This window comes from Lichenostomus cassidix, chromosome Z (assembly GCF_008360975.1).
Source record: "Lichenostomus cassidix isolate B80296 chromosome Z, HeHo_3.0, whole genome shotgun sequence".
Taxonomy (NCBI): Eukaryota; Metazoa; Chordata; class Aves; order Passeriformes; family Meliphagidae; genus Lichenostomus; species Lichenostomus cassidix.
The window spans coordinates 21,897,659-21,969,747 of record NC_139511.1 but is presented as its reverse complement, the minus strand read 5'-3'; the positions used below and the strand labels follow the sequence as shown (position 1 = coordinate 21,969,747).

General features: G+C 39.0%; 2 protein-coding genes across 4 annotated transcripts in view; one reads left to right on the top strand and one right to left on the bottom strand.

Moving 5' to 3' along the window:
* ALDH7A1 (aldehyde dehydrogenase 7 family member A1) overlaps positions 1 to 12,503 on the top strand; it is a 16,106-nt gene extending 3,603 nt beyond the window's left edge. Inside the window, exons 5-18 of the mRNA XM_085041903.1 lie at positions 1,859 to 1,982; positions 2,592 to 2,724; positions 3,264 to 3,308; positions 3,619 to 3,696; positions 4,560 to 4,657; positions 5,863 to 5,904; positions 7,508 to 7,602; positions 8,455 to 8,539; positions 8,830 to 8,936; positions 9,694 to 9,810; positions 10,227 to 10,324; positions 10,490 to 10,563; positions 11,322 to 11,397; positions 12,001 to 12,503. Of these exons, the coding sequence (XP_084898029.1) occupies positions 1,859 to 1,982; positions 2,592 to 2,724; positions 3,264 to 3,308; positions 3,619 to 3,696; positions 4,560 to 4,657; positions 5,863 to 5,904; positions 7,508 to 7,602; positions 8,455 to 8,539; positions 8,830 to 8,936; positions 9,694 to 9,810; positions 10,227 to 10,324; positions 10,490 to 10,563; positions 11,322 to 11,397; positions 12,001 to 12,055 (1,227 nt within the window). The 3' untranslated portion in view covers positions 12,056 to 12,503. The remainder of the gene's footprint in view (positions 1 to 1,858; positions 1,983 to 2,591; positions 2,725 to 3,263; positions 3,309 to 3,618; positions 3,697 to 4,559; positions 4,658 to 5,862; positions 5,905 to 7,507; positions 7,603 to 8,454; positions 8,540 to 8,829; positions 8,937 to 9,693; positions 9,811 to 10,226; positions 10,325 to 10,489; positions 10,564 to 11,321; positions 11,398 to 12,000) is intronic.
* Positions 12,504 to 25,467: 12,964 nt separating this feature from the next.
* Positions 25,468 to 66,142, bottom strand: GRAMD2B (GRAM domain containing 2B). 3 transcript variants are annotated; one of them, XM_085043687.1, is made up of 14 exons: positions 65,924 to 66,142; positions 42,865 to 42,987; positions 40,752 to 40,833; positions 40,369 to 40,435; positions 39,334 to 39,437; positions 35,862 to 35,957; positions 35,089 to 35,160; positions 34,886 to 34,966; positions 34,119 to 34,230; positions 32,293 to 32,415; positions 32,012 to 32,099; positions 31,395 to 31,496; positions 29,753 to 29,846; positions 25,468 to 26,742 (listed from the first exon to the last, which is right to left on the bottom strand). In XM_085043687.1, exons 1-14 carry the CDS (start codon positions 66,046 to 66,048, stop codon positions 26,701 to 26,703), a joined length of 1,311 nt encoding a protein of 436 aa, XP_084899813.1. In that variant the 5' UTR covers positions 66,049 to 66,142; the 3' UTR covers positions 25,468 to 26,700. The 3 variants fall into 3 exon arrangements, with proteins under 3 accessions (XP_084899813.1, XP_084899814.1, XP_084899815.1); XM_085043688.1 differs by having other exon boundaries at positions 25,468 to 26,736; XM_085043689.1 differs by lacking the exon at positions 65,924 to 66,142 and adding an exon at positions 55,200 to 55,368.
* Between the last annotated feature and the right edge of the window lie 5,947 nt (positions 66,143 to 72,089).

The window sequence follows — 72,089 nt, the reverse complement described above, 5'->3', positions numbered from 1 at the left end:
ATGGACCTGTCTGGTAGGAGTGGTACAGCTGTTGCCCTGCTATTTTCCCTCTTAACTGTCAGATAGGGCACTGTCTAATACTAAAAGTATCTTGAAAAAGACCTTCCTCTAATACAGAGCTTTTAACCTTGAGCTCTTTCTGGTGATCTGCAGGATTTTGCCAAGTGACATGTGGAACTATGAGGCTTCAGATGTTGAGTTGGTCTTAATGAGATGATCTTGCAGTGCTGTGTAGGACATAAAGGCTGAAGGACCTCTCCTTTAAAACTCTTACTAGTTGCTGGGGAAGAAAAAGAGATAAGTGGGGAACTTGCTGCTTTCTTTTTACAGGGCTTCCCTGTCTGTGCTGCTGTTCAGAAACAGCTGCCAGTGAATAACTCCATGTGTAGTCAAGCCCATATTGTTAACCTTCAAAACTTTGTTCTGCTGTTTCCCTTGATGTTGTCTCCTCAGCACAGTTTCTGTGGTGGAATTAGAGTGCTAACATACTCTTATATTCAAAAACAGTACAGCTTCCCTGATGAGTGTGGACAGACATAAGTTTGTTCTATATTCCTTGACCAAAACTTAGAGCTTCTTGCCACATTTTCTTAGTTTTCCCAAACGGATAATATGTCTGCGAGGATTGTGGATGAGTTTCATGGTGAAAAAAGTGCAGTAGGTATTTAGGTTTTAGGAGTTTGCCTGGCCTTAGTATATATAAAAAGAAACCATATAGAAGCTAATCTTTCTCGTATGCTGGTGGAAATTTCCAGCCTTGCCCTGCCGTATCCTGGTGAAGTATCCAGGTATTTCTACTGCACTTACAGACCCACTGCTGTGTTTGTTAGTAACTATGTCTGATGCCACTCCATTTTTGATCACAGGCAGGGGCTGTTCCTTCTGTCTTGTGATGACCACAGGTATCATAGAAATACAGTTAGTCATTATTATGTTAACCTTCACATAGAAAAATTCTGTGGAAATCCTTTGAACCTGATTGCTTGTATAACAGCCTTTTTAAAGTGCAGATATCAGTGTAAAGTGGTACATGATGTCTGCATGAAGGTCACACCTAGATATCAGAGCATGACTATAAAATTGCATGGAGATAAATAGGTGATTTCTGAGTTCCTAAAATTTCAAATTTTCTCACTTTTGGATGAAGATGTCTTCAAATACCAGCTTATTCTCACTGATTTATTTCAGCTGAGTAAATCTAATATGTTTTTAACAGAAGGAAATGGTTTGACTTCAGCCAAAAAGAAAAAAATTGATCCTAAACATCCCAGGTTACTAAAATACTAAACATATATACACATTTTCAGCAGTGTCTGCAAATGAAATCTCTCAAATTCACTTTGAGGTGTTGTAAAATGAGTAGTTTGCTTATGAAAAATGTAAGTGGCTGATCTCTTTTGCTGGAGCAGAGTAATCCCTCATTTCCAACTTGTTCCTTGCCTGGCCCACAATGTAGGCACATTACAATTAATTCAGTTAGTACAATTAGTACAATTACAATTAGTACATCAGCAAGCCTGCTCATGAAAATCCAAGGTTTTGTTGATCTACACATGTGAACCTCATTAGTGTTGGACACTCTTTTCAGTAGTTTTGTTTTAATCTTTTTCTATTCATTAATTTCCTTTTCTAATTTCTTCCTGTGGTACTAAGATGTGACTCTTGTCCAGTTGTCTATTGTGTTGTTTCTTTAAGTTGGGAATAACTGAGAAAGAGGTGAATCTCTTCTAATGAAAAAATGTGTGTTAATATTTGACTTGGTGAGTAGATACACTTTACCAAGTGTATTAGTGGGAGACAAAATGTATTTGGGATCCAAGGGAATTTTTTTTTAATTGTCCTACCTTAATTTTTTCAGGTCTCTTTGGAAATGGGAAAGATTTTTGTTGAGGGTGTTGGGGAAGTGCAGGAGTATGTTGATGTCTGTGACTACGCTGTTGGTTTGTCCCGGATGATTGGTGGACCTATTTTGCCTTCAGAAAGTAAGTGTGTGTGTCATTTTTTTGGTTTTCTTTGTGTTTTTTTTTTGTTTGTTTGTTTGTTTGTTTGTTTGTTTCAAGAAATGGAGATATGGCGGTGTAGTGTAAATATATGGTCTTGTGCAGCAAGGTCTCTGTTCTGTATGTTATGTAGGGAGATTTAGGAATTTAGGAATAGATGTGATGGACAGTAGTGCCAGTGAAGTATCTAATGAAGTGAGAGATAAGCAGGTCAGTCCATCCATTTTCTCTGTTCTTTGAAGCATTAGGTTCTGTTTGATCTATTTATTGATGAAAGGTAGTAGAGGAAAGTATGTAAAAAGTTCAGAAGTTAGAAAGAGACTGACAGATACTGATTAGCACACAGGCATCATTATGTTAACTGAATAGATAAACTAATAAAACTTTATTTTGTCAGGTCAATAGCTTTTTGCACAATGTAGCTAACCTTGATCCAGGTAAACTGCAGAGAACATATAACACAGCTCTTTACAAGCTAATGCTGTGGTGGACTTAAGAGTGATGCTGGGCTTCTTGCTTAGATGTTTTCCCTTTTTTAAAGAACCCCAAACATCAAATGGCTGAAAATGATTATGCTGTGGTTGCTTTCAGGACCTGGCCATGCCCTTATAGAGCAGTGGAATCCTGTTGGGTTAGTAGGAATCATCACAGCCTTCAACTTCCCCGTGGCGGTTTATGGGTGGAACAGTGCAATTGCAATGATCTGTGGAAATGCTTGCCTATGGTAAGATCTAGCTCTCCAACCTGCCAACAGTATTTTTAAAGTAGAGAGCTATTATATCAGGCATGAAATTGCTAGTGAGTGTCAGGTGTTTCTGGATATTTGATTCTATCTAATGTAGGCTTAAATTCTCTTTATTTTTAGGTCTGTTTGTATTCAGAGCGTTTTATTTTGTGGTAACTTCTTTTTTGAGGTACTAAGGTACAGATGCATCCAGGACTTAGCCAAATGGCCTGTGAATAAAGAACCGAGGTTGAATGCTTGCAGCAGTGGTAGTTAATATATTCAGAGTTGATACAGCTAAGATTAAAAATCTAAGTAAGTAGCTTTACTTCCTCTGCCAGCTCCTGCTTTGCTTTCATCTACCTGCTTCACTCTAATGTCTGGCCTAGCCCTTGTTCATGTGGATTTCAGTAAAAGTTGTCAATGCTCAGCTGCAGAAGGCAATACTTGAGTTCATGTCTTAATATGTAGCTGGAAACCAGCCTAACCAAAGTGTAAGGAAAGAATAAGAAAATGTAATTCCTTTTTTTTCTTCTTAGGAAGGGTGCTCCTACAACATCCCTTGTTAGTGTTGCTGTTACAAAGTGAGTTCTGGTTTCTTTGATCTTTGTCTCAATAAAAAGGAAAACTTACCCGAAGATTAAATGTCATAGTGATACTTTGTTTCTTTTTACTTTATATTACTTATTTGCATTACCAATAACATTTATTTCAATGCTAAATAAAAGTAGGCCCCTTAAAATAGGTAATTACTAAGTCCTGTAGATCTAATTTTAACTCCTGAGAACAATTGCCCAAACCACTACAACCCCGAAACCCCCAGACATTTCTAATGGCTCATTCCGTATTTGCACCTGTTAGAAATCTCTAACATTTTTACATCTTTGATTCCAGGATAATTGCCAAAGTCTTGGAGGATAACAAGTTGCCTGGAGCAATCTGTTCTCTGGTTTGTGGTGGAGCAGACATTGGGTAGGTAATACTTCCTGTGTTTTGTGAACCTTTGTAGAAGGTAAAGAGTATTCTTAGAGGTGTTTCTCATAAAGTTGTTCTGTTCCCTAGGAGTTCCTAATACATGCATGTTGCCATGTTTTTTGTCATCTGGTCCTAAACTCTGGCCCTGCACTAAATATGATATGTATGTCTAATTGCTGTTATGAGATCAGCTGCTAACAACTTACCAGATATTTAATGCAGAGACATGACTAAGTTTATATTCTACTTCTGCATAGACTTACACCCAAAGAACACAGCTAATATTAAATTCCCCTTACCACGTTCGTAACAGTTTTCAATGTATAGTGCATTAACCTTTTAGATTAGTTGTGAGGGAGAATGATTCCCCTTTTCCATGCTCATACAGGACTCTGCACTTGCTTATAGATCTATACATGTGCTAGGAAGCTGTAGAAGCCAAATAATTTTGTTTGATTTTTACAATATGGAAATTCTCAGTACAAATGTATATTCAAATATATCTTTTGAGGATTTTAAGGGAAGGCAAAACATATGGCAGGCCTTAAGAAAAGTGGTTGATGTGCGTATTTTCTTGTGGATCGTAACAATTGGAGCTAATATCACAACATACTTTAGACTGAATTTCAGTATTACTACAGAAGATGCTTTTTAGGCCTGAAAAGATGGAGGGAAACAGCTTTGTTCCTCTTTTTTGGCTAAGAAGAAGCTTTCCTGCCTTTAGCTCAGTCACCTGATGTTTCAAAGAGTGACTCTGGCTTTTAAGATCTCCCAGGCTGAAGTTGGTGTGTGTGGAAGGTGCAAGCTGCTTTTCTATCTGCATGTCTGTTGAGCACAGTGCTCTGTGTCCCGTTGTGCAGGACAGCAATGGCGAAAGATGAGAGGATGGACCTCTTGTCCTTCACTGGCAGCACGAAAGTGGGCAAGCAAGTAGCACTTATGGTTCAGGAGAGATTTGGTGAGTGTGCGGCTTCTTCTCTGTTTCTTCCCGTGTTTGGTGAAGGCAGTGGTGCCCCATAGGATTTTAAAATAACGGTTTGTTTCAGCAGTGTTACCTGTTTTTGTTTTTTTTCTTTTTTGTTTGTTTGTTTTTTCCTTTTTGGCTTGGGCAAATGGAAGTTTGAAACTGCTTGTAGATAGATACAGCATTTTTTAGTTAGTTCTGTTACAAATCAGCTATTTTTTCTAGCTTATTCACAAATCCATAGTCCTGCAATTAATCTGGGGAAATATGTGGTGGTGTCCATGAATGTTTAATTGTATGGAGATTGTCAGAGTGAACAAACAGGGTAATGTGGGTAGAATACATGAATTCATTCCCCCTCACCTTTTACTCCTTATAAATATAGCAGAAAAGTGATGATTTTTGAGGTGCTGCGTTTGTTGCAAATATTTAAAAGTGTACAGGCAAGAGTCCATCTCAGCTGCTGTGTTCTGACTTCTTAAAAAGAATGCCTTGTGGACACGGTTTTTTTTATTATATATTTGAAGTTCATGTATATATAAAATATATGTTTTATTATAAAATATATAATATAAATATATTATATATATAAAATATATATAATAAAATATATAATATAGATTATATATTATATATATAAAATATATAATATATAATATATAATATAAAATATATATAAAATATATATTATATATTTTTATTATATATTTGAAGTTCATACAAGTGCAAGCCACCCCCCAAAATCAGAACACATAGCAAATATTCACTCACATGTAGGTTGGGATTCTTTCTTTCGGATTTTAGATAAACAGTTGCCAGAGAAAGAAATGAACTAGTTAAATTTTGTATGCATTTTTATTTTTGCAGGACCTTATTCTTTATCTATGTAATACTATCTATTTATGCAACTTTTTCCTGTTATCATCTTTTTCTTTCCAGTGCTATTTTTTGCCTATATTTTTAAGCTTCTTTGTGCCATAACGGCTGTGCAGGTATCTTCACAACATGTGATAGATGTAGCATTCGGTGTAATTTTCTGCTTTGGCTAGAGTGATTAGTTGATTGTGATGTCTAAAACCTTTTGTTTATCCAGTAGAATATGTTTAATGAAGCTTAGCTCTAGTTAGAGGTGACCTCACTGACTGAGGTGCAGTGAATACATGTGTGTATGGCATAACTTATTTTGTGTTTTTTATTAGGTCGAAGCCTGCTGGAATTGGGAGGAAACAATGCCATTATTGGTAATATACACTGTAGAAATTTAATCCTGTAGATGATATTTGGAAGTTAGTATGCAAATTTTTATAGCAAATTGTCCCTTTTTTCTGTATCTTTTGTTTGTTTGTTTTTTCCTTCCACACTGTACATATAGTACATGTAGAATAATAGAATGTTGGGGGGGGGGGTTTCTGTCTTTGGTATTGTGGAGGGGCTATTATTTTAAGATAAAAAGTGAGAGCTATTGTTGTAAGATAAAAAGTCTTCAATCAGTATTGAAGAGTAGAACAGAATAAGAGAAGCAGTATACTTCAATAATGGGTTGTGGACAGTCAGTTTGATAAATGAGTTGATGAGTTAAGTAAGTTTGATTTTAGGAGAGTTCTAGTTGTGGAATCATTAGGGTTGGAAAAGACCTCTAAGATTGACTCCAGCTCTTAACCCAGCCACCATCATATTCACCACTAAACTATGTCCCCAAGTGCCACATCTGCATTTGTTCTGTACATTTCCAGGGATGGTGACTCCACCATTTCCCTGGGCAGCCTGTTCCAATGCCTTTCTGCACTTTTGTATGCATGAACACTACACTTTCAGCATTTTAGAGTATAAGTACATATGCAAAAAGTCTAAGATACTTACGATACTGAAAAGAAAAGCATGCAGGTATTTATTTCAGTAGTTTTTCAGGTTTAAGTAGCTTAGGGTATGATTGAGTTCCTAGATAAACAACATAAATACTATAAAGCTGAGCAACATGGCAGAAAGAATGTATAAGCTCAATAGATACCTAAATTGATGTCCTGTTGTGCTGTTGCTTTTTGTTTCAGCTTTCTCATATTCTGGACAAATGTGCTTATTTACATGAATCTCGTCTACTCTTTTGAAAATCACAATTGAATAGGTCTTTCTTTTTCCCTGTGCTGCTTTGTAGCCAGTGGCATAAACTTGTTTTATACTTTGAAAATTGTTTCTTTTTTTCATGTCAAAAGTCCCACTCTTTCTGGAATTGACTTTGAATGATCACATGATAATTGTTTATTTGGACTTTGTCCCAAACTTAAGGATAGTTTTGGATGCTTGAGAGACTTTTGTGGGACTAGTTAAGCTGAGTGGTATTTTGGGGATCCTTTGAACTTTTTAAAACAGCTCAATGCCTTCTAGCCAGATGAATTTGTTCAGCTGATTGTGTATTTTATATTACTGTATACCTGTGTGTTTTAGCTATGCTTTTTGGAAGGCCACCTGGATACACTTTATGATTGCTACTTCATACTGATAGATTTCTCAGGGAGAGATGGACAAGGTGGAGAAATAGCAAGAAATTGCTTGTCATTTCTTGAATTAAAGGGAAGCTGAAATTCTTTGCAAACTTTATTGCAAGAGGCTCTCTTCAGTAGTTCAGACCTACATTTGTGTCCAATTCCATGCTTCTAATTAGAACTTCAAGGAATTAATAGGAGTTTCAAAGTGTTTCTTTGTATCTTACTGTGCTGTGCTAGTGCAACTGTTCCTAATGGTTCTTGACCAGCCTGTCAGTTTGGCAGGTTGAGTATTGTTTTAGCATCTTAATTGTGAGCTGCCTGTTTACTTCAGTAACATGCTCATGTTTTAATTTTTTTAAAGTGTTTGAAGATGCAGATCTGAACCTAGTCATCCCATCTGCTCTGTTTGCTGCTGTGGGAACAGCAGGTCAGAGGTGCACAACTGCTAGAAGGCTGGTGAGTAAATGTATGTTGTCTGGTTTGGGTAGCTCTGAATTTTGACTTACTTCCACATTAGCTCCAAAAATGCCTAACAACTTCTAATATTGTGAAGAGCAACAAATAATATTTGAAACACATTTTAATTTTGTCAAAAATAAGTATGGTGGGAAAATAAGAAAACAGTTTAATTCCACTGTAATTCTAGCTCTGAACAGTTTCTTTGTATGTGTTTCTAAATGTGCTAAAAGCCAGGAAAATAATATTTGGCATACTTCGGTATTTCTCTCTGTTTTCATTGCCAGAGCTTTACTTATGACCGCTACAAATTTTGGTGCAGTGTTTATATTTCAGCAAAGCAATGGCGTGTGTGTTGCTTACTTTGTTATTAATTCTTATCCAATCATCTTCAAGAAGTTTAAAGGTGTATTAATGTCAGCCAATGTCTGTATAGTCTTTTTAGAGTTGGGTTGATTGGGTACGTTAGCCATGTTAATTGATTTGAGTGTATTGGAAGGGCAATGATTCCTCAAATTGCAGCAATAAAATTACTTGAGTGTTTATTCTAGAATGCTAAACTGAAATGTTTACAGAACACATCAATAACACTGATCTGAGATGGGGTAAAATTAAAACAGATTTTTTTTTTCTTGGCTTGTTTTAAATCTTCATGGTAAAGATTTTACATGTTCATTTTCTGGTGTTGCTGCTGTTTGGAGGGCTTGGCCTCTGTTTTTAACTTTGGGATTTGCTAAATATAAGCTACACTATTTCCATTCCTCATTCAGTCCCATTCATAGTGCAGTAGTACATCAGGGATAGTTACATAGGCTTACACAGCTGTCTTACAGCTTTCTTATCTCATTTTAGTTTCTCCATGAAAGCATCCATGATGAGGTGGTGGCAAAGCTTGCCAAGGCCTATGCCCAGGTCCGCATTGGTGACCCATGGGATTGTAAGTAGCTATTTCCTACTCATGGGTTTAGGAGACAAGTTGCTGTTGGTTTCTTTCTGCTTAAATTCTGAAGGGATTATAGATCCAAACTATCTAATTTTAGCGATTTACCATGGAATGGAAATAGCTTGTTTCATTTAGAGTACAAACTCTGAAAGGAAGATGAAGAATCTGCCTAATACTGCTCATCCTGGATAGATTAAACAGTTAGTTCCATGATGTAGTGGTAAGAATATTTGCTAACATATACAGTTTTACTGAAAGTATTCCTCTGAATCTTTTGGTTTTAGCTGACACTCTGTATGGGCCTCTTCATACCAAAGAAGCAGTGAAAATGTTCCTTGATGCTGTAGAACAAGCAAAACAACAGGGTGGCTCCGTGGTCTGTGGTGGAAAGGTGACTTAACTTTTATTTTCCCTGCTACATTTTGTGCTCTAGAAAAAAAATACAGTAACATGTTGGCTTAGGCCAAGATTGTACCTCAGTTTGTCCTGTCAACCACTACAGGATGTTAGTTTAATCATGTGGACAATGTTTGAATTAGAATCCTGTCTTCAGGGTAGAGGCAATTCTGCTTGGAAGCTACTTTCTCCTCCAAGGAATGATTAAGAGCTTTTGGCTCTTTCTTACACCACCCTCCAGTTACAGGTGATGGTGGAAATAAAAACAGCAGTGTTTTTATTTGGTGGTGAATGTCAAACATATAACAAAGGAAGATTACAGTTGTATCCCTCACAATATCAAACTTGAGGAAATACTGGTGTTTCAAGACAACCACTTGTATGTCCTCATCATACAGGATGTTTAGTTCTCACTGACCTATTGTTCTGGAACTTCTTTCATTGGCAACTTCTTTTTTCTTTGTTTTAAAAGAATAAAATAAGACATTTAAAATTCTAATCAGCTTACAAGTAGGAGAAGGGAAGTTTCAGCTGCTATACTTTAAAATTTGATTATATCTTTAGTGGACATAAATTATGCTGCTATATTTTAAATCCTTAAATAAGTAAAATTTTAAGTTACTCAGATTACCTGGCCTTCTGTTTCTGATTGCTGGGCACAACTGTCAGACCATGAAGGATTCCTCTCCTACACCAGTACTAAACTGGATGCTGACTGGAACTTATTAATTTATTTTTTATGTATTTTGAAGGTTATAAATCGCCCTGGAAACTATGTTGAACCAACCATTGTGACTGGCCTTCCCCATAATGCGCCCATTGTCCACACTGAGACGTTTGCCCCCATATTGTATGTGCTGAAATTTAAGGTAAAATAACTGGGGAATTAGTCAGGTGTCAAGAATGGTAACAGCAGAGTCACGAAAGAGATCTCAGATGTATGTCATATCCAAGCAGCTGTCCCAGCACTTCAAGAAGTGGTAGCTCTTATTCTGCACTGCTTACCTCACTGCATAGCTGCATTTATGTGAAGAGCAATGGAGTTAAGATGAGAATCTGTGCAGGAAGAGATTTCTATTGTTAGAGTTCATTCTTGATATGTGTTCAAAAGCAGTGCATTTTGTGCAGTGGGGAGGTTTTGCTGACATGGTATGTGTGTGTTTGCCCAGTGCCATTCTGTACATTTGCATTACAGCTGTGGTATGTTAGGTTTTTTCTCACAGTGCTTTGTAACTGCTTTGCTTTGGATAGTCATGGCTTAACCATTGACACATGCTCCTTCTAGGAGGAAGAAGAGGTTTTTGCCTGGAATAATGAAGTAAAACAAGGTCTTTCCAGCAGTATCTTTACCAAGGATTTGGGAAGGATTTTCCGCTGGCTTGGGTATGATTTAAATTACTTTTGTACTTTCCTGAGGCATAAGGTCACAGTGTTTCATGTCTTTTGTAAACGTATGCATTATGTTAGTTGAGCATTTTATAGTCCTCCTTTTAGGGAGGGAGCCTTTCCTGATCCTAAGGAGGAGTTGTGTCTCATCTTTGTTTGTAGGCCAAAGGGATCTGACTGTGGCATTGTGAACGTTAACATCCCAACCAGCGGAGCTGAGATTGGAGGTGCTTTCGGTATGGTACTTGTGCTTTTTTTAGGTCTCCTTCATCAAGGTTTTAATCAGTCCATTTAAATGACTAAATGGGAAAAAATCAATGAAGTCAACTTTGAATCATACTGCTTTAACAGAAAACAGATATTGACTCGAGGTAGTTAGATTTAAACCTTTAAAAATGCCTGTATTTGGTTTTTAAAATTGTCATGTGTTATTTCCTTCTCCCCTCCATCAAAGGAATATAACTCAGAGATATATGTTTAAAGATATGGCCGGGTGGAAAACAGTTTAAAACAGTTTTAATTAAAACAATCTTGAGCAATTTTGTGTATGTTTGCAGGTTTAGGTAATATATATGGCCTGTAGTATTTTTGTGAGAAAGTCTTTAAATAAACATTTTTGCCTTTATTTCTCTATTTTGTATATACTTGATGCAGTGAAGGGGTGGAAGAAGGAATACTCACCTTACCATTTAAACAATATGAGAAACAGCACATTCTTGTAGTCTTGTCTCATGTTAAGACAAAATGTTTTCAAAACAAGGTCCTCTAGTGCCAGCATGATGAGACTTCACATTCCAGGCAGATGTATTATGCATCAAGCATGGGGAGAGAGAGCTAGCTCTGTGTGTTGTGTGGGGTGGTAGTTTAGTTCAGATAGGACAAGGGCAAAGGAATAGGTTTTCCCACATATTTTTATAAAATGTCTTACTTCCTGGAATTATTCCAGATTTCCATGTCCAAAAATAGGTTTTAATTTATAACATTTTTGCTACAGGTGGTGAAAAGCACACTGGTGGGGGAAGAGAATCTGGAAGTGATTCATGGAAACTTTATATGAGACGGTCTACTTGGTAAGACAGACCAAATAAATGTAAATTATGGATGAACTTCCAAAAGTCCAAAATACAGAAATCCTTAACTACAAGGCCACTATCTTTACTGAATGTGAGATAGTAATCTGTAAGTGTAATTGCCTTTTCTTCACGTTCAGAGTAGAAGATGATTTGAAGGGTTTTATAAAGACATATTTTTAACTTTCCAAAGGAAAAAAATAGGGTGGTTTTGGTTTCCTCACCCCGCCTTGCTTCATTTTATACTCAACTGAAAATTTACTGAAACTTGTAATAAGGAAATAAGCTAAATTGCAACCACAGTGAGGGGATCATGAGGGCACCACTATAGCCACTGGATGTTCTCCTAGTAAGAGATTAAATAGATAAAGAGTAATAAGATTCTCCATAAAGCAAGAGATAATGGAAAATGTGGTCTTTCCCTGTACATGGTTACTGTATTGAAAACTGGAGTAATGTTAGTTCATAAGTTTAAAAAGGCAAACTGCTTAATGAAATCTTTTGTTTAGATGTGACAGGAGTCAGAAGCTTTGTACATAGGAAGTGGACTGCATAATCTGTCTCAGTGATTAAGTCTGTTCACTATTCTTGTTTCTCTTTCAGTACAATCAACTACAGCAAAGATTTGCCTTTGGCTCAAGGAATCAAGTTTCAGTAACAACCTTAGGAATGGCTGTGCTATGAACCGTCCTAGCATTTCAGAATCAAGCAGCTCCTAAGCATCATGGGGATAATAATTAATTATCTGAACCAATTCTGTCAGAAAATCAGCTATTCTTAAATTGCTTCACTTTCTGTGTATGAATTTACTAATGTAGTCTTCAAATGAGAAGTATGTGGTCTTTGGGAAGAAGGGAGGGTGACTAAAACTAACAATCTTGGATTCAGGTAGCCTGGATAACCTATATTTGTTGCCTTAACACTATATTTCAGTACCAGCACTGCCTCTACCCCCTCCCCACCTTTTGCTGATATTTCCAGCTATGAGGTCTGTCTTTCAAACTGTGTGCCAAGTTTCCTGCAGGTAACTGCTGCTGTGGGGGATATTTGGTCTGCAGTACAGGCCTATTTTTCAATACATAAATAAAGTTACATTTTGTGAGATACCTTGGGCTTCTCATTTGTTTTATTCACTGTTTTTGAGCAAGAGCATTCAGCTGACTGTCCATTTTCACACACTGAGCTGCTAGTCTGGAGAAGAATCTTTGGGCTAAAAAGACTGCTGTAGTTTTTCTGCTTCTCACGCATGTTGGGAGATACAGGTCCACTGTAGTCTCCTGGAATCTCTTTTCAACACTTGCAGGGGTTACAGCCAATTCAGGTAGTCACAGCTCTTGTGACACCCTACAACCAAACTGGCTGAAAAACTGGAGATGCACTCAGAGGAAATATTTTTCCAGAGAAAATTTGCCAGGGAAAGGCATATTGTTTACTTGCATTTCACCTCAGTGGGAGTTTCTTGTGGCAGTTTCTGGAGACTGCAGGCAACAACAGCTCATTTAGGAGCCTTTCTCAGGACTTGGGATGAGAAAAGACACAGTGCTACTAGACTGATTCTAGCTTTCCACAGAGAAACTTCTGAGGTTCTTAATGTATTGGTTTTGGGGGTTTCTTTTCCTCTCAATATCACGTATCAAATTTCCACAATCTTGGAACATGGCAGAACTGTTCATATGGGCTCAGATTCTAGGAGTTTGTTTTGGCTATTGATTTATTTTAATGATGTTTTGATAGCAATGCCATGCAAACTGGGTTGCAAGTCCACCATATCACAATGCTAATTGTTTCTAATTTTAAAATGCATAGTGTTTAGAATTTTACCTCTGTATTGTAGAAGGTATTTTGGGTGTCACATTCTGTAGATCAAACATTAGGCAACCAAAGCCTTTTTCCTACTGAATCTCTTACTGCCAGGTGTGTTCTCTCCTCTAGTTCTTTGTGTTTGGCCATTTCATTGAAGAATGTTGTGTGTTAGAGCACAGAGGAACTGACATACCCTAAGCAGACAGATAATAACTAGCATATTGGGCAAAGAAACAGTTCAATTCCCAATTTTGATAGTTCAGTAAATAGTGCAAGTTTATAGAAATTTTGCTCTTTAATGCTGTTCTGTGGCAATGAAAATTACTATGAAACGCTCAGCAATGAAAAACAAGTTCAAGAATTCTTTTTTCTTGCTGCTTGTTATAGTTTCTGGGTAGCTTCATTTCGCATCTGTTTTTCTTGAGAATATAAGCTCTTTTCAAGGTAAAATACTCTTTTAGGGTAAAATGATTTCACAAGTCCAGTTGTTTAATTTACTAGAATAAAGTTGATTCTGCCATTTGGCTTTAGACATGGGAACTTAGCTCGTGAATGGAACAAAACTGGTATGGTGAGTCTGATGTTTGGTCTTCAAATCATTATCTGAAAACTAATATGAATGGAAAAAAATGCACAAATCTGATCAAGAGGTGACTGTGTGGCGTACACGCTGAACTTTTGAAGGTAAACTTGACATCTTGATACATAATTCCTTCTTCAGTACAAACTTTTGGGTAGCCTTACAGAGGACTCAGCTTGAAGAACTTGTATAACTGCCTCTGTGTGTTATGAGTAAGTGAGTTAGCTCTGTGTTATGTAGGCAGGGAGTAGGCTCTCTCTGTAAGCAGGTTGCAAATTGAGCCCCATTTTTGCTGAGTATGGGAATTACTATTCCAAGGATCTGTTATCTGCATTGTCACTGGACAATGCTAGTATGGCATTGGAGCAGGTAGTCATAATGCTGCTTCTCTTTCTGGAAAGCTTTGAATTCCTTACATGTGGTGCTGAACAATCCTACCAGAACTGGCTGGCTGAATGATTTCCAGTGAAGTGGCTCTGGGAACAGTGTTTTTTAAAGGCTGCTGCAGATTGTAATATGTTTTGACAAGGATTTAAATGCCTGTAAGCAGTTATGATTATGATGAAGTATTAAATTAAGGAGGCTTAAAGATACTATAAGCCCCCAGTTTCTCAATTTCTGCTTTAATTTGGAAAGTCCACTCAGGAGATTGTAAACTGCATTACCTGTCAGTGGGTTATCTCACCCGAGGAAAGCAATTTTGAGAATTCATAAAATGTGTCTTCGAGCTACTGATATGTGCAACATAATGGAACTTGCAGTTTTAATACAAATTCTATCAGCGTCTTCCACTGTTGCATAAACTTAATTACCACTGAGTGTGTAACACCAGTGAATAACAAGTGTTAAATGACACGTGATCAATAATTCATTTGTTAGCACAGTATTGCTTACTGTGAAGTGACCTTGATGGGAACAGTCTTGCAAGTAACTTCCTTTCTTTTTGTCATAGTATTACCTGAAAAAAAATGAAAATCCTACTAATATTTTTGCTGATAAACAGAGAAATTGCTTTTTTAATGAATTGTGAGATTGGGAGCTGCAGGCTGCTTCTCTTCTATACTGTTGTGTTCTATCACAGTTTCTTCCTGTGGAGTTGATGATTTTCAGGAACCAGGAATACTACTTGCAAGTTAGGTCTCAGATGGGGATTTTGCAAAAAGTGGTCCTGCAATGTTGAATTTGAAACACCTGGGAAAGTGTTCAACATTTTCTTTCACACGCCAGCCCATTCATTTTATATCATGTTCTTTTTATGTGTTGTTTCTGGATGAGTTCAAAACCACATGACTGCCAGAACTCCAGATTTGTGGCAGCTATGTTTCTGTGTGAGAAATCGTGTGTGTATAGGTGCTGTATTCAAGACTCATTAGCTGCATTAATCCATTCATGTCTCTGCATTAATCTCATTAGTAACTATGTGGAAAAGAATAAATTACAGGAGACTTCTGTGCCTGGATTTTCTTCTGAATCAATGGCTGTTTTAGTCCTGCACTGAGGTGTTGGTCATGTATTGCACAAGTGTAATCTCTTATTTTCCTTGATGGAAGCAGAAAAAAAAATTAAGGTTTATATAGGGGTAAAATGACTTAGTCACGCAGAATCAAATTCTTGAGTAAAAATAATGACTTAGTATAGTGTCCTCTGTTTGGTATTCCTGAATCAGCAAGACGTGCTGCCATGTGCTACTTGCTTGGTGTTTGAAAACTAATGTATTAATTGCATTCAGTGTGCAAACATCTGCTGCCACTGAAATGCTACTTGCAGTGAGAAGCGTCTTGTCTCACATTTTGAACATGCTTTCCCTGTGGATAGCTGGTACAAAGGTAGACAGTGGTTAACAGTCTTTTATTTCTGCTAGATTATTAGCACTGATTTTCCATACAGCTCATTACTTTCCTCCAAATAATAGGGAAATGCATGTGCATTTTGGGACAGGGACTTACACAGCACAGCGCCGCAGAGCCTTTTTTCAAACCGTTGTGTTCCTGCCGGTGTCGCTGTTGGTCAGGCTAAAGCCTGCCCGAGGGCAGCCTTTGCATTTGCTAGCCAGCTGTGTAGAACACAGACCTCTTTGTCTGAACGTTTTTTATGTTCCAGTAAATCTGGGAATGCTGCCTCTGAGCTAGTAATTAAATACACTCTATTCTGCAAAACCCTCAGTTGATTAGTGCAATTGTTATATAAAACATTAACTCCAAAAGCCAAAGGTTAAAAATAATAGTGTTTCAGCCAGGAAGAACAAATGGTTTAATACATACTTTTCCCAGTATGTCGCTGTTCTCTGGCATTAAAGCTCGTTTCCTGCAGGCTGATTTCAAGGTAGAATAAGGAGGAACAAACTGCACAAGTTATGTCTCTGAATTTCAGAGGAATACACAGCCTTTCATTGCATTAAAGTCTGGAAAGCTGGCAGTAGATGGCAATTGTGTTTCATGCTTCCCTGACACTCTTACAGGTGTCCCAAATCTCCTTAGCTGTGATAGTGAAATTAACATGACCTGCTTGCTTATTGAACAGAGTGTTATGGAGGTAATGAAGTGACAGTGTGTGAGTTTAAAAATGGGAGATTGATTAGGAACAGGATAAATATAATCTCTCTTGCTTCTAAGGATTTTTAGTTAATCTGTTAATTAATCTGATTTTAAGTTAATCTGATTTTTAGTTAATTAAACTGTTACTAGTGATTACTATCTCCTATCTTCTGTGAATTTTATGAGGCTACTCATTCACTGGCCTGTGATTTAGACTAACCTATAAAACAAACTCCTCTCAGCTGTACTTAAAACGTATCTACAAAGTGTATCACATACCTCTTTGAGCTGGTTTAAGGCAGAACAAGTAGCAGAATAAGGGTATGGTGATGTTTCATGATACAGTATAAGCTGAACTATCCTCCAAAGCATTGCTGTTGTAGTATTGTAGGTTAAAAAACCAATATGGGGACTTTAGTATGAAGAGAGGGTATTTAGGATCATGGAGTGAAGGCAAAAGAGACAAAAACTTAAAGATATAAAGAAAAGGATGGAGCACAAGGTAGGAAATCTAGACATGGTAGGTCAAGAATTGCTGTTGCACAGCTGGCTTAGTGAACACTGGCTACTCTGACTCTGTTTTGCCTGCTTGCTTCCTTCCCATATATTTTGGTTGGCTATATTACTGATTTATTTATTTTTCCCCTGCCGATTTAATTTGAGGTGATTCCCTGCAAAGTCTGAAAAGCACTTTAGCTTTGCTGGAGCATGTGTTGAAAGGCAGCAACCCACTGCTGGCTGCAGAAAATGAAAGTGCCTTGAAAGTGAGGATGAGGAATTCAAAATCACCAGAAAAAATGATGAGATGCTGATGATGGGGCAGCCAATGTGAAAGGCACAGGCAGATGGGTCCTTGTAGAGTGATAGGACCCAGTAGCAGGATTTTAACTGCTGGATATTACACTGGGAACGCTGGGGAGGGTCAGGCTATTGCAAGTGGGAGGTGGGGAAGAGTGCATAAAATAAGATAAATTGAAAGAGCATGGTTTTGAATACATAAAAAGATAAGAGGATTACCGTGTGAGGAAAATGCAGGGAACAGAGCCAGATGTGGTTTAAGCTAACACATAAGTTTTTATTTATGCCAGATGAGGCATAGATAGATATATTCACTAGGGTACAGTATCATCCCAAACCTCCAAATCTGTTCAGAATTCATTGATAGGAGCATGAATCTAAAAGGCGGTCAAAACTATCTATTGTGATTAAGGAAAAAAACCAACACCACCACAAAGGAAGGCATCTCAGAACAGAAGAAACCTTCTTGTTTTGTTGGTTGTGCTCCTCTTACTGTTTTCTTTGCTGTAAAAATTGTCCAAATGTCATGATGCGTATTTTGTGAAAAAAAGCCCCAAGATAAAACACTACACCAGTCTCTTTGTTCTGTGCTTTTAAAAATCATCTCTGATGTTGCAAACCATGCATTTCAAATCTCCATGAGATTTATGTCAGCCATTGTTTGTCTAAGTACTCTGGCTTGATGTCTATGCTGATCATATAATTTTCTCTTCCGGCTCTTCACTGCCTTCTTCTTTATGAACAACAAACACTGAAAGTTCACAGAAAGGCTAACCCTTCCTTGTACTCAGCCTGTTTTATTCCTTGTTGTTATTCCTATGGGAAACAGTAAATTTGAAGAATACTTTGCAATTCTTTTCTGAGTTCTTCACACTGCAAATTTCCTAATTAAGCAAGAAGTTTGTAATTCCTCAGACTTTTAGTTTGTTTCTTTGGGGTTTTTTTGAAACTGGGATAAGATATTGGTGTTTTGGAGTCTGCTGAATATGCAAAACCTAAATTATGTGCTTGATTTTCAATGCCTTTCAGCTACTACAAAAACATATTTTGGATTCTGTATTTAAGCTGCTAAGAAAACTTCTTCTGTAATGTGGGTTAAAACATGGAAGTCTTGGTATTTAATGATTTCCATACCAGAGATCAGATCAAGTTCTGTCATAGAATTATAGCAGCTATTATCCAAGTCAAAACAATTAGTTTTCCCCCTAAATACCTGTAGACCAACTTAAAACTTCATAGTCTCTATAGCATTTCCATGGCCTAGGCTTTTTTTTTTTCTTTAATTTTTTATCTGTTTTATAATTCTGTAGCTTCTCATTGCTCGGTACTGAGGGATTAGTCAACTTTTGTTATGGTTCAGTAAACCATGAGGGCAGAGCCAAAAATCTTTGTGCTCTGTCCACTTTGCTCTGATTTAGTACTGTTTCTATTTGTACAATTCTGTGTAAGTACTCCAGATTTGTATTTCCTGGGGATAGAGAATCTAGATCTACTAGGCCCCTTCACTAAACCTCAAGGTATTAATTTTTGATTTCTTCCACCAAGGCAGGATGAATATAGTGAGTGCAGCCAGCACACAAAAATCTGGTTCTTCCTGTTCTGTTCTGATCATTTCCTTCACAGCTCTTTCCCTGGATGGTGCTTGCAAAAAGCTGTATTGTTCTTCAGTAATGCTCTTCTGCTGTTCTACTTGTCCAAGAGATGAGAAAAGCTGTCTGCTCTTTCCTGCTGTCCTTCCTGCCCCTCTGTGGAAGCTTACACCCACCCAACTGGGATACCCTCCCAGTTTCTCATCAGCAGGGCTGAATGCCAGGGGTCAGAGGTACCAAATGAATGCTTCACACTGTGAGTTACAAATGTGATGGCTTGGCTGCAGCATATCCTGACTGCAGGGTGAGAGCAATCCAGGAGCATCCTGGGCTGAGAGAGGTCTGCTCCTGTCTACAAGACTTCCAGAGCAATTATTTTTGGTCCACAGCAACACAGTGCAGTGACAGATTTCAGTATGTAGAGTTTCTTTACACAGATGTGGTCAGAGCATTACAAACCAATATTTTGGATTGTGCATTGGATTAGAGGCTGAACAGGATCTTGGTTAAACTGTTGCCTCATCCCCCTGTTTCCCACACGGCATGTTCTCCCCTCTGAGACAATGCTCTTCTTTCTGTGGCCTGCCAAAGTCTGTATCAGTTGCTGTCCCAAAGCATTTTGTCAGCCTGATTTGGTAAGTTTTCTCTGAGCCAGGACAGGGAATCTCACAAAACCTAGTTGTAACTCTTTCCTTTTATGTCCAGGAATATGTATGATGGTCCTATCCAACCCTGGCCTTTAATATAGGAAAGTGATGCTAAAAGGGAAATAGACACCTAAAGCAGTGCCTTCCATATCTCCCCGTAAGATATGAATGTGTTGTTATCCCAGACTCTTATAATTTCCTGTTCCACATTCCTCTGCCAAACTGATTACTCAGATTCTCTAATCTATTTGGCAAAGCTGACGCAGTAAAGGTGGTGCAACATACCTTTGCTGTTTGGACTTTGCACAAAATAATCCCAGCTGATTTTCCTGGAAGAAAAGTAGGGTTACTGCACCACAGGTGTACTGGTAGGGATGGGAAGCAGCAGCACATGACCAGGAAGATGGTGGTGGTAGGATGACAGTAATACTGGCTTTAAGGAAGGCAGATTTAAGGAAGGTGGGAAGGTTGGCAGGTTGGACAGTTGCTGGCAGGTTGGACAACTGTCACAGCTGGCTTCACTCAAGTGCTTAATGGCAGAGAGGATGGAAATGTGCATGTGTCTGAAGCGATTCAGGCAGATGAATGATTAACACCTAAAGGGTCAGGCAGTGCTGATTTCTTCACATTAATTGTTAATTGCAGGGAAGATGCCAGAGTTGTGTAGAAGCCTAACTTACTGCTGCTGACAGATCTGGTCCATTTCACTTGTGTGTACCCATGGCTTTCTGGGGAAGCACAGAGGTACAGGTGTGCAGAGAACTTGCCTCAGAATATTCTTGCAGTTTCCAAGGTTGCTTCACTTTGCATGGAATACAATTACAGAAACAATGGAGGAAAAAGGTAGTAATGTCAGCAAAGCTCCTAAAACATTATTTCAGGCATTGCTAAACACACCTGCTTTTGATACTGGGCTATTTTACAGGATCTTATCCATATCTCTGGTGGAAAATTAACTATTTTTGCACGGGTTACTATTTAGAAGATCAGCTTTTGGATCCAGACTACATCTTGTAGAACAAGATGGGAAATGGAGGCAGAGGATCATCTATATGCAGAAGGAGGGAGTAGCTAAATACTCGAGCTCTCAATATTCAGCTACAAACAGTCTAATTTCCTTAGACCTAAACCTAACACAAATCTCATGCTTTCTTAGTTCAGTTAGACCCCAATCCACAAACTGTTTTTGCAGTAGCAATTATTGTGATGGTCAAAGACTGATTTCAGAATCAGAAATGTATGAAGAGACTTGGAAGAGAAATGTGAAAGATGTGTTCACACAATCAAGAACTTGAAGTCTTTCACTTAACATTCTTATTTATAGCCATTACTATTGATCAGAGTCTTTAGAAGTGTGACCATTTCCAAGTCAGCTAAAGTAGATTATATAGTTTTCTTCATGTGCGCTGTTAGTGGCATCACTTAAAATGTTTTTTGGGGAAAACATAGAACAACAGCACCTCTTCATGCAAGTATCATAAGCCAGTGTCGAGGCATTTACGTTTCATGATTAATTTCTGAGAGAAGGTTCATGGATCGTTACACACATCATGGAAACAGCTGTTAGTGCAAGCTGACTCTCCTCCCACCTTGCCCTGGCTCTGCAATGAGCCCACGTGTTCCCATTGCCACGATAGCAAGCTCTAAGTGCAGCAAGAATTCAGAGCTATTTTTTGCCCTGCATTCCTGGTCCAGCGTGTAAGGTTATAATTAAGTTACTCATTACCTTCTCTTCTTGGAAGGAGCTTTTATCCATCTATCTGTAGATAGTGTGAACTGCTGATTTTTAATTTTGTACTTCACAGCACATTGAAATGATTTTCCTTTAATCTCCTGCTAAGCACTGCTAAAATGCCTAGTCACTGGAAAATTACCTTATCAATACCATTAAGTGAAAACAGCAGTTGAAGAGGCCTTTACTGTAGAGTCCAAACTACCTGCATTGCCAAAGACTATCAAATCCTTGTTATGAAGCTCAATGTGGAATGTCACACCTCCAGAACAGGATGCAGCTACTACATCATCATGACATGAGCTTGCTATTTTTTATGTAAAGCCTGGGAAAAATATTTTTCGACTATAAGAACACAATGAACTTTGAAGAAATTTCCAAATGGACTTGGTACAGAAATTGACAAGATAAGAAGGTCACAATGACAGTAAAATACATTGGTAGCAGCTCTACACAATGGACAAAAGTTAAAAAAAGTCGGGGGAAGAGCTGAAGAGCTATCTAGACTGAATTCACAGAGGCTGGCAGCTAGTGTGAGCCTAGTCAGTATGGAATGTATATGGAGGGTAATAATTTCTAGGACTACTCTCTTCAAGAACTGATTTCCAAGCTTCTTGCCTCAGGGGTTACTTAGTGAACAGACATCCAACTCAGGGTGGACTTTTTGGCACAAATACTGCCCATTGTAGGGAAAATAGGTAAAGTGATTGAAGTAAAGCATTTGTAACCTCAGTTACAAATATGGAATATTCTTGTACATTTTGTACATGAAACACGATCTTGGGAAAGGCTTTGCTGGCATACCTTGAATTCCTGCTCAAAGTCTGCTTGCTAAGGTGCTGCAGCCTGACCCCTTGTTTTTAAGTTATAATAGATTTGAAACTATGTGCAGGAAAAAGACAAAACCTTCTGATCATCATACTAACCCTGGTAGTATCCTCTCAGAGTACACTTCTAATCTGTTCCTTCTTGGAATCATCCCTTTTGAGTGTACTACCAATAGAAGGTGTAGTCAAGGTCTTGTAAACACTGGATCTAGCCCTTGTCACCCAAATAATTTGAGACTTAATCCAAGATGAGTAGGCACAGTCTCACGGGGCAGTTGGACTAAATGGAAACTTAAGGGTCAGTAGGTGCCACCGCGAAGGAAAACAGACGGTCTGAAACAAAAGCTGTATCAATGAAATGCCTATATTTTGGACAGGAATAGTGATAGGCATCATAACATTCCAGGAAGCTCAGGGAATAAGCTGATAAGTGCTGTGGCTTTAGTGTAGATTGTACTTTGTTTTATTGTATGCATTTGACAGATTTTTTTGTTAAAATCCAGGATGGCTTGTGATAAACAGGGAATAACTTTAGAGACAATTAAATGAAATTTACTGACACATATTTTCTTGTGGCTGCTCAGTGAACAACAGGATATTATGAGGCTCTACATTCATAAAATGGTATCACACAGATTTAAAAACCCAAGAAAGCAAAAATCCCATCCCTTTCGTAAAGTCTAGTTACATGCAACCATGTTTAGCAGAAAGCTCCACTGGGTTCAAACCATAAACCTAAGAAGTGCCAAATGAGATGAGTTAATTTTCCCTTTTGAGCAAATTTGCCTGTCAGACTCAGATAGTCTCACCAGGCAAACTCTGAAAAGCAGGTGCTGGTAAAATCCTTTCAAATGACATTATTCCTCTGCTGTTTATAGAAGCACACACACAGGCACTGAACACAAAAGGAACTGTTTGCTCAGTTTTCTGTCTAAACAGCCAGCTTTTTCTGACCAGTACAGCATATCACACCTGCTCTGTAAATGCAAAACCTCTCACATATTTGGGAATAACACCTCACTAGCAGCTGCAGCTAGCAACAGCTTGCAGAGGCCTGGATAACACCAACCTGGAGATTTCTTTAGCATTTGTCAACTGACTATGAGGTGGAAACATGTAAATGAAAGTGCAGGTGTACCAGGAAGCAGAAAGCCTTGCCACACATCTGTATTAAGGTTCACGCGAAGGCAGTTAATAGTATTCAGACATGCTCACACACACACAAAGCTGTTTGTCTTTCCTGCAAATGCTAATGGCAGTTACTACTTTTGATGTTCTGCTGAGAGGGAGGCTTTCAGCAGATAATACTTCCTGCCTAGAGTGCTAGCTGTACAAACCCACATTACTTTTCTCACCTGCTTTCTGCTATCTGTGAAAAATGCACAAGAAAATAAACTGTGAATATGGAAGAGGGGAAAAATGGAAGGGAAGAGTCCTGCCCTTGACAACAGTCTGAAGACAGAGGAATTCAAAATTACCAGAAAGTCACACCTACTTCCATGTTCTTTTCTGTCCTTCCTCCCACCCTGCCCCCCAGCAATTATTAGCTATTTGGCACATGCCCATACCAGTGGAGTGGAGAAAAACCCTTTGCTGTTTTTGTGCCAGGCCAGGATGTCCATTTTCTTTCAAAGTTGACTTGCTGGAAACTACGTGAAAGTATGTAGAAGAGTTTGGTCTTGTTAGTGGCTTCTGCCTACAACCACTAGTGTCTTGGGAGTTCCCTCAAAATTAATTTTTCTGAGAAAGAAAATCAAGCAGCTGTTTGTTTGCCTTTTCTCCCTTCAGTTCATGAGGCTAGCTCCCTCACGTAAGGAAACTTGCCTCATGAACTGGAAGTTGGACTAAGACTCTAGTTAAAATAATGGGGTCACCTACTACAACTAGAGAAAACACAAGTGATGTGCTCCTCTTGCCTTTCATCTGCAAACTCAAAGCATCTTCACAGAATCTAGCACTATTACTCGGTCCTGCATGGCCCGTAGAACTCAGCTGTTTTTCTACCCTCTATGCTGTGAAGGACAACAGGTAGACAAAACTGGAAAAACACACAAGAAACTTTAAAATTGGCTCTTTAAAGCACATTGCCATGCAGCCTATGTAGCAAATTATGAATGTTACTACGAGTGTATGCTAAAAATTTTGTGTACATTTCTGACCTCCCTAAAATCACACATCTTTCCCACCTATTTCTTCTAACTTGCACTTTTGCCAGAAGGCAAAACCCCTCCTTGTAGCCATTGTATGCATTACCTACCACAGATGCTGCGAGAAGTCCCCCTGCTCTTTCACAGACCCCCCAGCCTTGGCTGAAGCAGCTTTTCCTCGCTTATCACTGCTGCTTTCCTTCCCAAACACGACTGGGGCAAATCCCCTCCTCTCCAATTGCAAGCTTGAATCACAGGACTTAAAGGCTTCCAGGCTTTGTCCATGCAGGGTGTTGCAGATGCTGCCTGCAGCACCTCAGTACTCCACACTGCCCGCCTGTGCCCTGACATCTCAGCAGTGTGACATCCTGAAACATCCTCCTCCTCCCTCTGGGAAAAGGGGGAGTGAGGGCAGCACCTGCGGGGCAGGAAGGAGGTCACACTGAATTGCCCCTGTGAAAGCCAGGCCCTTCTCTGGAGTGCAGCTCACTTTCCTGCGTTTGAAGGTCACGGCTACACCTGTGTCCAGACTGGCCTCCCTGGCACAGCTGCTCCCTGCTGCAGCAGGCTAAAGGGCACACATCCACCTCTGATTGCTCATTTTCTCCAGTAATTATTTTGTTCCTGTATGGCTAATGATAAGGGCTTAGCCTGCCTGCTTTACTTAAGGCACGTATCAAGTATTATTTCTCTCCTTGTTCTCCTTTAGAAAAACACAGACTTGATGATACAATGTGAGTAAAAGGCTAACTCAGTTCAGCTGCTGGATATAACCAAGTTTTCTTGCAGTTCCTTTGATAAGTTCCTTTGATAAAAGTGACTCATGGCATCAGTTTTTCAACCCCAGAGTTACAGACTCCTGATACAGAATTAAAGGGAGAGAAGACAGTAAGGTAGGGAATGAGGCGAGAGTCCAAAACATTACATAAACCCTGCAACAGTAGAAGAAAGCAGGGGAAAAAATGGAAAAATAATTTAAAAGATAACTTATTTAAATAGTTTTCTTGAGAAAATAAGGTTTTCAATAAAGTCATGATAGCTGAGGCAACAGAGGCAGAGACTTCAATAGAGAGTTCAGTCAAATCTCACAAGTTTCTTACTGTGCTCAGGTGAAATCTTGAGCCAGGCAGGCACGCTAGAGAGCACAGGGCTCTCTAAGCTGCCTCAACATTTCGATACTCATCCAATATCCTCCAAGAAGGAAAGCTGGGCAACTTGAGAAAACTATTAACATGTCCTCAAAACTCTGGGGGCCAACTCTGCTTGTTCTGTTGCCATTGAGGTCTGGTAAGAAGGCACACACAACTGAGTAAGAGGAAGGACTGCAGTTCAAGGTATAAGCCTTATGAATATCACATTTGACCAAAAGTGTTGGGTGCTCTTGGGTTCATCCAAATTATAGCATTGAATCACTTGTTTTAAAAAAGTTTATTTAAACAAAGTAGGTACATTTCACAGAAATGGTTATAAAATGCATAGCATATTATAAACAATACTGTTACTTACAGATAGTCATTGTTATTATCCTAAATATTGCTTTTAAAAACTAATGAGCCTGCTTGGTGAATCAGAAAGCTAAAAATCCCCATCTTAGGCACTCATGAAAAAAACAGTATGTGATACAACAAAGCAGGTGTCCACTGTTCCATTCACTCTACTGATTGTTTGTATTGCCGCTCCATTGATTTGCCAGTTCTTATTATGTGGAAATATCCAGTCCCTGGGGTCACATACCAAGACTAGATTTCCATTAACTCGACTACAAATTGCACTTGCTCAGCCAACCAAAACCCCATGTAACTCCAAGAAAAGCTGACTGAGGGTCTTCACACTGATTAACTTATAGGACAGAGACCATATGAGTGCACAGAAATAGAGCAGTTTTTCTAAGTTGTGCAGGTGTGTCACACCCATATTGCTATTCATATGCAACTTGATTGTAAATTGGCAAGTCCATACATATTTCAAGCTTGACTTCAAGGGAACCTGAATGCCCAGTAGAAACAGACCTAACCCTCAGTGGTGATACAGCATCACAGGAAGTGGAATTGAGCCTTTTTACAGCACTGGAGAACTGAGCAGACCTCAAACATTCATGACTTTGCACACCGAAATACAGAGGTGCCTGTTTTCTGATCTTTGGGATGTCAGAGTGCAGAGAAGTAAGTACAAATGAAGAGCACAGCACCAATCCATAACCATAGCTAAAACAGATACCTGCTCATTCGCACAACACTTCAGTACATGAATCATGACTGACATTCTTCACATTTACGTTTGTATGACAACAGGCATAAAGTAAATGTTGAGGTAAAAGGATATGCACCAGGTTTGCAACAGTGTAAGCAAGTCTAGAATCAAGCAAGCTATAAAATCCATTAATTCACACACAATAGAGAAAGAAAAATCCCCACATTTTTAAAACATATAGATAAATGTAGCTCAAACCATATATGTTTTCAAAACATATAGATATATGTTGAAGAATAAACTGACTTTTTTGCAGGATGACATGACCTTTACAATAGTTTAAGCTTGGTTTGGACTGAAAATAAAGAAGCTTTAACTCTGGCCAGCAGAGCTCCTTTGGAACAGTTTGTCAAGACAGAAGAATGAGGTCTGAAGAAGTCCAAGAACATTGATGTTTCATTCACCATCTTCAAGGAGTTTTTGTAAGTTGTTCTGTATCTTAGAAAAACAGAGGGAAAGAGTTGGCAGGCAAGAAGTGTTACACTGCATTTTAAATAAAAAATAAAATCAAGACATACTCTTCAATATACTTGGTGGGCATGTTAATTCTGTCACACCTTTTCATACCAGTGGTATTCCTGTTAAATGCTTTCCTTATAGCAGTAAGTGCTAGCATCAAATGGAGCATCTAGACACAATAAACCAGCAGGACACCTAAGTGTAATATTATGAGTATCTCCTGAAATTTTCTCCTATAGATCATCTCCTCTGTTACTAATTTAAAAAAAGAGACAGAAATAAAAACTAGAGCTAGAAGCAGGGGGACAAGAAACTGAATTATTTTCACCTTGATCAAAATGCAGTAAAAGCCTCAAGCTTCCAAGTCACAGCTCTATTGTTTAAATGGTAATTCAAATAAGTTTTGTAACAGCTTCAGCCATGATGTGTGCACAGTCTACTAACCATTAGCAGGCATGTCCCATTTACCAGATTTAGTGAATTGTTTGTGGGTTATTTTCCATTAGTTACAATGAAAGCAATGTCAGCCAGTTGCATCCTCAAGAATAATTTGAACAGACCTATTTTTACATGGCCCATTTATCCACTTTTTATCTCCTTGTCCTTAAAATCAGAAAGGAGAGAATATAGTGGGTCACATCCCCTGACACAGATGCTCTCAATATCTCAGTAACTTGCAGGCACTGCTTACAGGTTTAGTCACAGCTACTTTCAGGCTTTAATTTGAGAAGCCTTTGTAGTTGCTGTTCAAGGTTACCACTTTTTAGTTGAACCTCATGATTTCTATCCCAGATGCACACCTTTCTCAAGAGGGGTGTTTTGAGGAAAGGGAAACAGTAAAGAAGCACCTAATTTTATGAGAGTCAACACATAAACAAGAATTTCATTTTAGCCTGCTGTTAGTGTAAGGGAACAAGAACTATTAGGCCACATTTTCCCTTCCACAATTTAATGCTTTATCCTTTGATAGACATGTTGCATTTTAACAAACTGTTAAATACAATTAAAAGCCAAATTAACAGAATTTTGCTAAACCACGGTAATCCCTTAGCTCCAAGTATGAAGGAGAACTTGTAAAAATCACAAGGTCACACCGAAAAAGTCATTGCACCATTAGTGCACTAAACATTCTTTAACTGCAGAGTAATTTTTAGTTCTTAATCTAGATAATCTCAGTGCTCTAGTTTACAGTGCTGTGGTCACACGGGAAGTCAGGGGTGGGATGATAAGCTATACTAGAACTTTTAAGCTACCTTTGCTGCTGCAGCCAGTTTACCAGTACTTTTCACAAAGGCATATGAAACTGTTAAGCAACTGCAGTAACTTTGCTCTGGGAGCAAAAAGCTATTAGATTTCCAGCCACTGCTCATCTAAGAGGATGTGGCAATATGCAGCTACAGGCAATACTGATTTAGCTTATATTCAAGGTGCTCTGCATACTTGGCAGAAGTATGCAGAAGTACTTATGAAGTGCTCTGCATACTTGGCAGATAAAGGTAAGTGTTTAAGGGTCCAATCCTGTAGACACTAAATGAAAAAAGCAAGCCACTAAACAAAAAAGAGCACACGACTTCAGACTCCAATTCAGGACAGAGGGTCACTTCTCTGGGAACAGCTGAACGATCTAACCATCCAGCTGTCTATTACTGCCTCCAAGCAGAGACTATATAAGGGAGTGGGAAAGTGCCTAGTCTGGCTGCAAAGGGCTGGCTGACTTCCCACTAAAATGAGGTCTCTCATGAACCACCCTGCCAGCCTGTCCCAGAAAACCAGAACCCAGTAACCTCTTAAATGACCTAATTTGGCTGAAGATTGTGTCTGGTAACCATCTGGTAAGCATTTTCCCCTTGCATTCACGCAGTTATTACCCAGAGAATAGAGAGGGGTTGAGCAAACATTACTCTAGATTTCCATGGCCAAAGGGGGTGAAGATGTGGGGGAAAAAACCCCTTTTGGCAGTATTTCCAAAACCTATGCCATACATGTAAACAGTGATACGATATAATCTTAGCTTTATGTTATTTGAGAAACTTGGTTTGGGGTAAAAAAGGTGTTGAAAGACCTTGGCACAGACTCAGTTGTAGCAACAGAGGCAAAAATACTTCATGTGACTTAAGCACATTGGAATTCAAGTAACTTTTGGTTCTGTTTCACTGGTGTTTTTGTCATGCTGGGCCTGTGTACGTGTTGCCAACATACAACATTTCACCCACCTGTACTGGGTGCATTTGTCAAGGTTTGGGGGCAGGTGGGACAAGGTGTGCAGGGACAGTGGCTCTGGGCCATGACACAGCCAGTCTAGCAACATCCAGTGGACCCACTGCAGGGCACAGCTCAGCCCTGGCCATGAGAGCAGTGGGGAAAAACATCAAGTAAGGAAATAAGGTCTGCCCACCCACTCATTTCGCATAGGCTTCCAATTCAAGTCACCAAATACGTTTAGTTTTGCAGTTTGAAAATGGTAAAAAGCAAAGGTCCGGTATGGGGAATTACACAACTGGTGCAGCAGCATTTGTGTTACTAAAGTAACACAGGCAGATTCCAGCCACTTTGTGCGAAGAAGCTGACCCCATATGAAAGCAAGCACCATCTTTCTTAATCAAAAAACCAAAGCTCCAACAAAAGCCCCAAACAGAAAAGTTCATCAAGTACCAACAAAGGTTCAAAATCCTTAGCCCTGATGGATTAAAAAAAAAAAAAGAAAAAAAAAAAAGAAGGTCACTACATAATGTAATTACCACCCCTGAAGTGTCTGCTTCAGGGCCACTTTCCAGGTTAAAAGCCCCAGCCCAAGGCAAAACTTTTACAGATACCAACGCTTAGACTTGGGTTAACTTACAGTCCAAAAACCAGTCCTTTGTCTAGGAAAATATGCCACCTTTTGGTATCAAATCTGGGGGTCACTTGACACTTCAAAATAAACGATAATAGAAACACAGCAGGAATGTGATTGGTCTATCAGCATTTGCATTGTATCATAGGATGTTACCTTTTCCAATTTTCTAAGATTAGCAGTTAACTCATCACAAAGGGTATCAGCATTAATTTGCAGATGAGATCCCAAATCTTGGTGCACTTGACGTCTGTCAAATAGAATGAAAAAGTAAATGTGACAGACTACAAAAAAAAAGAGGAAAACAGAACTGGATACACATATAGATATTAATAGAGTGGCAAAATTGTAAACTGTACTTTTTTACAGATAAAAAAGTCTTAAGTCACTTTACATGATTGCATTTTCAGAAGTTTGGATGGAACACTTTACAGCTGTTTACATTGAAAAGTTCCGTAAGTTCCACATCCTGTAACTTGGAGGAAATCAGAAAGCCCAAGCCCTTGACAGTGCAGAAGTGTACATTAGATCTTCCTTCCCGTATCTTGTACTGTTTGGGATCAAAGCAACAGAAACAGGACTTGCTTTTGTTAGTGTTTCTGAAGAGGGACATAGAATCCTGCTAATAAAAATATACCAGAAGTAAGAAAATGACTTTTTACATTGCCTACTATGTGATGTTTACCCCACTTCTTAGATTTTTGGTAAAATATAAATGCAAGGTTGTTTACGATGGAGCACCATTTCCTTTCTATCACCTTTTTATGAAGAACCTAGCTCTGTCTTCTGACACATGCATACAAATCCAACTGCTTTCCACAGAGGACAGCTGAGACCAGCTGGACCATAAACAGCACAGTCATTGTTTGATATGACCACAAGTGCAATGTCAGAGTGACCTGTTTTGTCATGGATGGGTAATCAAAGAAAGCTGAATTAAAAAGCACACTTATGTAAGACCTTGCTAAATTTGAACCACTTTGCAGACAGTTCCACCATGCCTGAGTCAGCTCTGTCTTGAATTTTATTTTTCCCCTCTCTTTTTCATGTGGTGGTTCTCCAGCTGTCTGCATTTCCATCCATGTTGCATGTGGCTGCAGGTTTTGCATTGAGTTTACAAATGACTTTTGAAGCCATATTTTTCAGAGCAGCTACGGAAAAAAATCTGTTACAAGAAGGGGAGAAGAGTCAATGCAAAATCTAATACTCAAACAGATTAGTATTTTCAGCATTATCCAGTTTAACTTCCTTGTGCCCTAAGACAGGCGCAGGGAGGCAATACAACTCAGAGTGGCAAACTGCTGTGGAAAATGTACACTGCACTGCCTCTCCATTTAATGCTTGCATATTTTCTACCTATGCAACATGGAGAAAAAACAACATCCAAAGAAACAAAAAAACTGACTGCGTGGGCAGATGACAGCTATGACTACATGACTACAAGAAAGGAATTATTTATGTAACTAAGGTCCCTTTCCCTATTTCCTCTTCAAATACACAGACAACTGTCCCCTGGTGTGTTTGCATTTTGTTTTGGTTTTGCTTTATGGTGTAGGTTTTTTTTACTTTAGAAAGACAAGATATCAGTTCCTAAATGGCATATAAAAACCACAAAGCTTTAGAAAATGGTATACAATCAAGACAGATGTGTTAGCCCAAAGGTTATAAACGTGTGTTTTGTTACTTTAGGCCAATCAAATTATGCTAAGACTGAAGACAGAAATTACACCTTTTTCATGGAATCATTACTCTGGAACAAGATTTTAAACCCCTAGTGTTTTTACAGAGTTTATCTTACTCCTTAATATGTGAATCAAAGGCTGTGATGGACATAAGGCGTTCCTCCAGGACACTGATTTTATATCTCATGTAGAAGGTAGAAAGTATTAATATACAAACGCTGTAAGAGAGAAAAACAAAGTATATAAGTTAAGGAAACTTTAGCAGTACCTCACAAATTTATTGTTAAAAGCCATTTAAATTGTTACTTGTAAATGTTCAAAAATAAAGGTATCATTCTTGGAAACATTTCAGGAATATCATCAGTGGCACTCAGACAGTTATGAAAATCTCAGATTTGAGTATGTGTTCTCTAACTGACATGCAAAAGGAATCTGCAAGTCCTTAAAGACTTTTAACATTTTCTGAATCCAAAGATCCTTTGTTTTTAAAAGTTAATGGCCAGTTAAGTAAGACTGCCCCAGCAGGCTTACATACATATACGTATATACATATATACACATATATGTAGGTATGTATGTATATACACACTTCTGGAAAGTGTAAAGGCCACAATTGCCAATATTTGCCATTTTTCAAGTAAAGTTTAGATTATATCAGTCATGCCTATATCATATCAATCATGTAAACATAAGAAAACACTAGTTTTTGACAATCCTGTTATTGCTAACTTACAGAATGGCATAAAATACAAGTACATGGTTCAGGGATAAAAGCTTCTGAGACTTCACTTTGTGGAGGAACCTGAAGGCTTCAGAATGGCCTGCAAGGGAAACAACCAAGTGTTACTTTGACCAGAGCAGACCACAGAATACAAACAGTTTATTGAAGTATGCAACAGATAATGCAAACATAGGGATAAAAAAGAAAGATATCTTCCAAATTATGTGAACTGACATAATTATGCAAACTTATCTCAAATTACTCCAGCTAAAGATCTGGCCTTGATTTCTTACCATTTCGAGGACTGTTTCGGGCTTTTCCATCAGGCCCACGTTTACTATGTGCATCTGAACGAACAGACTTGGCCTCAGGCTTGGAAACTTTCAAGTGAGTCTCTGTTTCAACAACATGATAATCTGTCAAAAGAGAGATTTTTAATAAAGTTGAAATATGAAGTCAAAGGAAATTGCTGATAGCTTATGTTGATCAAGAAACAGAGGAAAAGGAGAATTTTAAAACATGCATTTCTGTACTTTTGGGTTAAAAGCAGCAGTCTGTTTAGTATCCTTGAAACAGTTTACATACTAATTCCACATCAACACAAAATAAAAAGAAGCACCTGCATGTATGGATGATGTATGTTGCATTTATATTTCCACATCTTTTGAATGATGGCCACCCATTAAAATGTTGAAGGCTACAACTGAATTTCCAGGCAAAAGATTATTTAGTCACAAAAGTCATCTCTCAGAAGGCCTAAACTTACTAATGATCCCAAATTACTTTAATAGGATATTATACTTTAATAGGATATATAATAGGATATTAAAGGATATCAAATGGGGATAGTGCCTTGTTACTTTAAAAAGAACATTACAACTCCCTTTCCTGACTGTTTTTAAAAATGCCAATGATGTCTTGAAAGAAATGGGACAGGAAAATCTAATCACATTCAGTTTTATGCTCTACTTGCTGGACCTGTTCTAATGATGCACAAGAAACAACCATGAGTGACAGATGTGCTACCCTCCACCCCTGCCTTAAATTCCTTTTCCTAGGATGGTTCATTACCTGGATATTGGTTTTGATTTGTGGAAAAAGAAAATGGTTTGAAGTAGCTATTAGCCATCAGGAAGTAAGACAGCAGGTTAAATCATTATTCAGAAGCACTTCTGCGGCATCTGATGACACCACAATTCAGTTACTGCTTCATGAACAGCACCACACAATTAAAAACAGACACAGTAAGTATCAAATATCAATGAAAGCAAATCATCCTGCTGAACAAAAGACACAGAGCAAAAAGGAGAGTTAATAAAAAATAACACGTCAGAAAACTGCTATAAAAAACGACCATTTCTTTCACCAGTTTCTTATACAAATTATAGACAAGATGGAAACCAGAATACTAACACCATAACAACACATTATCATCTAAATGTATATGAATTGTACAACAGATTTTGTAGGTTTTCATATTAACATCTAGGTTTTCATATTATCATTCAGCATGAGCTACTTAAGTATTGCTGTACTCATAAACTTATATGTTGTGAGTTTCAGTTAGAATGGCTGTTAATTAGGTGAAGAACTTTAAAAAGTAGGAGATTACAAACAGCAATGTAAAGAAAGAACAACTTTGGTCAGTGTCTAAATAGCTGCGAAGAATAAAAGAAGTGTTTAAAAAAAAAAAGCATGAAAACACATGTCCAAAATAACCTTCTTGATCACCAAAAGCCACCACAGTACAGAATGTTGTTTGTATAGACCAGAAGTTACTCTGTGACCTGAACAACGTTAGAATGGGTTTTGATTGTTTGCTCTTCTTTTGTGTTTTAAAGCACAGATGGCTCCTACATTCTATCTCTGCTTGCATGGCTAAGCAACTGGAACCAGTAGCGACAACTTGGATCTGCTGTTGATCAAGTCATTGACTGAGTCTGGATTGCAGAGCATAAAGTATCAGAAATGTAGGTATTGTGGCCTTGAGGAAGACCTCAAGATCCATATAATTCTCCAGGACTGTGGAGAATGTAGATTCCACATCAGGAGGGGATACAGAAGCAAAACTGAGAGCTACTCCATTCTCCTCCTCTGGGGTCTCCATGATCCCACTCACCCTGGAAACATTCCAGCTCTGGTGTCTGTGAGCCTGTGCTGCTGGACTCTTCCATCTCTTCTCTTCGCTGCTGCACTATTCCATCCAGATCAGAATAATCTTCATTGAAATCCTGACGGGGAGAACAAATCACAAAAAGGCTCAGCCCTGTCCTAAATCTAAGCAATCTGATTTCCTCTGACCTTGCTCTAGAATCTGAACCAAAGATCAAAGTTTAAAACTGCTCAACAATGAACAATCTCTAATATCAAGATGTTCAGATAAAGTTAAAAAACAAGCTCCACAAGATCACCAGAATTCAAGCCTCATCCCCTGCCTTGACAAAAAGAAATACTGTTAAATTAGACAAATTGTGAAGTCTGGGACAAGCATTAATAGACAGACTCTGGTCATCACATGTGACTTCACAGCTGTTTCAGATGAATGAACTGGCTTACAGAGGAAGGTTTGCTACTACAAACACTTCAAAAACTGTTCATGGCAGAGGACTAAGCAACTTTACGTCAGTACAGTAAAACCTGACTGCTTCGCAGAGATATGAAGAACATACAGACCTTCAATAAATCCAAAGCATACACATGTATAAAAACTACACGTCACCAGATAATTATGCTAATTATTCCCACTGCTTTCTAGCGTTAAAAACTCATGGAAGTTTTAGAAACAGATGTCATGATTTCCCTTAGTTTCCTTACTTCAGGCATTATAAACAGTACTTGCACTGAAAGACTCCATGCAACAAAAGAACAAACTTCTAAACAATTTACCAGGGGCAGAGTTCTAGGGCGATCAGCCCTGAAGCTGTTTTCTGCCGAAGAGGGATTTGGACTGTTGCCCACGCTTGTATCCTGGAAAAAAGCAGCAGTGTTAACAAGGAACACAAGCAGAAAGTACCTAGTATTCACAGCAGGATGGCAGTTATAATGAACACAAAACTACATACAATCTTCATTGCCACTAGTGCACTTACCTCAAGATGTCTACAGATAGATTTTAATAGCTTGTAGGTGGTATCTCTGGAGAGTAATGAGACAAACATGTACTGCAAAACAAAAGTTCCACAACTGTTTGAAAAAAGGCATACAGTACAAGCTTCCTTTTATCTAAATAAAACTGGCAGGTGATTTTGCTAATCAAGTAACTATTTTCAAGAACTTTAGTATGTCAGGAAAAGCCTGAGGTCCTTCTAAGCCTACAACTTGAGTTTAATCATATGAACACAGAACAGGCACATAAAAGTTATCACTTTCTCATGCAGGAACCAGAGCACATTCCAGATCTGTTCTTTCTTTTAAAAACATTTTCCATGCCAAGTTTTACCTACCCCTTACAAAAACCCCAAACTTACTTTTATGTACAGTCTCCTGCATCCACAAAATACTTGTGCAATGAAAATGGGTTGTTTCCAAAGCTGCTCACAGCACAATCACATTTCCTACTGATTGATGTAATTACTATTCCTGAATATCATTATAAGCAACATATTTTTGTGTGTCTAAGGTATGATTGGTTCAGTAAGAGATACAAGTAAATGGAAGAACACTGACAGAGCTGCCAACAAGTAGGTAACCCCGTGCATGCCTCTCCTCACCCAGCCTTTTCTGTTCCCCCCGTGCTATGAAGTCTTGGAAAACAGGGGATGAAAGATTATGAAGAACAGGTGGCAAACAGAGATTCTGTATTTTATTTTCTCACTGAAATATCAATGTCCTCTACAAGTCCTCTACAATGTCCTCTACTTACCCTATCTGTCACTGTTGCTATGATCAGTGCATTTGGCACAAGAAGGGCAGTTTTGGTTTTCTTCAGAAGTGTCACTGACAGCACAGGTATACTAATCTGAAACAAGATCAATATAGCATTTGAATCCCAATACATGCACTCAAATCTGCATCATGCTAATTCCTGAGGGGCCACCCCAGCTACTGGGATAAGCCAGACCTTAAACACTTGCCATTTAAAGACCTCTCCACCACATTCCTGATTACTATTATTTCATGTGAAATAGGTATGGTTTCAGATTATTACTATTTCTTAACTACTTTTTCTTCTGCTTTTATAAAATGTTAATCCAGGCTTTTGTTTGTGTCTTCCTTTCGTGATCCCTTCTGGCTCTCACAAGACTACAGGCTTAGTGCACTGTAGATCAGCAAAATGAACCAGTCTTAAAGTTATGCTTCCTTGTTTAGAAACCAAATATTTCAGAACAAACCAGACAAGACAAGCTTGTTGAAGAACAAACATAAAAGTCTTCTCACCACTTACAGATCTGCAACAAGAAGGTGAGTAAATAGCTCATCCTTCAGCAACACTGAAAGACCCAATACCCACGTAACTGCTGGCTTCAACTGATTCATGTGTGTGCCAACCAGGCAGTCCACATTTACAGTGAAGAGCTCTCAATTCTCCTTCCTGCTTTGTGCTTACATCCAACCCCATTAATGTCTGCTAAGTTTCAGAGTATTTCACTTTAGATGTTCTGCATGAGCTCTTCCTGTAAACCCCATGTTACAAAGCAAAAAAAAACCTGGTTGTAGACAATCAGTTGAAAAGCCTAGAGGTTTAGCGAGTTAGGCAAATATAATAATCCTGGATACAAATGATTAAGAAACAGTTCCTGTTAAATATACCTTTGGCAAAGGCTGTCACAACTACCTGAGAAATTTGGAAGCAAGGTTAAAAGTGTCCATAAATTATTCAGTTAGCAATCACAGCACTGAATTAAAAACAAGTCATTGGAGGAAAATGAAGTTACTCTGTGCAGTTTCTTGTTAACTTTTGTTGAGAACAGTAACATGAAATCATGAAATGAAAAATTGTTCCAGGTAAAAAAGATATATTTGTGTATAACAGTTTGGTTTCAAGACTGCCAAATACTATTTGAACAGAAATCCTGCTACAAGCTACAAAAAAGCAGCTTGCAATTATTCTAGTTGGTTCAGTTCACAATTCACCTCAAAGAACTTTACATCAGAGATGTTAACAGCATTCTACTGTGTGCAGTTTTGATGCATAACATTACTGTAATCAAAACTAAAGTGTACTTCAGCGAGATTAAGCACTTGCTTTTGTACTCTTCCCACAGCGTTAGATTGAAATGGCAGAATCACTGCTTGATCACAACGGCTTCTATCTGGAATAATAATTATTTCAGAATAAAAGGTTTACCTGCAGGAAACTTAGAAAGTAATTTAAAAGGGAAGGATAATGTCTAAATCCAAGACAGACTCAAGGCCAATATATATAGCCAAATCAGAGCTACCTGGAAAGAAAGTGATGTCATCCAATGCCTATTCAATCCTGCAGAAGCAATCTTTTGTTTTTGAATATACACAGTGTCTTTACTGCATACTCAAAACTCCTGATTTGCATAGATGCCCCTTGTGCAAAAGCTTCCAATAAAAAAAAAAATCTGCAGGTAGAATTCTAGTAAAAAAGTTACTGGAATGTGTAGATCTGCTGTTTCTCACAATTAAACACTTTATCCCTAAGCTTAAATTGTTCTACAAGTTCTATGCAACACAGCCTTTGCATCTTGGAAACTCTGTCAGTGTATCTGACAGCTAAGAATATTCCTCTTCCTGTCCCAAATGATTTCCTCCTTCCCCTCCCACTATATAATTTTTCACTGTGTCCCTGATTTTCCTGCTTTTTTCTTGATGGTATTCCAAAAATCTGAACAAGTCTGTGATAAGGACTCTACTCTTCACTCTAAATTTTCCCTGCAATGTTTTCGGATAAGACCCAGAACTAAATAATTTGCAATATTGCTATAATCATATTTACAAATAGTGTTTATTTTACCGCATCTTGTATAATCTTTTCATTTTTCAGCATATACATAAGTATGTATATATTCTTGCATTTACAACTCTGTTGAGAAAGATAATTTCCTAGTACTATATCATCATTATTCTGCATCTTTTTTTGAGGTTTTTCTACTCAGTACAGTTCTATCATATTCTTATATACATTTAGCTTAGGTGGTTTCAGAGAGTTGTTCCACAGTTTGAAGTAGCTCCATTTGTTCATGGTGAATGGAAGATTGCTAGTACAGCAGCTTCAATTTTAGTAAATTGCCAATACAGCTGTTACTAATATCGAATCACAGTATTCAGGTGTTCATTTTCTTTGTGTCACATAGCTTTCACCAACATACACACCATTCACATTAATGTACTGTCTATGACTAGCAGAATCCATTAACTAGGAATCAAAAACAATCTTGGGCCAAATGCTGAAACACAATAAATAACCCGTAAGGTTGCTATAGACAATGTGCTGTTAATAATTTTAAGCATTTTTTAAACCTACTACACCTTAAAAAAAAAACCTTTAAAAAAAGTTTCAGCATTCAGTTCACTGGATCTAACCAGGAACTTTGCTCAAAGATGTACCTAAAAGAAAGAAGCCAAATAAATACTTGAAGCAAATCAAATCTGTTTCCCCAGAAGAGCAAAAACAAAGTAGAGTTTATGTAAACAAAGTGCACTCCAAAAGCTCCAAATCAACAGATCCAAATCTTTTTGCAAAGCCTTTGTTTTTTCTGTATGCATGCCATTCACCCCAGGGGTACCTAGCTTTAGGTGGGTCACCAAGAAAGACTAATTTATTATCTTCCCACCAGTTCACATCTCATTTCTGATCTGCATACTAGGTCCACAAGCAAAAACCTTGCCAACTTGTTCTTCTTTTCTTGTTCTCTGTTTATGCAAAACAGGAATGCTAGAAGAATACTTTAGAGAGCTTTGCTACGGAAGTCAGAAGCCAGTTTTAGTTCTTCCTCTTTAACTGCGTTAATATGCTTGATTGTTCTCTCCAGTTCCCCAACCATAGTCTTGGAGTCCTCAATACTTTTCAGCCTTCATTCCTCCTGCTCCTCCTCCTCTCCTCCTCTTTTAAGTTTTTACCCCAAGAGAAACATTTTTGCAATTTGTGCTACACGGGTTTAACAATGTGCTCACGGCTGCTTGTCAGATCTGTTCCCTTCATGTTTCCTTCAGACATGAAGTCCTTACACAAGAGACTCAATCTCTAATAATTATAATAATACTCAGCTCTATAGTGAATTTTGAAAATCACTTATGAATACTGATTGTACTCAGCAGAACTTAGAAATACTAGTATTCTTGCCTTGCACAATAATTTGAACTCCTGGTGATGAACAAATTGTTACGAATGGCATTACTGTTCTGTACATAAAGATTTTACTAACCTTAGTGTCTTTACCAAAAACCTTGGAATGGAAGCAAATCCAGTTTTCAGAGAGGTATAACTTTCCTTGGTATAGAATTTCTTTCTGCAGAGCACAGGTGAAGCCTGAAACAAATAGATACTCTATAATCTTTAACATAATCACAACCCAAGCCAAACCTATCTGGCTTCTGTTTTGCTCTTTTTTCAAAGCCATGATATGTTTAGATTTATACCTTTTGATAAACATTGCCAAACCTCAAAATTTTCAATAAATTTAACTAACACTGACAAGCTCAGAAGATGTCATGGGCTTAAGTTTAGACTCAAAATATTTGAAGGACAACAACTGAAATGAATAAAATGAATAATAACATGCAACTGGCCTCCAAAGGTCAAAAACCTTTTCTGAGAGAATACAACCTAGCTTCTATAAACATTTTACATAAAGAGTTTAATGAAAGGTTTTATTTTTAAACTTCGAGTTCTATGACAGTTGTCCAAACTAGATGTACAATAGATGTACAACACATGCACAGTAATACTGCTTTTACTTCACAGACATTGACCAAACCATTTCTCACTCATGAACCACCTTCCCTGTATTCCTTTCAAGAAACATTTGCTATACATGTCCATGTAGAATTCCCTTGTTATAAGTACCACAGACAATAATATAAATATTTAAACATTTAAACATTCCTTTTCCTATTAGTGTTTTTAAATATTAAATCATCAACAGCAAAAACTCAAGCTAATCACTTGACCAATGCTGTCTCAAGTAGTGCCTTTAGTATGGAAGAAAATTTTGCATTAGGCTACTCTCTAGAATGGCAAAGTGGGCTACAATTTCCCAATATACTGAACATGCAGAGATTTAAGTTTTCCAAGACTAAAACAAAATGCCCATTGCATGTGTATCAAGGCCCTGTACCTCTAACCAACCGGAGTTAAGGTTTTTAAAATTTAGGTAGTTCCTTTTGTACATCACCACGTTGTTGTGTAACAACATGATCTAGGATCCATGGCCAACAAAAACACAGGGATGAATACTTACTTTGTTTCAGTGGCTCATCAATGGGAACATCTAGAAACAGCTTATGAAAGTGTGCGTTTGCCTTCAGCTAGAAAACAAAAAGCCCCACACCCCAAACACACACACTTTATTAGACAGTCTGACAATCAAGTGACCTGCTCCACTTCCTGTCTTCCCCACACCTTCCCATTTTGCCCACTTGTTTTACAAGAAGTCCTCATTTTTTCCTGTGTGGCTATTTAACTCTATGTTGTGCTTTACCCAGACCCTAACATACCAATGAAAAAGGAGCACACGTCCTTATACAAACAACAACTATGGTACAGCTAAACAAAAACCCTCACATGGTAGTTACCTGTTTACTCTTACTGTACGTAAGCAAACAAGTAGAGTCTCTGCCTTACCTGATTTGAGGCACGTTTTTTCCTTTCAATCTTGGAGTCACTCTTGATTGTTAGGACTGGACTATCTGTGCTGCTCTTGGTCCTGAAGATTTAAAGCATTTGATATAAACCTGGCTTCAGTTCACTGATCCTCATAAGCTACCAACAGCATATGATTTTCCATGGAACATATGAATCCATTAGATAACTTATCTAATTCATCAAGAATTATGTCGAGATAAGGAGTAATGTATCTTTATCTTAAACTATGACAGTCTGCTGAGGGTCTTCTAATTTAGGTCAGGTATTCTAAATAGCTTCTTAGTTGTAAGGAAGTGGAAAAATCTCAAAACGTTTTTCCAACTTAATGAATTATCACAGTGCTTAGCTTCACACTTGTTTCTCGGCAACATATGAAATACTAATACTAATACATGTTCCTTAGTAATGCAAGATAAAATAGGATAAAACTTAGTAGCTGAGGTGCAAGGCAGTGCACAGAGAACTGTGAACTTGTATGACAAGATGTGAGCTCATCTGAAAAGTGCAAAAGAGAAGAAATATTGGTGCACAAGTCAGAGGATGGCTATGAACTGTATCGTGTAGTGTAATGAAATCATTAAGATAATCAGCAACCCTACAGGAAATGAAATGGCATTCTGAGTGTCAGTTGTATAGCCAGCCATACTAGCTCCAGCCATTTATACTGGAAAAATCAAACAAAACCTCAAACAACTCTAAAAAAAGAACAAGTACAGAGCAAATTCTCTGTCAATGGCTGTGAAAATCAGTTTTGCCTGTTTTATACAGGAAGAATTAAAGGCACGGACTGTTCAGAAAAACAAACAGAGAGGTGGGATAACTGTTTCATAAATCAGAAAGAGGAGAACATTCCCTCTGAGAGCTATGTGGCACAGAATAAATGCATATCAACAAACTATAAAAATCAGGTAGCTCTTTCTCAGAGGCCTTCAGATGCAAACCGAACAGCAGAAGATAAAAACATATCACAGGACTCATATTTAATAACCTGAAAAACATGCTGTGCTAAAGATACAGTAGGAAAAGAAAGGTGCTACAGAAGTTTCCACTACTGAACCACATCCTGCACAACAAGCCTTCTTTACTTCCCTAAGCTTGAGAGGCTCAGGGTTTCCAGAATATACTGTAAGAGTGAGAGGAAGTGAAACCCTGAGTGTTATGGAGACACAGCTGGGAACAGATTGTATAGCAGGACTGACTTAGACAGCAGGAGAACTGGCTGCATATCTCAGGTGGTCCCTCGCAGAAGAAAACTCTAAAACATGTGACTACGTGTATTTTTGTGCTTATGTAAAGTACAGGTCAAACTGAAACAAATAGTAGGCCTAATAAAAATCATGTTCAGCCTGTAGTCAATTACAGTATGAGAGGTTAAGACTACAACATTTGGGAAAAAACCAAAAGTGATTATGTATTCCTTGAAATACCTTTTCCTCAAAGATGCTTCATGAAATTAAGTGATGTTTTTTAAAATATTTGCCTTGTGAACAAATCAGCAGTGTCAGGCTGACCACTGGCTGTTCAGCTGACAAAGTGAAAGAGATGCAAAGGCTGGGTTCAAGCCATCCAAGCAGGATTTTAGATTCTTTTAGAAGCATTTAAAATGCATTCCAGTACCCCAAGAAAATAAGGTGTCTTTGTGGGGACATTACATAAATCTGATGCAATATAGCACAGAGTTCAAAGTGAAAACTTATGTCATAATTTTACTGTGGCAAATCAATATTTCAGCATGAAAGTGTTCTGGAAACAGTCCAGGACTAAAACTGCGGCTCAGTTCAACTGCCTGTCACATTGATTATGAAAGGGATGTCACTAGCAGTGGCACCAAACAGTGCCATATTTTTTCCTAGAACAGGAAAACTAAGCCAGCTCAAAGTCTAAATTCTATTGTGACTACTTGTGGTGGGCAACACAGCAACCCAGGAAGGTGCCTTGATTCCAATTTACTTGCAAACAGTGCAAGCTAACCCTCAACTAGGATATCTGAGAAATATTGCTACTCAGTCTAGCTTTTGAAGTGGGTTGTAGCCATTCTAATTGTCTAACTAGAAGAAAACTGACTTAAGTACTTAAGTACTTAAGACATTACCTAGCAACATCAACTTTTTTCCGGTCATCAAAATACTCCATTTCACTGGTAGGGGTCTGCAGCAACGCAGGGGGTGATTTTCCAGCCTTTCTTTTTTCATCTGTTCCATTTTCCCCATCTGAACTGCAGAGGGAAAAAAACAAACAAACAAATAAATAACTAAAGAGACAGAAGTGTGCATTACAGGATTCACAGAAATGTCAAATGTCACTGCAGCATGTTGACAATACATCATATATGAAAGAACGAAATGATGACATATCTTTCTGTTAGGATCCTGAAAAAAATCTTTATCTACTGACTTGACAGTATTATACATCTGAGCTGTACTCTGAGCTCCAGTACTGGAATTTCAGCAATGAAGAGCGGAAAATTGAAATACTGCCATGGATATTTCAGCACCCATAAAATTTGTAGCTCTAGCTTCCGTTCCGAATAGAATGTCTCGTTTAGGAAAAATGCATTCCATGTTCAGTACTCAGACTCAGATGACTAATGGCAATTAATTTGATTGGCAAGCCAGGAGAAAAACATCCTGCATGACAGCACTTGGTGCTTAGAACATTATTTGTGGCTCAGCATTGCAAGAGGAAGTTGGGCCCTATTTTGCCTCTCACTTACCTCTTCTGTGAGAGTCCACAAGCAGAATTTTCACAATAAAGGTTTTTCTCCAAGTACAAAAGCATTGAGTTTATTTTACAAAAGCAGCAATGCTACGACAGCACATCGTGTTTTCACAGCATGTGCCACTGATTTAGAAATGCATATTATGGACCCGGAGTCTGAAAGCTAAGCAATGTGCCATTAGAGTCTTCTGCTGGCTTTCCTTTCCATAATGTTCCAACAAAGTGTTAACTTAGAAAATTTAGGGAAAAAGAGCTGTTTATTAATAACAGGGTGTGAAGAATGATAATACTTTAAAATGACACATCAAATATATACACACACTTGTGTGCAGAAACCTGAAGCCTCAGAAAAACTATAGGATGCTCTTAGGATTAAAGAGGAAAGCCAAACCATGTTGCCCACTAAATTAATGCCTGGCCTGAATGACCCTATTTACAGAACCTTTCCATCATAATTTCTGCAAGTTTACAGCAATACCCCCCCCATCATGTGACACTGTCTTTACTATGAACAAGTTGTTTTCATACTAAGTCAAAAGTTTTGTTAACAGAGGTTCTCAAACTGACTTAATCTTCTTTCAGGAAGGGTACAAAAAGATTTTTCGTTTTTATTATGCTCTGATGTGTAAGATCAGAAGATGCACTTCACTTCTCTTTCCCACACCACCTTAATTGAGATCTAATGAGGTGTTATCCTACCTCAACTAGAGCGTATGTCACAGGGTAAATGCCAGGATTCTTAAGGCATCTTATATTTACAGGGCAGCTATTTCCCTGTCTAATCCTTCCTCAACCCTTAGGACTCCCTACCACAGGGGCACTGAATTCCTACTTCCTGAATCACACATTATTAGTGCCATAATCCTTTCAATTATACACAAAGCCAATAAGGAAAAAGCCCTATTATTTCCCCATAGCTTCACTCTTGGATCAGCTCAGCCTGACCACACATCATCAGCTTTTATTTTCAGTCAACATAAACTACAATCAAACAGGCAATTTATGAGATTCAAGTGGAACCCAATCTGCCCGAAAAACTCAAATAAGCAGCTTTATGCTGTTTGAGATTTTAAGCAGACAGATAGACTACCAACTCAAGGTGCTCCCTGCAAACATAGGGGAGTTTGTATTCCCGAAGTCTGCAAATCCTGAAAACATCTTATTCACAGTCCTGCTATATTTCTATTCCTGAAATCCTTGGGCCCCAAGGGTGGCCAGAGAATATCAGAAATGAGTGGGATGAGGAACAGGGTGAAGCAAAATTGTTGGGTTCATTCAAAAAAGCAGCTCAGCATGGAAACTCCCAAGTGAATAGGACTACGGTGTAACACAGTACTGTTTTTAACACATAGTTGCTTGAGCCTGAAGTCTGACTGGTGTCCATCACTGCCTTGGACAGCCTGCTATTCTTACATGGTAGTGCTATCAGCTGATCAAGGTGGCCTGTCTCACATCTCTGTACTACAAATATCTTTAGAAAAACCCTGTAACACAGGTTTTAGCATTCACTTACACCTGTCAACGTGGTTAGATGCTTTGCTGTTACTTTTTTAAACTTAGTATTCACACTCCCTTTCCCTCATCCATAAAGAATTCCATACTTTGCAGTCAAACCAATAAGCCTGTTCTATTCTGTCTTGCCTACTACCTTCTACTACTCCTGAATCTCTCGTGTCTCAATCCATCCCATTTAGCTGCTTTCAGATGGCAGAGAGCTCCATTTCAATACGCTAATCCTGCTGAAAGGTGTGCATGGGAATGCTAACCCGTGCCAGCCTGCACACCTCTCCAGGATTGCCTTCTGCAGCCAAGAACAGCAGCACAGGTGTGAGGAGACTCACCCATGAGGCATGTGACACTGACAGTAGCAATAAGGTCTATTCCTACTAGCTGATATGGTTTCCCCATGTCTATCCTTCACCCTACCTCCTTATGCCTCCTTCACATTATGAAAAACTACGTAAGGACTAGTCCTTATACTTCTGATAATTATAGCTCCACAGAACAGCTAAGTTACCAGTAGTTGTTTTGTAAGTACCAGAAGAATCTTCTCTTTGTTACGAGCGAGACACAAACACTTTTCAGGCATACATAAGATAGACCAAAATTCCAGAACTAAAGGGTGGTAACTGTCTTTAATACCTTGCAACCACACAAATACTTCTACAAAGCTTTCTCAGGACATCCATGCGACTTGGTCCACCTGATAGCTAGTCTAGAAGTTCAGAAGCCATAATAAGCTGTGACAAACCAGACCCCCACTGCATGAATTGCAGATCAGTTACGTAGGAGGAAAAAGAGTTGTTGAATAATCAGAGATGTTAGGTACATCTTCAATTGTTTGCAAAACTGGAATCAAAGGATACATGCCAAGGGTTTAATGTGACTCAGCATTGGTGCAATGTTCCTTCTGTGGATAGAGCATACGTATCAGATCATGATGTTACCTTAAAGGTCCTGTTTGTCCAGTTTAGCTTCTATTATATAAAAAGGATTATTTTACAACAGCAGTTAGACTGGTGTATTACTGCAAATGATCAACCGACACAGTTGGGAAGTAATTTCTCCCCAGTGTCCAAGTCTCTCCAATTTCTAATATCCACAACCACGCTTGGTACAAGGCATGAGAAAATATCCATCACAAATACAGTGACATTCTGCATCTTCTGGTTCTGTTGGATTTACTGGATAGCTGTTGGCAGACTGACAGGATTTGACAAGGGAATCAAAGCAGTGTGAATGGTCCTAATGCTAAAAGATAGTGTTATTTAAGCTATTCTTAGTCCGTGATAGGAGTCTATTCAGGAAAAGGAATGGGTTACTTTTACAGAAACAAAGTCAAAGGGAGAGACTTCAAATATTTAAGGATCCCAAATAAAGATGACAGACTTTGGCAGGTTTTAAAAGAAGGGAAGACAGAGCAGGATGAAGAGATTTATCTAGGCATTATCCAAAAGACATACCAGCAACATGCTTCAAGCAGAGATGACTACAAGAGGGTAGATGGAATGTACCAATACTCGGAAGGGCACTGCTAAGCATGCTGCAGGTCAGAGGTCTCCTCCTAACCACTTACTTTCCTTGACCTATTATGTCCTAGAGAAGCAATCATCTCAAACTACATTTTGCTAGGACTAAAGTCTTGAAGTTTTCTTTCAGAAGACATGTCCCATCATTCTACTAGACATCTTTTCTATGCCACACCAGTCTGAACAAACTTTTTTTGCATGTGTAATCAGACTCGGGAGTGTTTTATCTGACGAGCTTGCTTTCATACTGTACACAGTTCAATTACTTCACACTTGGACTGAAGAAAATACTGTTCCACTGTAAATTCTCCTGCTGTCCTCTCCATAGCAGATTAGAATGGTCTCCATACTGGAAAAATTAGCAATAGTGCTCAGACTGAGGATTTAAGTGCTGTCTGTTTGTACAGTCTGGTTACTCAGAAGCAAAATGCCTCCCATAGCTCTACAGCCATGCCCCAGTGTTACATGGCACACAGCACTGCTTATGTGAGATGACACATCCCCCAAAACATCGCCTCAAAATAATGTTATAATCTAATCTACTTCTAAGACCACATACCATTTTTACCATGCAAATGGACAGCCAATATTGAGACTCCCAAACTATCAAAAGAGGCAGAAAATGAACTACAGCTACCTTGATCACATAGGGGCAGAAAGCCGCTTAACAACTGTTATAATAAATGTTAAATGCGGTCATAATGTATCCATTTGGTATTTGTATAATTCCATATACTCAGTACACAGCTTGAATTTAGGGCTGAAATCTGAAGGAAAAGCAGCTGATTCTGAAGTGCAGGACTTTGTACATCTTTTGTATAGCAAATCTACAGCCAGCAGATGTATTTATACCAAATACGGAGAGCAGCAAAGCATTAATGATGGTGTGGAGATGTGAAACCCTGCATGACGGAGAAGGTCAGCTTGTCAATATGAATAGGTATGAACCAGACTGAGATTTAACTTCCTCAGGTTGTTCAAGGAGCAGGATAATTCTGCTCTCATGAGGTCAGAGTTGAACATGGCATAATGGAGGCAGAGCTAGAGAGCTGCACATCAACTGTGTAAAACATGCATACGGATGGGCACACTTGCATCATGCGCTTCCCCAGGCATTTCTAGGATGAAACACATTTGCAGGCACAGCTGAAATGTTGATGTCAGATGGCACCAGAAGAGAAATGAACCCAATTGTTTAGGACTTCCTTAAAATCTGAATTTAATTTTATAAATCAAGGTAATTAATTGCAGAAATACTTACTGTGATCTATTCCACACCTACCTCTTATAACACAATTACCTATGAGTAGTTTCATATGTCTGTGTTGCAAAGTCTTTATTAAAAACGCAAATGAAATTTTGGAGTTAATACCAAACAAAAACCTCTCCAACACTGTTAAGGACAGAGAAAGTCAGGTTTTTGTCCTCAACTGAATAGACATTTCTCATAATAACAAGATCAAGTTTCACACTGCCTTACCACTCGGACATCAGCAAGATCACTGTGACACCGCAGACGTCATTAGCAAGTATGTAAATTCTCTGCTCTAAATACCATCTATTATTAACTGTCTGTATTCCCTGTCTAATCAAAACCAGACTGCTATCAAGTTCCATAGAAAAAAAAAAACCACAGAAGAATTCCCCGTGCTCTGAAACAAGAGACACTATAACAAGATATTTTTTACTAAGTTAACACTAGGACAGGAACACAAGCCATTTAGCTCCCTTGTCTTCTCAAGAGTTTCCGTTTCATATATCCACTTCAAAAAGCAAAAGCCCTCTCATATGTATCTTCACTCAACTCCACAAGTTTCTCATAATGCAGTTTTCATGGGCGTTTCAGTAGGATGACCGACAACTATTTATCTGAACATAGGCATAAAAAAATCTAGCACACAATAGAAATCTTTGACAGACACATTTCTGGGGAAAAAAAAAGAAAATTAAGCAAAAGACTCTCATTCACCTCTACTTTGGATGGGAGCATGTGTGTTTCTCACTCTTCAACCTGCTTGCACCCTTTAGGAGAAAATGTTTTCTTATCTCCTAGCTCTAGCCTACCTAATCTTCTAACCCAAAGCAAGACAAAAATGGGATCACAATTCATATTGAAAAGGAAGCATACAGTCTTGAATCACTTTTTTTTTCTTTAGCTTCTCAAGGCAACAGGCGAAAAAGAAAAGAAAAAAATCCCAATTTATGATTTGTTCAGGATGCAGAAAAGTGGGAAAAGCCACTTAAGTGCCAGGCCTACCAATTGTTCAATACCATATTCAATAAAAAAGATAAATACAGCATCTACCTATAATTCATATGTTCAATACCAGCATATAGACATCTACCAATCAGAGCTGTTTCTTAATTCAGGCAGAAACAACACAAATCTATCTGAAAAAACACAAGCATCCTTACAAATGAGGCCTGATCTCCAGAGAATAATCATAAAGGCTTGGCCTCATGACCTGAAGCTGCACCTCTGGTTTCTGGAGGAAGAACTTGAGAGGAACATACCTCAACAGGACTTGGCTGCCAGTTTTCCAGCATTAATTGTGCTTTTGAAAAAAACAAAGTAGTTACATCAGACTCAAATACTTAAAAAAACCCAAAAAAACCAGACACCCATAATTATATTAACAACTGTTATTAAGAATGCAGAATAACTAGAGATGAAAGCAGATGTCTGGGAGCAATCTTACCAACACTTTTATTCCACTCTCTGCTTTTAAAAAGTGAAACTGCCATGAACCATTTGACCACCAGTTTCTGTTCTATGGCACTTTTAGAAATAATGACTCACTATGCTGCACAAAAAAATGTTTTAATCAATGTACATGGGAAAAAATAATTTTGATTCTTCTCACAGGTTATATACAAAGAGGAGTGCTGGATTTGCTCATAAAGCAGTTTCTATGAAAACTGGCATTGAAAAAAGATAATCCAAAATCATTAATAAGATTTCCCAGTTTAAATTGTGTTAAAAATAGATTCTGCTCCTACATATCTTATTTACATTGTTCGTGAGGTCCCCCAGCAAGACTAGTGCACAACAAAGCCAAATGAAAAACAATGAGATGAAAATGAGCATCAAATTGTGTCTATCTACTGTGCTTTATCATGCTTTCCTTGTTTAAAAGACAATATTAAATGAGGAGACAAAATTTGAAGTTCCAAGGAATACCCAGGTACATTTTTGACCTTTCATCCCGCATTTCACCAAGAACAGAAGTGAACTGCTCACCAAGGATCTGGCAATGCTGAATTTCCCGTTATTATTTTTCCAACCTATGATAACTCTCATAGACCTGCTTATGTGTTCATGGAAAAGACCAGAACAATGTGGACAATTGAACAAAAAGCTACTATTTCACACTAGGAAATACTAGCTCTTGACAGTGGGTCTAAGCAACACTAATCACAACATTGCCTTTGATGCCCTTTGCCTGTGATGCTGAATATATGGAACTATTTTCCTTCCAGTCTTGGCAAAAGGTAGTCTTATTAGAATCATATGTGACACATGGTAGCCAGACACCTGCTAAGGCCAATTGGACTCTTTATTTTCTATGTCACCAGGCCACTGAGTCTGAATGCTCTCAAAGCCTCCTTCTTTGTTCTGAGCCTTTGCACTGGCCACAAGTTGTCCTCCATGGCAAAACACACTCTCTCCTATGCTGGCCATAGCATGTTTACACGAATTTTAAAATTTCTCAAAACCAAAAAGGAATATATATATAATTCTGTTACTTACTGGACTTTTGTATTATAAACTTCCATCTTGTTGAGAAAAAGGCTGAACAAATCTAAACAGCTCTTCTTGAACTATAATAGCACAGATGGTGGCTGCAAAAGTACGTCAAGACTTTCACCTAGTTGGTCTGTCTTTCATGAACAGTCTAAAACTGTTAGCCAGAGGGCTAAACTGAGGCATGTGTAGGAAAAGGCCTTTGTAGAGGACATGCCAGGGTATGGCTGGTTTTATGGGAGATGTACAGAACTGCCGCTTCACAGTCAGATAACTAGAATGTTTCCCTCTTCTGTCCACAGAGGGCAAAGGCTTCAGTCTGCCTCTACATTCCCCAGTCTGCTGAAATTGTCTGCTCCCTATCTGCAGCGTACATATTATTTCCTGCCACTCTTTCCGCAGCTTATTAACTTTTCTAACCTATGTGTGACTTTCAAGGACAGAGGCAAAAACAGTGCCAGGTAGAGGTTAGTTAAAGTCACACAGGTCTGAAAAGATTCATTGGAAAGGATATACATGGTCTTGGCAACAGCAATGTAGACAGCATGAAGATCATTAGTCCCAGCAGTGGCATCATCAGATAAACACATTATTTCTAACTATGTGACTGCAACATTTATGAAGATGGAAGTAAGAAGACAATACTGTGATACGATGTATCACCTGTCAAACACCAGCAACAAATCCTACTGCCTAAAACTGTAGTTAGTATGTTACCTAACAAATATTTCTCACAGACTTGCATATAACCAGTAAATACATCTGGGAGTATTTCATGTTAGCACATGAGACACCTAGATGGAAAAAAGAGGCTCTTCAGATCCATATCATCAACATGGAACAATTATTTTTAAAAAGCTGCTTTTATAAGTTAAGCATGCACATAACGTGAACAAAGTGGGAACGGCAGGAAGAAAAAAGGGAAAAAGCAGAATTGATTACAATACACCATCACGGACAAATGAAGATTCAAACCCAGACTGGAAAAGTCTGTCACACCTTAAATTTAAATATTTCATTAGCAAGCCTATCCTTCTTTACAAACCATGTCTACAATTTTTCTCTAAAAATAAGGAAGAACCACTAGGGAAGAATTAGCAAATATGACACTTAGTATGTGTTAATATCTTCATTCCCTAAAAGTACACACCTACACCTCTTTTCCTTCCCAAAAAAAAAAAAAACAACCCCAACAAACCAACAAAACCATAGTAGAGGTTTGACTGCCGGAAAGGAGTTAACCTAGATCAAAGTTGAAATAAAACCTTGAATCAGTAATAAATAACTTCCCATTTTTTCTCAAAGAGACTTTAACAAAAAAAATTAGTGAATTATGATTACGCACAAGTCAGTCAATTAATTTTGTTTTAATTCATCAACTGACAAACACTTATTGAGAAACATTTGTTACAGTAGAATAATATGCCAGACAAACAAACCATAAAAATCACTTTCTCTCTCTGCCCAGAAGTACATCATTTGCTTGGGAAAAAAATAAATATATATATTTATATATAAAACTTTCCATACCTTTCAGACTCTTAAGTTCCAGTCTCTTCCTTTCTTTATGTTACACTTGGTAATTAGACATTACCTGATATGGCAGACCGTAAGGGGACAGAATGTGTCACTTTATGTTAGCAGAATCTTGCCATACAGTAACCCATCACACAACATCACACTTACACGGACAGATTGAATCCTACCAGGACAAATACTACTGGTGGCACCAGAAAGCGCTACATGGGCTTTTTCAGAAGCCAGCATGGGTGAAAGCAGATGGATACTGACAAGGCATATGAACTGCTTGCTATCAGTCCTTTGCCATTTCTCCTTAATGTGCCAAACTCTTATTTTCAGTGCTAAAACATCTGTTCCACCAGCTGTCCCTGAAGCAGGGCTGACAGCTTCTATGGGAGGTCCAGTGTCACCACAAATAAAACACACCCCACTTTCTGGTCAAAAAAATAAATATCCTTTTAATACAAGGTTAACTCCTCTTTGGTCCAAGGCCAAACCAGGATGTAACAGTTACGGAACACCACTTGGAAGGTTTTTTTCTATCCAGAAGTTGCTTATTTGCTTGGAAGGAACTCCACATAGCGACAAACTTTTGGCACATCACTGTTTTGGGTCTGCGTAATAACAGTGCCCATCTTCCAAACAGTGTTATCTCTGGGGTTGTATAACGCAGAGATCTACTGCAAACTTTACTAACATAAGTATCACTAAACATGCCAGAGTAGCCCATCTTCTGAATCAGTATGAAGGTACTTCATTCTTCTGAATCACTGTCAGATAAATAAGAACTTCCCAGGTTCTACTCTCGAAATATTTAAGAAAAACTAACCCAAAAACCCCTGAAAAAACCAAACAAAAACCAACAACAACAAAAAACCCAAACCCCAAAACAATCCAAAATATTTTTACCGCTTCAATCCTTCAGATGCACCTATGCCCCAGGGAACTTCTACGGTAGCAGCAGCAGCATATGAAGCTATAAAGTTCATCTCTAAACTGAACAACATTTTAAGCATACCTCCAGGAACTACAGGTTACTGTACACACATAAATCTCTTCACACACATAAATCTGTCTCCCCCCTGAGCTCTGGAAAATACTAAAAGATTCCATAAGCCTCTACAACCATGCTAGCATTTTTTTTCAAGTAGAGGTCATCATGAGCTCTGCTACTTGCATATTGTTCCCTGGAAGTATGTGAGGGGAATGAAACTCCATCAAATCCATACTTACACACTTACATACTTACACACCACACTTACATACAACATTTTCTAAAACCAAATCTTCAATGATTCAGCTTGTAGCAATCTCACTTCCAGCTGAATTAAAGCCATGATTCTGCTCTTCTTGAGCTGAACAATCTCCTCTGTAACTTCATCTTAGTCAAACCAAAGATACCTGGCTTGTGAGGTTAACTCCCAGTCAAATGAACACAAGGGTTTCCTCAGACAAGTTTCTCAGCTACCAGTTAAATGGAGCTGGCAAATAAATTCCAGCTTTGTTTCCAAACAGTAAATGCTCTAACAATTTTCTAGCTTAAGACAAAGCTTTTCAAGCTTTTTGCCACTGCCAGTTTTATCGCCTTCCTGCTGCCCAGGCTAGTATTGCTGAACACTGTATCTTAAAGTCTAACAGACCACCTAGCTCTCCCCCACATGACACCTACTGAACAGCAAAAATTGACAGCTAAAAAAACCTAGAGAGTCATAGCGAGTAAGCCATCTCTGTTTATCACACTGGCTAAGATCGACCTTGCTTCTAAAACTGTAACAGATTCAGGACTGAAAGACTAAACACTTGGGGATGAAACATATGGTCAGTTACCTGTGCATGTGCAATGCCTCGGAGATCAAGCTTTCCATATAATGTCTTGGACTCCTAGTTCTGCTCTCAAGAGAAAAATCAGATACAGATCTCGCATACCTGAAGAATTTCATTAGGTTCACTGGCATAATTCTGCGCAGGGGATCAGGATCCAAGGCTTGAAGTCAGAAGACTCTAGAGAAGGTCTGGGAATTATGTTTCATTTGTAGTGTGAAGTCACTGATGTGACTACACCATACAGGATAAAGGACACTTAGAAGACACTTTGATTCCCAGGGCTCTCTAACAAGCAAGTTATTTCTGGCAACAGATTTCACTGTGATACATACTTTAGGAATACACCTGCTTAGAGGTCATGCATACAACAACTGGGGTAAGAAAACCAAAAACCAGCACAGACCTTCTCAGAGTTTCTTTCCAGAGAAAGAACTACCTGCTGGTAACTTGCTCTCCTTTTTCCTGGAAGCTGTTTAAGATTAAATTTTTGTGAAGCAAAGTTCTTTAGGAAGAGGAATCATCCCAGAATAGGAGAAAGTTAATTCCTTTCTATTTCTTTTAAGGAGAAAGCTCCATATGTTTTAGTTTCTTGTTTTGCAGATGCTTAACTTCTCAAACATGTCCTTGGGACTGCCAAGACCCATGTGAATTGGGAGCCTGTTATGGAAGCAGACAGCTGCTAGATTCCAGCAGCATTTTCACGTGATGGTCACTGCCATGGCACACAAGCACCTAAACAACTTGAGATCTCCGCAGGAAGCCAGAGACCAATGCGGGAGATGAACTTTTAACTCTCAACATCCCCAGTCACCATAAGAGGCTAGGAAGGTCAGCAGCCTCAGGGGAATCTTCCCACCCTTCTGAGCCCTCTGACTTGCCTCCCTGACACCACTTAGTCCAAGCAGACAGCCTTTACTAGCCAGCAGAGTCTCCTCTTCCTCATTGAGAGTATCTTCAATCCCTTTACCTGCTCAGTTTTTATGGTACTTCTCAGGTTAAAAAGCAGAAGCACGAGTATGGGTATAGCCACGTTGTGTGAAGAGTGGGGAACCACGCCAGGACAGGGGAGTGTCCGCCATCCTTCCCGAGTGCCTCATCCTGCCTCTGGGACATCAGACTGAACTCCCATGTTAATGCCTCTTGCCTGTATCACACTTTGTGAACTTTCGGCAAAGTTCTGGGTCTTCTGGCACTCAGAGGAAAGGATCACAGCTTCCCACAGGAGCCTATGCACTTTAACCTAAGCGATGAAGCAAAACAACCGTATTTCTGTGCCACGGCTCAGAAAGATTTCCAGGCTGTCGTATGCAATTACTAGAAGCGGTATTTATACGCCTTGCTCCTAAAAGTACAACCCCGGAGTTAAACGCTGGACTCGAGCGCGGTTTTGGCTGAGCGGGGGTGCTGGCGCTCAATTTAAGGCTGGAGGCGGAGCCCCCTTGGCGACTCTTCCCTGGGAACTCACAGGCCCAGCAGCGCGGCCCCACGGCCCCGGGGCTCCCCGGGGCTCCCCGCCGCCCCCGCCCGCAGCTCCCCGCGGCCCCGGCGCTGCCCCCGGCACTGCCCTCTCCCGCTGTGGGCGCTACTCACAGCCGCGGAGCGCCCCTGGTGTCCCGCCGGCCGGCGGCCCGCGCTGCCCTCGGCTCCTCCGCATCGCACCGCGGCTCGGTCATGAGCACCATCGGCACGGGCGGCACAGCTGTCCCCGCCGCCGCAAGGCACTCCGCCGCCGGCGGGCCCCACCGGCCCGCCCCGCCCCGCCTTCGCCGCCCCGCCCCGGGGCGGACCCGCCGCCTTCGCCGCCGCTGGGGCCGGCTGGAGCCGCAGCCGCCACAAACCGGTTGAGCCCGCCCGGGCGGGCCTGCCGAGCCCGAGAGCGAGACGGCCCCGCGTTCCCCGTGAGGCCGATCCCTTACGAGCCTTAAATTATTCACTCGGGACGCTGTCGCGTGAGACGCCGGCTCCGGCCGGCTCCGGCCGGCTCCAACAAAAGGCGTCCTTAATGTTTTATACGGGGTACAGCAGATGCGCGGTTTCACACCGACGCGGTGCCGGGGGGAAGGTGCAGTGGCCGGGGCCCTGGTTTCTGTCAGTGCATTTCCCCGCTGAATCGTGCAAGCAGACGGTAACCCAAATACTGGTGCTGGCCTCTGGACTGCTCTACTACCGTGAACTCCTGAGGTGATTAGCTGATACTTCCATCTGTGGCTTTATGTCTTGAGCAGACAAGCAGGAAGTTGTGGTTCCTTTCTCTTCAGCAGCACCCCAGGCTGGTTTGTCTGCACAGAAAAATCACAGAACCACAAAATGGGTAATGTTGGAAGGGACCAGTGGGTCATTTGGTCCAACATTCTGGCTCAGGCAAAACTGTCCTAGAGTACATGGCACAGGATTGTGTCTAGACAGTTCTTGACCGTTTGCAGCACGGGAGACTCCACAACCTCTCTGGGCAATCTATTCCAGAGTGTGGTCACCCACACCGTAAAAAAACTCTTCCTCATGTTCGGGTGGAGCTTCCTGTGCACCAGTTTCTGCCTGTTGCCTCTCCTCCTATTGCCAGGCACCAGAGAAAAGAGCCTGGCTCTGTCCCCTTGGCACCCTCCTGTCAGATACCTACTGACATTGATGAGGTCCTTGCTCAGTTTTCCCTTCTTGAGGCTGAATGTGCACAGCTCCCTCAGCCTTTCCTCATACAAAAGATGCTCCGGACTCTTTATCCTCTCAGTAATTCCCTGCTGGACATCTCCAGGAACTCCAGTTTTGTAGCATGCAGCCCCATGCTGGACAGAGCACTCCAGGTGAGGCCTCAGCAGGGCTGAGTAGAGGAGCAAGATCACTCTCCCTGACCTGCTGGCATTGCTTGTCCCAGTGCAGCCCAGGATACCATTGGCCTGCTTGGCTGCAAGGACACAAGGACACACTACTGGCTGGTGGAGAGCTTGTTGTCCACCAGGACTCCTGGCTCCTTCTCTGCAGAGCTGCTTTTCAGCAGGCTAGCTCCCAGCCTGTGTTGCTGCATGGGATTATTTTTCCCCAGGCATAGGATCCTACATTTGCCTTTGCTGAATTTCAGGAGGTTCCTCTGTTCCCACCTCTCCAGCCTGTTGAGGTCCTTCTGAAGGGCTGCTCAGCCCTCTGGGGTATTGGCCACTCCTCCCAGCTTTGTGTTGTCAGTGACATTGCTGAGGAGACCTCTGCCCCTTCATCCAAGTCATTGATGGATAAGTTAAACAAGACTGGGCCCACTGTTGAACCTTGGGAGACACCACTAGGGACAGGTTAGACCTTGTGCCACTGATTATGACTTCTGGGATCTGCTGTTCAGCCAGTTCTCAATCCACCTCCCTATCCACTCATCCAGTCCACTCTCCAAGCTCTTCTGTGAGGACATTGTGAGAGACAGCGTCAAAAGCCTTGAAGTCGAGGTAGACAAGATCTGCTACTCTCCCCTCATCCCTCCAGGTAGCTGTTTTGTTGTGGAAGGCAATCAGATTGGTCAGGGATGATTTCCCTTTGATGAATCCATGCTGACTACCCTGATCACCTTCTTGTCCTCCTTGTGTATAGCAGTGGCCTCCAGAATGAGGTGTTCCATTACCTTTCCAGGGACTGAGGTGAGGCTTACTGGCTGTAGTTCCCTGGGTCCTCCTTCTTGTCCTATTTGAAGACTGGGATGACATTTGCTTTCTTCAGTCCTCAGGCTGAAGAAATGCTGATCTCCATGACCTTTCAAAGATGATTGTAAGGAGCATAGCTATGATTTCCATCAGCTCTCTCAGCACTTGTGTGTGCATCCTGTCAGGGCTCATGGACTTGTCAGGTTTGCCTAGGTATTCTAACACAATCCCCCTTGACCAAGGAAAAGTCTTCCTTCCAACATTTCTTTGTCCTGGTTTCCTGGGTCAGAGATCTCTGCAGGCTGGTCTTGCCAGTGAAGACCAATGGAAAGGCAGCGTTCAGTAACTCTGCCTTCCTTGCATTGTCTTAGTTTTCCTTTTGTTATTGATGTATTCGAAGATGCTCTTCTTGTTGGTCTTGACATCCTTATCCAGATTTAATTCCAGATGGGCCTTGCCCTTCTGTGTCTCATTTCTGTTAACTCTGACAAAATTACCTACTACTGTGCAAAAAACCCAGCAAGCTTGGCTTACCCCTGGCCTTCCCTGGCCTTGTGCTGGTAGAGCTGTGGGGCAAGTTAAGGGCCCTCAGGAATGTTAAATTTAAGGCGGCATTTAGCAAAAGTCATCTTGCATGGCAGGCACAAAGTGTCAACATGCATATGAACAATTTTTTTACTACCTGGTTAATACCCAAGTTAGGTTGCAGTTTGGTGAACTAATATTTTCATAAAGCTAAGATAAAGTCTGTGGTTGTAGATACACAATCAAAGGAGGGAAAATCCTGGAATGAGGGTTCAAAATGACATGTCTAGAAAAAGGTCTATTTTCATGTTTTAATGTATTAGAATATATTAATAAGCTTGATAATAGACCATATTTTTAATTTTCTAACTGCTGACTATTCACATGAGCTAAAGGGAGAATACATACAGTAGAAGGGTTTCTTTTAGTGGATATCTGTGTAGGAGATAGATACTAATGTACATTGCAGATTAAAAATGTGTGAAGCAAATTAATCACCTTTGAATGAATTTGAATTTGAATTTGAATTTGAATTTGAATGAAGTCTTTAGGAGGTGCAAGAAATAAGTTTTATGTATTGTTGAAATACATTCAGGAAATCAGTGAAAAGAAAGAGGTGTTAATGGTGAAATGGCTCAAGACTGCCATAGATGGGCACAGAGATCCTGCAGAATATATTATTGCTATATGATCTTAGCTAGACCATGTGGGTTTAATTGGCTCCAGTCCAGGAAAATTTAAAGTCTGTTCCAAGCTGCATCAAAAGGAAGACATTTAAAATGGCTATTTTTCTGGGAGACACCATTAACTGATATTCATGGAGTATTTAACATAAAAGTCAAGGCACGTGTGTAAAAGAAATGAGATTTAATTTACAAGTGACATTATTCAGCCTGTTAGGCCCTGCACCTGTGAAACACTGATTTCTGAATTACTCTTCCTTGTGGAGCACCTAAGCAGACTTGGCACTGCTTTCCAGAGCCTCTCCTACCCCTTACATCAGACATGACCTGTGGAAATGTAACAGCATCTCATTTATCCAGCCATAAAAGAATAGGAGCCATTTCAGCTGCCTGGTCTGGGTGTAGAGCTGGAACTGAGGGGGTTGGGGAAAGCATCGTGTGTCTGTTTAGGCCTAGCACCCTTATCTTGAGTGCAGCAACCTGTGTGAGGTTTTGGGTTCCCTGGGGCTTGTTCCTGTGTAATTGTGCACTAACAATGCATGCACAGGATGATTCGTATCAGTAGGAAAAGTAACTACCTACCCCTCATCTTGTTTTTGGAGGCTTTTCATTGCACTAAAAATGTATCTGCTAATTTAGTCCTAATTTTGAGGCAGGCTTGTGGTTGAATAACTCCCATGTAACTACATGCAGTTCAGCAGAAGTGCTGGTTTCAGGAGGTGAGAATCTGACTTTTAGATATTTGAATAAATAAAATGTACTGTCTTTTGACTGCTTAGATTGTCAGTCTGGGAAGCTTAGCCACAGGAGATAAATGCTGTGTTTTGAACACTGACTGTTTTGTTCATCTCCAGGGATTCCTGTCTTTTTCTCAGCAGTGTGAGAACTGCAGTGGAGTTGCTTGGTCCCTGGGGCACAACCTCTGTTGTAGTTTCATGTGGTTCCATTCTCAAGGTGTGTGCAGCTCTCTGATTTAAACAGATCTGTTGAGTTATTTAGTGCACAAGAAACTTACATTCAAACAAATTGGTACCTAAAGCCTCCACACTAAAAAACTAATTCTTCTTTAATAATTTCTTTCATATCACAATATCTTAACTCTAGTCAGAGACTTGGTTCTGGCAAATTGACAATACATGCATCCTTAGTCCAGTTATTATCTGATAATGACAGTGGAACTAATAAGCAATAAGCAATGAGCAATTACTATAGCTTGTGGGTTTTTGGGAGGATTTGACAAAGAAACTCAGCAGTCAAGCTACATCAAACTGTACATGGTGCAGTAACTCCAGAGTGAGAGGACACACTCCTGAGTGATAAAAGTTCTGAACTCCAAGATTCTCAGGAGGAGTGCCTTTTATTAAACAAGGAAATATGCAACTGCTCATGTGAGTGGAATATATTTGAAAACCATATGCTTTTATTATGATCAAGTCCTATATACATAAAAAGAAAAAAAGCACAAGGGACCTTTTACTGTACTGTGATAATTACTCATATCTACAGATACAGTGAAACAAGTATTTGAAGCTCAAGCTGTCACCAGCAGAGATCCTTTGTTGTGAGAATATCTAGGCTGTGTTTTTCTCTAATTGATGAAGCACAGACTGGGGAGAGAAAGCAAAAGTAGTGTCCTATAAAGTTACTGATTGCTGTTTAATGCCTGCAATACTGGTGATGCTGTGTAGACAAAAACGCACATGTTCCTGTTCTAAAGAGTACATTAAACCTGAGAGAGGATCCAGGGTTTTCAGTAATTAGGTTAACACAGCAAAGGATAAAAAAATTAGAGCTGAAACAATAGGAAAAGCCTCCTTTGGGAAAAAAATATTTAAGATGCATATGAAATCCCAGAAAAACAGAATGGGGAGAATCACTGAATCATTGAGTTCATTCCCTGACCCAAGGTAAGGCCTACTATTGCTGTGTCATTTCTGGCAAGACTCTTGTCTAAGTTGTTTTTAAAAGTCATCAGTGTGTCCAGGCAACCACTTCCAGTGTTTGCTATTATCCAGGGGATGTCCTCCATCCCTAGCACAGTTTTGAATCCTTGTTGCTGAAATCTAGAGCCATGACTTCTGAACCTGTTCAAGATGAAGAACAGTGAAAAGCTGTCTCCAGTTTCTCCTCATTTTCGTCTTTAATCTCAGATAAAACAAATTGTGAGTTTGGACTTCTTTTCTTTCCTATGAACTGCCTCTGCTAGGTTCAGGTATTTTCTGAAGTGTGGTCCTCCAGGCTGGACACCAGTAGTCTTATGAAGGCTATATAGAGAGGAGTTTAAAAGATTACTTAATCTGTCCTATACACAGTACCACTGGTCATATTTTACAGTAGAGTGTTTGTGTTTCACAACAGGGTGAGGCTGACTCAAGGTTAGTGTTCAAACACTGTGACCTAAAAAAGCTTTTATTAAGGTCAGCTGAGATGTTGTTTTCCTCTAGTACATGGGCAGCAAATTATATAACTTGACTAAGAATGACGGTCTACATACCCTTTGTACACATTGCTCTATTTCTTTTCCTTTCCAATCTGTTTCTTCAATTTATCAGAATAATTATGAATTATGTCTTGAAGGACATGAAGAAAGAAGGAGTAAAAGAGCCTAATGAGACATACTAGGAAGTATAAAAAGCAGTGGTACTGCTACCCATGCCTAGAGATTCATGGCTAGGATATTGCTACTGAATGATAAAAAAGACAATCTAGCTGAAAATAAACAGGGTTAGAGATTGTCTTAATCAACAAGGTTTATTTCAGTACAGTCATTGACCCTGCTAATAAAGTATTTCTCATTTTATATGGCAAGTGTCAGCATGCTGGAATGTGAGGAAAACTTCCTTGGAAAAAAACAAAGCAGAAAATGAGTAAAGTGATTACAAGCATTCTGTACACTTTGAGCATGTTGCTCCTCAGTAGAGAATTCTTCTGTATTTCTTTGCAGTTGCAAAAATGTGTTAAGAAATACAGCCTTAATAGTACCTGAATACAGATACTTTTGCCTAATAGATCATTATATATATCTTGTCTTCAGTTTTCTGTATGATACTCTGCATTGGAAGGATTCTGTAAAAGTTATGCAAATGCCTTGAAACCATTAAATGTTGAAAGACCTGCAAAATAAGTCCTTATAGTTGAAATGTGATAGGAAAGCAGTCTTGTGTTAGATACGATAGAAATAGGAGCTCTGATGGTATGAGACACAAACTAATAGACATTTGGAAATATGTTGAAACAGGGAAAAAAGTTGTAATTTCTAGAATACACACAAGTTAGAGTGAAGCCTGGCTGATACCTTGGGAGATGCACACTAGAAAAAATGAAATAACTGGACTAAAAACGTGATGCAACATTGGAAAAAGTTGCCTGGAGAGGCTATGGACTCTGTCTTTGGAGGGTCAAGATCCAGCTAGACAAAGCCATACATGATCTGATCTGGGGTTGATGATGCTCCTGACTCAAGCAGAAATGTTCAAAAACAGTGTTCAAGTTACTCAGCATACCTGAAGTATGCTCAAAATAGACGGAGCCAAGGTCCAAAGTAGTCTGTGAAAGATAATTAGGGCCAGAATACAGTGAGTGGTGCAATTTTGTAAGGAGTGAAAAGCAGTTTTGGCCAGTTTAGTCTTGTTCCTTGCCTGGATTAGGAGTTTAAGTAATTTATTTCTTTTTTAAAGTTTGAGATTACTTTATAGATACCCATATCAGGTAATATTTTAGTTCTGAGAGGTTTACTGGAAGTCTTACTGCCTATCCATTCCCGCTTTTAAGGTAGCCTGGATTACAGTATTGGTTGACCTCCCCTTTGGACAGGGCAGCACATCAAGCAAATGAGGTAAGCTGGGCTGGAAGGTAGTTGGTGCATTATCACAAATGGTGAGGCATGCTGGGGCTGTTTCTTGTGCCTCCATACTGAAACACTGGGGGAACTAGACTAGGCTACAACCATGTGCCGTAACACCCAGTAGGAAAAAGGAGACACACTGCCACACAAAACTTCTGGGGTATTAGTAATATATGGGTGAACATTCTCAGTGAACGTGGAACACATTGTAAATGTACTCGTCTGCACATTTACTGCCATTTAGATCTCAGTGACCTTCACAATGACCTGTGCAGAGTCACACACAACACACAGCATACTGTGAGCCTCATCACTGTGTCTTACTGTGCCATGGTGGTCAAAAAAACAGTATGGGAAGGAGGGTTAATGGCAAAACAGCAGAACTGTTGAAATAAAGGAACATTCATCTCCCTCCAAATTGTTCATGGCAACTTTCTCACATTCTGGAAAAGTCAGCCTTGTGACATGTAACAGTTTGGTTCTTCTAGCTGCGTGAAAGCACTCAGCCAGTTGGCATTTTGCTGAAAAACACACAAGTTAGTGTCTCCTCATAGCTCATGATTAAAAAAAGGAGCTGTTATGGCATATTTTCATGCAATATATTGCCCTGGATGCCTCATGGATGGCAATGCTAACAGAATACTGTGATGCCTAGATCTTGTCCTTTAAAATTATTGTATCAAATCTCATGGCATCTTATTTTCTCCATGTATAATTAGAAGAAATATATTTCTATTTATAGTAAAAGAAATATATGTTCTCATTTAATATATTATCCAGCTACGCTGAAAAATATAAATGTAAATATTGCTTGTTCTACTCTGGTGGCTCACATTAACTTGATTTGTCATCCTCTCATTATAAATATGCAAGGAAATCCTGGACAACATCCAATTGGGTGTGACATCTCTGTATGCAGATGACTTGGACAAGAATTTCAATCCAGCTACAGCTGTATGTTTAGGGTATGAGACAGATGATGTGCATGCATCTAATGAATGAGATACATGTCTGTATATAGCTACTGAATCTGTATATCATGGAGGACTACATATGGATCCTTTTTTGGAACCAGGTATGCCTGAGTGCTTGCAAGCCTTCTAGAGTCATTCTGAAGATTGTTCAAAACCGAAAGGCTTGAGATTTTTCTAAATTTTAGGAGAACTGGATACAGGGTCTTGACTCATATTATAGGGATGGGCTCCAAATGGGAGCTTGAGATCCCTATCATTTTAGCCCATATTTTGATGTGGTCTACTGGAAAATGTTTTGTTCTAATTTTAGAACAACTCTACATTCATGCTAATAAAATGCTGCACACACATGTGGCGAGTACTTTTATCAGTACAAATTTCTGATCTGTAATGTATGGCTGACACCTTGGCTTTAGCACCAGAGTCTTAATTTGCTTCTGAAATCAGTTTTGCTCTATGTCAGGAATAACATGCTGCCATGGTGATAAACTGCAAGATCCCCTTTATGAAATGTTAATAACTCCCTGGTTACTGCCAAATTCCTGCTCATCCACATGGTGCCAATTACAGTGAGGTGAAAACAGATGTATATAAAAACTCAGGCATATAGTCAGTTTTTGTCCTCGGGCATGAATAATTAGAATGAGGAAGAACAATCATTAATATAGTAAATTTTCTCTGTGGATGCATCTTCATATATGGAAAATATGCTCCAAATAAATAGGACTGTACTGAAAATAGTACCCAAAAATGCAGAGCCTGCATTTATTTTTCCCAAAAGCATTTTTCCTGATTTTTCATGTGACTCATTTTGAATAAATATATCATGACTGTGACAAACACATGAAAAGCAAGTTTGGTGAGGGCTCAGTCCATCTCCTAGCTCATTGTGTGCTATCACGGATCCTTCTTTTTAGATTGTCAAGTATTTGCAGCCTGCTACGCCATCTTTGCTATTGATAGAGGTGTAGTTTCATAGCAGGGTTTTATGATCATATTACCCTTACTGAACCAGCAATTGAGTAAACTGGATTTCTAGAAGGCCTGCCCCTACCACTCAATACTTGGCAGGCAGGTTGATTATTGAGAAATCTGGGGTAAAGGACTCTGTTCTGTGTAAGGGCTGGTCATGTTGCCCCCAGAGCACATATGGCAGCTTTTTGTGTACGGTTATCTGGTGTTAAATAAAAAAGTAGGTAAATCTGTCTGCCCAGTGTTCTGGACAGGACACAGAAAATAAGACAAGCTTTATATTGTCCAAATTAGGAAGTGGTTAACATCCCCAATTTGTGCTGCGCCCTCCAAATACCACTATATGTACTTATGTCCCATGCCTAACTGGAAAATGAGTTACGAAAACATGTGGATTTTTTGTTTAAAAACAAGATCTAAGTGATTAGTTCTAGGTAAGAGTCTTTGAAGCCTCTAATTAAAACTTCTGATTAATTTTGTTAATTAATTCTGATTAATCTGATTGATTAAAATTTCTGATTATTTATTATTTGTTTATTATTTGTTTTAACTGTTGGACATTATCTCCCTGACATTTGAGCTGGAAGAAAGGATGGTATGCAGATATAATATTAAAAAACCCTAATAACATTTCAAAAGAGAAAAAAATGAGGTCAACAGACTCATTTATAGTAGTGACCCAATTAGTTATAAGATCTGTCACCCCATATAAAGAATTTGTTCACAGCCACAGAGAAATGTAATTCAACCACACAAAGACTATGTAGAGGTTCCAAATCACTCTTTAAGGCTCTTTGGCACTGTGCAACAATTAAGGACAAGCCCTTGGCAAAGAATTTTCAAGTGGATTAAGAACCAATAAATGCCTGAAGTTTTTTGAATAGCTTTTTAAAGCTATTTTATTATTGATGGGTTGACATCAGTACTATGGATGTTTACTTGTCTTGCTCCTGTAGTAGATGAGCAAGGATAAACAGTGCCAGTAGTCCTCTGACATTGCTTTGCCTGATTTGTCTGTGCTGTCTAAAATGTGTGTGATTTATCCAGAACTCTTTATTGCATTGAATTCCACCATAGAGGGAACCTGAAATTCAACAAGTGCATCCTTCAAAAGTAAGAAAACAGATTTCCCCTTAATTTTTTATCGCAGTGTTCTACCAGGAAACCCTTTGCTGGTATTCATTTAGCAAGTGTTCCTCTTCCATGAATATTGCTTGCAAATAAGGTGGCTCTCATCTTGAAAATTATTTTAATAAGTATTATGAAGTTCTTTTAGGCCAAAAACACACATGAAAATATTTTGTTAAACTCCCTGATCTAGCAAAGTTTGTATTTGTTTTTTATGGAGATCAAATATTATAGGTATTTAGGTGATCCTGTAGAGGCCAATTTAAGACCTGAGTTTTGCTAGTGTATAGTGTTATACACTTTCAAAGCCCTATTTCAGTGTCAGCAGCTAAGGAAGTAGAAAACAATACCCTGCCCTCTAGTACAAGTTTCTCCTTTACAGTAGTGGTCTCCTTCCCAGTTCAGTCAGTAACATACGTGAAATTACGTCTTTACATGCATTGCCTTCTCAAATTCAGCTTCCTCTTCTGGGTATTTTCATTAGTGCGTTTGTCCCAGTGCCCTCCCATGTTGCTGCCCTGTTTCCCCATCATCAAGCACATGCAAAACATTCAAACAAACTGGGATTTACCTTATAAACACCGATCCAATGCTCTCTGTAGGGCTGGCTGGGGCGTCATTACTTGACTTTCGGAAGCTGTTCCGACTTTCAGAATGAAAAACTGAGTCCTCCAAGGAGCTTCCTTTTTTCAGCATTTTAATGGAATTAACTGCAGACCTGGGTAAGTTCGGTTCTAGAGCGATCCTTGAAACATACAGCTTTTCACTGCTGTAGGAAGTGCTGTCTTGGTGTGACTCTAGCTTGAACTAGGTTTAAAAATCAGTTAATGAGTAACGTAGTGTTGTGACATCATAAGGGAGTTTTCTTTTTATATGCAGCACTTTATAAGTTTATTTGAAGACAAAAGTCATCATATCCAGGTGAACTGTGTCTTTGAAATTTCATTATGAATAGCAATAATTTGTTTTGGTGAATTGAGGAGTGTAAAACAAGAATCCTATTTCAAATGATGTTTTGTTTTCAGGTTTGTATCTAAACTGTAACATGGTCTGTCATAAATTCTGCTTCATGAATTATCTACCTGTCTCTAACTATCCAAGTTCGAATAATGTAATTGTATATGTTTCAGAAGTGACTACATCTACCTGTTGTGACATGCCAAAATTATTATATTTTGCTTCTCTGGTGACAAATTGGTCCACTTGCATGCATGCAGCTGCTATAAAGTCAAATTGTTGCAGCTCAGTTTAAATATAGGTGGTATTTTAATTCTCAATGCACAGGAACCAGTTTGTCTAACCAGTTTTTCCATAGGAATTGGCAAACATTAACTACAAATTTGCACGGTTTTCTGTTTGTTGAAGATTACTATAATGATTAGGTTAGTCAGTGAAATTATCAGCAATCTTTCTGTATATTGCAAATCCTCTTATAGTACTGATTTAGCACCCGGGGCATTTAGGAATTCTGTTAAACTTCATTGAGGACCTGCATGGTAATGAGGGTTTGTCTATGAGACTGACCAAAGATGTTTAATGTAATGCTCTCTTTCTGTTCTCAGCATCTGTAAATAGATGGTGAAACAGTACAAATCTATTTGGATTGTTCATGGGTTTTATTTGTAAACTCAAAAGACATCTTTTCAAACTGATGTCTTTCTGTATTTTTATTTTTTAATTTCTCTTGTTTCTGTTTTTTTTTTGCATAACTAAATACCTAGTCTTTTTTTTAATATAAAATTTGTTTTGTGATCAGTATTAAGCAAATTGCAATGAAATCGATAAGTGTGTGAAACAGTAACTGTTGAAATACAGAATTAGCATAATAGCTAAGAAACAAAGGTAGAGATGAACAGCTACTTCCTTGGAAGCAAAAATTACAAATAAATGTGAGAAGACTTGAAAGAGAAAAGGCAGGAAAGGAATGAAATGTATGCTTTTTGTCATCTTAAGTATTCCTCATGAAACTTGTACTGAAGGAGCTGTATTTAAGCTACTTGGAATCTAATTAATGCTTCCTTGAGTAGCTATGCTGGACATGTTTGGTTTCCTGCTATCTAGGCCTTTTTGTTACTCTGCACTTGATCCTGTGTGATCATAGGCTACAAACACAGGGCTGCCTAGCTAGCCAGTCTCTGTACTTAATTCCTCTTCCATAAAACAAATGATATAACCTTCAACAAATACAAAAGCTTTTTCCTTCTCTAGTCACGAGAAGAATTTACCTTGGCTCTGTTGTGTTGTTCATATCTATTCACTTAGGATAGGAAGTCTTTATTCTTTTCAAAGAAAGAAACATTCTTAAAACTGTTTAGAAAACTTAAGTGACATAATAAGCTTGTAAATCATTAGTATGACATATTTATCTTTGAAAACAATCTATTTGTACAGTAAAATGTAATGAAACCCCTTCATTAAAAGTCAGAATGGCAACTGTGTTCTTTCTGTGTGTTAAAGAGCAAGTACAGTGAAAGGATAATTGAATTTTTCCCCAAATGGGTAATTGCAGGAACATTTGTAGCAAGGAAAAACTATGACATTATTTGTTCTTTCAATTTTATGCATCATTGCTGCTGTTCTACAAAACAGTCAAGTTTTGCAGTTTTGTGCAGGGTACCATGCCTGCTTCTAAACTACTATTTTTCATCCTATATCACCATACTAAGTGACAAGTCTATGGTTCCAGCCTGCACTATATGACTACTTGCACATGCCTGTACTAAAGAGCTTCTAGGTTTGCCATGCAATTGCAATGCTAACCAGGTCAAGTACTAGGCTAGGGAGTTAAATGCTTGTGCCAGCACAGCTGGAGTTATTGAGCTGGTTTAGGTCAGCTCAGGCCTGACTACATAGAGTCACAGAATCATTTAAAATCAAGTCCATCTGGAAACCTAACACCGCCAATTCCACCTTAGGAACTTTGTTGCAGTGACAATTGGTGTTATATGTGAAGAAAAACAGGTTTGTGTGGCAGAGCCCTGAGACTCTTACTGCTCCTGCTTATTAAGAGGTCTTATCTGTCTTGAATGGTGGAGCAGAAACTGCATGGATTGATGAAAAGGAGCAGGTCTACAAGAAGCATTTCTAGTGGGAGCAGAGATGTACAGTGATGGTAGTGCTGTCACCATATGCTTTAATGATGATTTTCTCTCTTTATTGTCAGGCCCATATAAACTGAGTTTATTACTGACTTTTAGTGCCTCTGCTCAACTGTGATCTTTTAGGGCTGGAAAATAGTAGGTGGTTGGTTGCAGTTAGGAGGCCAAAAGGGCTGACCTGATGGTGCCTGTATAAATGATAAGACTTGAATTCATGCAATTTTTATTCCAAGTGGATCTAAGCTGTATCATCTTTGGGGTTGCCCTATTTTGATGTAAGTGTATAAAAACCTCGTAGATTATAAATTTTTAAAGCAGTTGTTCACTCCCTGTCTTTCTGTCTCCTGGCATCCATAAATATTTTCAGAGGACATTTAGATACCTACAGAAATATCACCAATGGAGATGTGGGGCAGATACAGAACTTACTTTTCGTAGCTGCTTATGTTGGACCTCTTAGCAGTAGTTAACAGACACCAGTATCTTTTCTCTTTCTGATGCGATGGATCAGGTGTGGGGAGAAGTTGATACTCCTGATGGTGTGGTTATCTGCTGTACACGGACTTCTCTCCAGAGAATTGTTCTTCACGTTCTGAAGAAACTGGTAGCTCAGTGGCTTGTAAGCTTGAATATATTTTTTTTGCCCTATCTCTTGCTGTCTCACACGGTGAAAACAACTTTTCCCCTTTATTTTGTAAGTTCCTCTTCCCTTAATCTACTTTCCCTGAACTCCATGTGCATATTTGCCAAGTGTATCCTTATTTTTCTCAATTACCAAACTATGCCCTTTAATTCTGACCTTTGTCACTGACACTCGCTTATCTGCTAGACTATTTCTTGTGGAGTCTAGCACTGTTGCAATTGTTTCTGATAGGCAGGCAGAGGGGGGAAAAATGTGGCTGGTGTCCTTGAACCTCATACAATTTTATTTTCAGTCTGCAGCAGTTGTCACTAAAAGGTTAGAGCTTGTCCAGAAAAATGTACACATCTATTTTCTATTTTGTTGTTCTCATGACTGTGTTGATTTTTTCCTCTTTTTTTCATTTACAATAAAGTCAGTTACTTCAGGAAAAGAAATGGTAGATTATTCTTGCTTTCTCAATCCCTGGAGTATTTCTTCTGAAGAAATATATTAACAATACCAATTGTGTTACACCCATTTTAAGTCATTATGTCTTTACTAAACATTCTCATGTTATGGGATAGGAAGAAACAAGTGATGAAATCTGGGTATTCAGAGCAAGAGATTTCATTTATTCTAGGAAGGCCTTTGTGCCTTGTGATAGGTGACCGCCAAGAAACTTCCTAAAAATTGCAAGTTGAACTGATGATACAGGGAGATGCTGTTAGACAAAGTATGTAAAGAGATCAGGAAGTATATTTTGAACAAAACATTCAATTTTATTACCATCCAGGGATGAACCAAATGAACAATAAACCAGCTGCTGAACTTGTGGCAGAAGGTCATACTAGTGACTTGAGATGGTAGTGAATGTTACTGTGTAGAATCTTATAAGAGTTTACATCTTGGCTGGAGTGTGGCCACAAAACCTTATAGATTTTTTAATAAGGAGCAGGGGAATTGATGAGTGGTCATTTCATCAGTTTTTTCTGAGTCTCAGAATTTACTGGCCTGTAGATAGAAGTAAGACTGCATAATTAGTGTGTTATGATCCCTAGAATAATGGGGTGGTGAGTTCTTGCTTTATGGGTTTGGCTCACATAATTTTTGGTTTTTGGCTTTATACAGATGCAGCTGCTCTGATTCAGAGCTGACATTGTCTTTCATGGTTAGATTGTCTCTCTTTTGTTTTTTTTTCCTGCTTTGACCAAGTAGATGCAAAAACTAGTGTTTTCTTTTCCTCTGAATTAGGCATTTGAAAAGTGCACCATTCCACAGATAATTCCAGCAGGAAATATGGGTCACGTGTTGTTCACTCTAAAATCAATTTGGACATTTTTTAGATAAATGTTATATCTAGTTTCCAATATTCTGTTCCTTTTTGTGATCTTAGAGTTCTTGGTTTTCCTCTTGAGCTGGGGTTTGATCTGTTCTACTCTATGCTTGATTTGCCATAGTGAGATATACTCTGTTTGTATGAGTGAGTTTTCAGTTGTGCCTGTTTCTGCTTAAATTTACACAAATGTTGTGTTGAGTATGTGGGAGGCTACAGGCATATATGTAGGAGTGCTGTGCCTCCTCCTGTGCTATTCTGAGTGCTGAATGACACCAGAACACGTGTAGAATCACAGACAAATTTATGGAGCAAGGGGGCAGAAAACTGGTCACGGTGAGTGAGAGAGGTAGATGAGTATGTAGCTTAGAAGAATTACACCTAGAGGCACATAGAAATGAAATTAATGGTGTGGTGTCTATGTTTGTGGAAGCCAGGGACTGTTTTACTCTTCAGTAATCTTTTGTAGGAACATGCTCTCAAAACTATGTTTTTTCTGCTCCGTGGCATGGTGGTCATCACAGTAAATGCTGTTTTGTTTACTACATTGTATGAACTTCCAGTTCCCTTTGTCATCCTGGAACTTCCTTATGCTTAACTTTTGGAGGTGCATAGCTCAGACTAACCATCTTGAAGTACTTGGGCATATTTGTGTTTGGAAGCCTCTACTTCCAGGCAGGAAAAGCTTTTTTAGGAAACAAGCCCCTACCCAATAAACTTGGAAGAAAGCCATTGGGGTGGGGGAGACAATCTGATATAGTGGGGTTATGAAATGCAGCTCTACCTTAGAAGATGAGACTTTGCAAAATTTTCTTATAACAGAAGGAAATACTGAGGTCTAAAAATTCAAGCCTTAATCCTTGAGGCTGATAAGGAAATATAAGACAAAAATTGTTGGAGCTTGTTGCCCTGTATGAGTGAGAGACTTGGGTTTGTTATTAAGAAGAAAAAAACCCACTTATTCTGGTTGACTGAAAGACCATTGCTATAAATAAAGACTGGATCTTTGCAGGCTGTGCTTTAAAATGTTAAATAAATTCAGCTTTGTAAATGGGTGTGTTTCACATTTTCTAAATGATATCTAGAGGCTTGTAGTACTATCAGTTCAAGCACTAAAAATGTGAATTGATTTATTCTTTTCAGTACTGTAATACTAATATCTTTATTTAGACAGCTGAATCTGTTGAGCTTGTCCAGTTCATGTTTTCAAATTTTCTGTATTAATGAAGAAGATTACAGACAGGCCTGAAGTAAAACATTGCTAGGAATGAGAAGTGACAATTTTTTACCAAGCTGGTGGCTACTGACATGAAAGGAAGAAATAAATTCAGTGAATAGCTTTGCAAAATGTTGAAAATTTCTCCTTATCCATACTACTGTCATCTTTGTGGTGAGCTAGCTGTCTCCTGGCTAGACCTCTGCTTTATTAAATACTTCACATGGTAAATGAGGTATTGGTATATACAGTGTAAAATACCATTGCTGACTGTATAGTGACACCCCATCTCAAGAGGTGCATGGGCAAAGGCGTTAGTGAATAAAATTGGAAATTCCAGCAGTCTTCAGCTAGTGTAGCAGCACCAAAAAAATGCATGAGACCATAATAACAGCAATGAGATAGCAGCTAGTAATACAGTTGTCAGCAAAGCAATAGCAATGTGGTAATAGGAAGCCAACAAAGCCA

Excerpts from the sequence above, each read along its gene's own strand:
- GRAMD2B (XM_085043687.1), bottom strand. The coding sequence starts at position 66,048 with ATGCTGAAAAAAGGAAGCTCCTTGGAGGACTCAGTTTTTCATTCTGAA. Across the intron at positions 40,436-40,751 it reads AAAAACGTGCCTCAAATCAG|CTGAAGGCAAACGCACACTT; the intron begins GTAAGGCAGAGA and ends TTTGTTTTCTAG. Across the intron at positions 35,958-39,333 it reads TTTTTGGTAAAGACACTAAG|ATTAGTATACCTGTGCTGTC; the intron begins GTTAGTAAAATC and ends ATCTTGTTTCAG.